The sequence below is a fragment of the Triticum aestivum genome, chromosome 2A, assembly GCF_018294505.1.
Source record: "Triticum aestivum cultivar Chinese Spring chromosome 2A, IWGSC CS RefSeq v2.1, whole genome shotgun sequence".
NCBI classification, from domain to species: Eukaryota; Viridiplantae; Streptophyta; class Magnoliopsida; order Poales; family Poaceae; genus Triticum; species Triticum aestivum.
In genome coordinates this window covers 770,077,954-770,148,861 of record NC_057797.1, presented here as the reverse complement: position 1 = coordinate 770,148,861, position 70,908 = coordinate 770,077,954, and the positions used below count along the sequence as shown (strand labels likewise).

The following is a 70,908-nucleotide window of genomic DNA, read 5'->3' as shown; positions in this document are numbered from 1 at the left end:
ATACTAAACGATCGGGTGCTAAGCTAATGGAATGGGTCATGTCAATCAGATCGTTCATCTAATGATGTGATCCCGTTAATCAAATAACAACTCTTTGTCCATGGTTGGGAAACATAACCATCTTTGATTAACGAGATAGTCAAGTAGAGGCATACTAGTGACACTCTGTTTGTCTATGTATTCACACATGTATTATGTTTCCGGTTAATACAATTCTAGCATGAATAATAAACATTTATCATGATATAAGGAAATAAATAATAACTTTATTATTTCCTCTAGGGCATATTTCCTTCAGTCTCCCACTTGCACTAGAGTCAATAATCTAGATTACATCACCATGTGATTAACATCGATAGTTCACATCATCATGTGATTATCACCCATAGTTCACATCGCCATGTGACCAATACCCAAAGGGTTTACTAGATTCAGTAATCTAGTTCACATCGCTATGTGATTATCACCCAAAGAGTACTAAGGTGTGATCATGTTTTGCTTGTGAGAGAATCTTAGTCAACGGGTCTGCCATATTAAGATCCACATGTATTTTGCAAATTTCTATGTCAACAATGCTCTGCATGGAGCTACTCTAGCTAATTGCTCCCACTTTCAATATGTATCTAGACCGAGACTTAGAGTCATCTAGATTAGTGTCAAAACTTGCATCGGCGTAACCCTTTACGACGAACCATTTTTTCACTTCCATAATCGAGAAACACATCCTTATTCCACTAAGGATAATTTTGACCGTTGTCCAGTGATCTACTCCTAGATCACTATTGTACTCCCTTGCCAAACTCAGTGGTTGGGTATACAATAAATCTGGTACACAGCATGGCATATTTTATAGAACCTATGACCAAGGCATAGGGAATGACATTCATTCTCTTTCTATCTTCTGCCGTGGTCGGGCTTTGAGTCTTACTCAATTTCACACCTTGTAACATAGGCAAGAAACTCTTTCTTTGACTGTTCCATTTTGAACAACTTCAAAATCTTGTCAAGGTATGTATTTATTGAAAAAACTTATCAAGCGTCTTGATCTATCTCTATAGATCTTGATGCTCAATATGTAAGCAGCTTCACCGAAGTCTTTCTTTGAAAAACTCCTTTCAAACACTCCTTTATGCTTTACAGAATAATTCTACATTATTTCCGATCAACAATATGTCATTCACATATACTTATCAGAAATGTTGTAGTGCTCCCACTCACTTTCTTGTAAATACAGGCTTCACTGCAAGTCTGTATAAAACTATATGCTTTGATCAACTTATCAAAGCGTGTATTCCAACTCTGAGATGCTTGCACCAGTCCATAGATGAATCGCTAGAGCTTGCATATTTTGTTAGCACCTTTAGGATTGACAAAACCTACTGGTTGCATCATATACAACTCTTCTTTAAGAAATCCATTAAGGAATGCAGTTTTGTTTATCCATTTGCCAGATTTCATAAAATGCGGCAATTGCTAACATGATTCGGATAGACTTAAGCATAGATACGAGTGAGAAACTCTCATTGTAGTCAACACTTTGAACTTGTCGAAAACCTTTTGCGACAATTCTAGCTTTGTAGATAGTAATACTACTATCAACGTCCGTCTTCCTCTTGAAGATCCATTTATTTTCTATGGCTTGCCGATCATCGGGCAAATCCATCAAAGTCCATACTTTGTTTTCATACATGGATCATATCTCAGATTTCATGGCCTCAAACCATTTCGCGGAATCTGGGCTCACCATTGCTTCCTCATAGTTCGTAGGTTCGTCATGGTCAAGTAACATGACCTCCAGAACAGGATTATCGTACCACTCTGGTGCGGATCTCACTCTGGTTTACCTACGAGACTCGGTAGTAACTTGATCTGAAGTTACATGATCATCATCATTAGCTTCCTCACTAATTGGTGTAGTAGTCACAGGAACAGATTTCTGTGATGAACTATTTTCCAATAAGGGAGAAGGTACAATTACCTTATCAAGTTTTCTACTTTCCTCCCACTCACTTCTTTCGAGAGAAACTCCTTCTCTAGAAAGGATCCATTCTTAGCAACGAATGTCTTGCCTTCGGATCTGTGATAGAAGGTGTACCCAATAGTATCCTTTTGGGTATCCTATGAAGACATATTTCTCCGATTTGGTTTTGAGCTTACCAGGATGAAACTTTTTCACATAAGCATCACGACCCCAAACTTTAAGAAACGACAACTTTGGTTTCGTGCTAAACCACTGTTCAGATTGTGTCATCTCAACGGACTTAGATGGTGCCTCTTTTTTTAACGTGAATGCAGCTGTCTTTAATGCATAACCTCAAAAACGATAGTGGTAAATCGGTAAGAAACATCATAGATTTGCACTATATCTAATAAAGTACGGCTATGACGTTCGGACACACCATTATGCTGTGGTGTTCCGGGTGGCATGAATTTGTGAAACTATTCCACATTGTTCTAATTGAAGACCAAACTCGTAACTCAAATATTTGTCTCCGCGATCAGATCGTAGAAGCCTTATTTTCTTGTTACAATGATTCTCCACTTCACTCTGAAATTCTTTGAACTTTTCAAATGTTTCAGACTTATGTTTCATCAAGTAGATATACTCATATCTGCTCAAATCATCTGTGAAGATCAGAAAATAATGATACCTATCGCGAGCCTCAATATTCATCGGACCACATACATCAGTATGTATGATTTCCAACAAATCTGTTGCTCGCTCCATTGTTCCGAAGAACAGAGTCTTAGTCATCTTTCCCATGAGGCATGGTTTGCAAGCATCAACTGATTCATAATCAAGTGATTCCAAAAGCCCATCAGCATGGAGTTTCTTCATGCGCTTTACACCAATATGACATAAACGTCAGTGCTACAAATAAGTTGCACTATCATTATTAACTTTGCATCTTTTGGTTTCAATATTATGATTATGTGTATCACTATGATCGAGATCCAACGAACTATTTTCATTGGGTGTGTAACCATATAAGGTTTTATTCATGTAAACAGAACAGCAATTTATTCTCTTACTTAAATGAATAACCGTATTATAATAAACATGATCTAATCATATTCATGCTCAACGTAAACACCAAATAACACTTATTTAGGTTCAACACTAATCCCGAATTTATAGGGAGTGTGCGATGATGATCATATCAATCTTGGAACCACTTCCAACACACATCGTCACTTCACCCTTAACTAGTCTCTGTTTATTCTGCAACTCCCGTTTCTAGTTACTAATCTTAGCAACTGAACTAGTATCAAATACTGAGGGGTTGCTATAAACACTAGTAAAGTACACATCAATAACATGTATATCAAATATACTTATGTTCACCTTGCCATCCTTCTTATCTGCCAATCACTTGGGGTAGTTCCGCTTCCAGTGACCAGTCCCTTTGTAGTAGAAGCACTCAGTCTCCAGCTTAGGTCCAGACTTGGGCTTCTTCACTTGAGCAGCAACTTGCTTGCTGTTCTTTTTGAAGTTCCCCTTCTTCCCTCTGGCCTTTGTTTGAAACTAGTGGTCTTGTCTACCATCAACACTTGATGTTTTTCTTGATTTCTACCTTCATCGATTTCATCATCATGAAAAGCTCGGGAGTCGTTTTCGTCATCCCTTGCATACTATAGTTCATCACGAAGTTCTACTAACTTGGTCATGGTGACTAGAGAATTCTGTCAATCACTATCTTATCTGGAAGATTAACTCCCACTTGATTCAAGCGATTATAGTACCCAGACAATCTGAGCACATGCTCACTAGTTGAGCAATTCTCCTCCATCTTTTAGCTATAGAACTTGTTGGAGACTTCATATCTCTCAACTCGGGTATTTGCTTGAAATATTAACTTCAACTCCTGGAACATCTCATATGGTCCATGACGTTCAAAACGTCCTTGAAGACCCGATTCTAAGCTGTTAAGCACGGTGCACTAAACTATCAAGTAGTCATCATATTGAGCTAGCCAAACGTTCATAACGTCTGCATCTGCTCCTGCAATAGGTCTGTCACCTAGCGGTGCATCAAGGACATAATTTTTCTGTGCAGGAATGAGGATAAACCTCATATTACGGATCCAATCCGCAATCCGCATCATTGCTACTAACATCTTTCAACATAGTTTTTCTCTAGGAACATATCAAAATAAACACAGGGAAGCAGCAACGCGAGCTATTGATCTACAACATGATTTGCAAAATACTACCAAAAATAAGTTCATGATAAATTAAAGTTCAATTAATCATATTACTTAAGAACTCCCACTTAGATAGACATCCCTCTAATCCTCTAAGTGATCACGTGATCCAAATCAACTAAACCATAACCGATCATCACGTGAAATGGATTAGTTTTCAATGGTGAACATCATTATGTTGATCATATCTACTATATGATTCACGCTCGACCTTTCGGTCTCCGTGTTCCGAGGCCATATCTGCATATGCTAGGCTCATCAAGTTTAACCTGAGTATTCTGCGTGTGCAAAACTGGCTTGCACCCATTGTAGATGGACGTAGAGGTTATCACACCCGATCATCACGTGGTGTCTGGGCACGACGAACTTTGGCAACGGTGCATACTCAGGGAGAACACTTCCTGATAATTTAGTGAGAGATCATCTTATAATGCTACCGTTAATCAAAGCAAGATAAGATGCATAAAAGATAAACATCACATGCAATCAATATAAGTGATATGATATGGCCATCATCATCTTGTGCTTGTGATTTCTATCTCCGAAGCACCGTCATGATCACCATCGTCACCGGCGCGACACCTTGATCTCGATCGTAGCATCGTTGTCGTCTCGCCAATCTTATGCTTCTACGACTATCGCTACCGCTTAGTGATAATGTAAAGCATTACAGGGCGATTGCATTGCATACAATAAAGCGACAACCATATGGCTCCTGCCAGTTGCCGATAACTCGGTTACAAAACATGATTATCTCATACAATAAAATTTAGCATCATGTCTTGACCATATCACATCACAACATGCCCTGCAAAAACAAGTTAGACGTCCTCTACTTTGTTGTTGCAAGTTTTACGTGGCTGCTATGGGCTTAAGCAAGAACCAATCTTACCTACGCATCAAAACCACAACGATAGTTTGTCAAATAGACTCCGTTTTAACCTTCGCAAGGACCGGGCATAGCCACACTCGGTTCAACTAAAGTTGGAGAAACAGTCACCCGCAAGCCACCTTTGTGCAAAGCACGTCGGGAGAACTGGTCTCGCGTAAGCGTACGCGTAATGTTGGTCCGGGCCGCTTCATCCAACAATACCGCCGAACCAAAGTATGACATGCTGGTAGGCAGTATGACTTATATCGCCCACAACTCACTTGTGTTCTACTCGTGCATATAACATCAAACCATAAAACCAGGCTCGGATGCCACTGTTGGGGAATGTAGTAATTTCAAAAAAATTCCTACGCACACGCAAGATCATGGTGATGCACAGCAACGAGAGGGGAGAGTGTTGTCTGCGTACCCACGCAGACCGACTACGGAAGCGTTGACACAACGTAGAGGAAGTAGTCGTACGTCTTCCTGATCCGACCGATCCAAGCACCGTTACTCCGGCACCTCCGAGTTCTTAGCACACGTACAGCTCGATGAAGATCCCCGGGCTCCGATCCAGCAAAGCGTCGGGGAGGAGTTCCGTCAGCACGACGGCGTGGTGACGATCTTGATGTACTACCGTCGCAGGGCTTTGCCTAAGCACTGCTACAATATAATCGAGGTGGAATATGGTGGCAAGGGGCACCGCACACGGCTAAGGAACGATCTCAATGATCAACTTGTGTGTCTATGGGGTGCCCCCTGCCCCTGTATATAAAGGATGGAGGAGGAGGAGGCCGGCCAAGGCTAGGTGCGGCCAGGATGTGGAGTCCTACTAGGACTCCAAGTCCAAGTAGGAGTCCACCAAGAGGGGAGGAAGGGAGAAGGAAGTGGAGGAGAAGGAAAGGTGGCCGGCCCCCTTTTCCCTAGTCCAATTCGGACTACAGGGGAGGGGGGGCGCAGCAGGCCCTTTCTCCTCTTCCCACTAAAGCCCATCAAGGCCCAATACTTCTCCCGGCGAATTCCCTTAACTCTCCGGTACTCCGAAAAATACCCAAATCACTCGGAACCTTTCCGATGTCCGAATATAGTCGTCCTATATATCGATCTTTACGTCTCGACCATTTCGAGACTCCTCATCATGTCCCCGATCTCATCCGGGACTCCGAACTCCTTCGGTACATCAAAACTCATAAACTCATAATATAACTGTCATTGAAACCTTAAGCGTGCGGACCCTACGGGTTCGAGAACAATGTAGACATGACCGAGACACGTCTCCGGTCAATAACCAATAGCGGGACCTGGATGCCCATATTGGCTCCTACATATTCTACGAAGATCTTTATCGGTCAGACCGCATAACAACATACGTTGTTCCCTTTGTCATCGGTATGTTACTTGCCCGAGATTCGATCGTCGGTATCCAATACCTAGTTCAATCTCGTTACCGGCAAGTCTCTTTACTCGTTCTGTAATACATCATTCTGCAACTAACTCATTAGTTGCAATGCTTGCAAGGCTTATGTGATGTGCATTACCGAGAGGGCCCAGAGATACCTCTCCGACAATCGGAGTCACAAATCCTAATCTCGAAATACGCCAACCCAACATCCACCTTTGGAGACACCTGTAGACCTCCTTTATAATCACCCAGTTACGTTGTGACATTTGGTAGCACACAAAGTGTTCCTCCGGTAAACGGGAGTTGCATAATCTCATAGTCATAGGAACATGTATAAGTCATGAAGAAAGCAATAGCAACATACTAAACGATCGGGTGCTAAGCTAATGGAATGGGTCATGTCAATCAGATCATTCATCTAATGATGTGATCCCGTTAATCAAATAACAACTCTTTGTCCATGGTTGGGAAACATAACCATCTTTGATTAACGAGCTAGTCAAGTAGAGGCATACTAGTGACACTCTGTTTGTCTATGTATTCACACATGTATTATGTTTCCGGTTAATACAATTCTAGCATGAATAATAAACATTTATCATGAAATAAGGAAATAAATAATAACTTTATTATTGCCTCTAGGGCATATTTCCTTCAGGTACTTCATCGGCAGGAAGGGGGTTGCCCCTGAGTCGCCCATGCTGGGCGGCGCTGGGGAGGGGAGGAGAGCTTCCTTTGCCTATATGATTAACATACATAAAATCACAGGTCTGTAGTTTATATGTTCTTTCGGTCAGGCTTTAGTTGTCTTGGAGTTGGAAGTATTTTCATTGGCTGTTATCCATCTGCTTCATTCATGTAGGTGACAGTCTGGGCCATCATCAGAAATGACCATCGGTAAAAAAATTGGTTCCTTACCTAAAATGCGATCTTGCATGTTGAAAGAAATGGTACCGTCAAAATTTTACTTTTTTTATGATGACGCTTCGGTGACGATGGGGGTGACTACTGGAAAACGTCACTTGGGAATTTCCATGACAAAAAAGGTTATACATAACACAAGTGAATCATCGCAAAATAGAGAAAATTTTGTAGTGTAACTTTGAGACCCCGTTCCATTTTCTTCATGGATTTTGCATTAAGCCCTATTAGGGAAGAAAATTATCAATTGTAATGGTGTTTCTTCATAGGTCCTGGATAGAAATATTGAACTAGACAAACTACTGCACTCGAATTCAAAGGAGAGGGGGTATCTATAGTTGGTAGTTTATGATGAGGATGTGGTGTTCATGTCGACAACTGCCTCCATCTTCATGATCCATCTTGAGTCATTCCAGTCCAAGAAACTACACAATGTCAACTACAATGATTGTAAAATGTGTAACTTACACTTTTCTAGAATGTGTAGTAGGTGAAAGAGGTGAGAGTGCAATTCGCACTTTTCATTGAATGAAAATTGCATTTATCATAACAAGGAGAAAGGAAAGCGTGGATATCTCAGTTTGAGTGAAATATATCAGTTTAAACTTAGGTTAGAGGACTATGAAAATACCACTCATTAGTGAATAACACCCGTATTTGGAAATTAGAGTTATGCTCTAGATGGAATTTTATTGTCTACATGGAGGCGTGAGCATATTTTGAGATCCATTATCTCACCTTAATTAAATCCATTCATTGAGCAATTCTGAGAGGTATAACTTAGATGTTAGATTTATTGGTGGGTTGTGTTGGCTACGTGCTAAACTTTGCTGCAATTTGATTGGTGATTATGCTGACCCACTCGTTTAATGGTAATAATGTGCTGAGTATTTTGAAAATTTGCTCTTTAAATGTGCTACTGTTGCTCTCTATTTGAGACTGGACGTGTGTAGGTATGAAGAATGTCGTAGCTTGTCCTGCTGGCACCGTAAGTCTGCTCCTCCACTCCCCCACCTGTGTTATCGAAACCCCTAATTTAATACCCTAAACCCATAGCAATTCGAGCTCCCTCCCACCTCTCATACCATATCTAGCCTCCGCAATCCTAAGGAATCAATGACCCCTATTGTAGCTCGGTAAATCTTGTAGAGCTATCTAGTTTCGAAATTAGCTGTGTAAATGTGCTGAGTATATTTTGGTAATTTTCTTTTTAAATGTGTTGCTACCACTGTTGCTGCTTGCTATTTGAGAATGGACGCGTGTAGGTTTGACATTTTTTCATAGTTTGTCCCCCTGGTGCCTGTAAATCTACCCCCCACACAACGAATCCCTCTCCCTCTTATCAAAAGGGCCCAATTATCCACCTAAACCCATGACAATTCTAGGTCCCTCGCCCCTCTACTTCTCCCATATTTTTCCACCGCAATCTTGCGGAACCTCTGACCCTTATTGCCGCCCAACGAATCTTGTAGAGTTGTCTAGTTTCTTCTCTTTCTTCTTTGGGGCTAGGGAACATGTCGGCCTTGGTGACTAAGGAGGGGTCATGGTTTAACGGGTGGATGTGGGAGTAGAACATGGTGCTTGATAATGGTCTGGTGTTGATGGATCTACAAGACGGTGAGGCCATCTAGAACAACATAGCTGATGGCGTTGAGGGGAAGAAGGGGTTGAGAACCGGGTCTGGGCCTAGAGGGTGAACATGGTAGCATGAGAAGACATTCAAGAATGCGCTGGCTATGGTGGATCTAGAGAAGGCTGAGCCCATGTGGAACAAATCCAACCTGCATTACTGAGGTGAAAAAGGCGGCTGGATCCCTGTCCGAGCCTCATGGGTGGATGCGAAAAAAGGACAAGGCATTCAAGAATGTGCTTGTGTTGGTGGATCTAATGGAGGGAGAGGCCGTGTGGAACAAGATAGACGATATTGTTGGGGGCAGCCGAGGAGGTCAAGTGGCACTCTGAACTGTTGGTGGATGATGTGGGTGCGATTGAGGCCGGCTGGGTGCCGATGCCCGTGTACAGTGACAACAGGAGTACCGAGAAAGGAGGTTCCGGTGGGAAGAAGGGTAGTTGCAGGACGACGGGGAAGGCATGGGCATAAAGTGTCAACCAAATATATCGAGCTTGACTAATGGAATGGATCCTATGGACTGAGGATGAGCACAGGTTTGTGCCTCCAGCCTTCATTTACATGCACTAGAATGATATATTGCGGCCCTGCATGCTTGATTGCTTGCTTACGATGATTAATCTATGCAATCATCATGTGGTATAGGGTGGATATTGAAAATATGATACTCAGTAGTTTACATACTATCATAGCACTGGGGTGTGAATATGTTAGTAGTGCTTCCATTTGTGTGTATTGGCAGATTAATGCTACTGCATTTTTTCGTCGACTAGAATGTTTTGCTCATGCTCTAGATGCTTGATTGGTTGCTTCGGATGCTTAATCCATGTAAACATCGTATAGTATCGGGTTGGATATTGCAAGTCTAATGCTTAAGTAGTTTACCTACTCTCATGGAATTAGGTGTGAATATGTTAATAGAGCTTCCATTTGTGTCTATTGGGAGACTAATACTCTTACCTTTGTTTTTGTTGACCAGGAAAATTGTGTTCATGCTCTAGATGCTAGATTGGTAGCTTCGGATGATTAATATTTGAAACCTGCATATGGAATTAGGGAGGATATTACAACTCTTTTGCTCACGTAGTTTACCTACTCTCATGACACTCGGGTGTGAATACATCAATAGAGCATCTTTTTGTGTGTATTGTGAAATTAATGTTATTGCCTTTGTTTCCGTTGACGAGAAAGTTGCACCGATGCTCTAGATGCTTGATTGGTTGCTTCGGATGATTGATCCGTGTAATCGTCGTATGGTGTTAGGGAGGATATTGCAAATCGCATGCTCATGTTGTTTACCTACTCTCGCGAAACCATGGTGTGAATACATTAGTTAAAATATTTAACTAGACAAACTACTGGCCTCGAATTCAAAACAGAGGGGGTACCTATACTTGGTAGTTTATGATGAGGATGTGGTGTTCATGTTGGTAGTTGCCTACATCTGCATGATCCATCTTGAGTCATTCCAGTCCAAGAAACTACCCAATGTCAACTACAATGATTGTAAAATGTGTAACTTACACTTTTCTAGAATGTGTAGCAGGTGAAAGAAGTGAGAGTGCAATTTGCACTTTTCATTGAATGGAAATTGCATTTATCTTAAAAATGAGATAGGAAAGCCTGGATATCTCGGTTTGAATGAAATATGTCGGTTTAAACTTAGGTTAGAGGAGTATGAAAATAACACTCGTTAGTGAATAGCACCCGTATTTGGAAATTAGGGTTATGATCTACATGGAATTTCATTTTCTACATGGAGGCGTGAGCATATTTTGAGCCCCATTGTCTCACCTTAAATCCATTCATTGAGCAATTCTGAGCGGTATTACTTAGTTGTTAGATTGATTGGTGGGTTGTGTTGGCTAGGTGCTAAAACATCACTGCTATTTGATTACTGATTATGAAGACCCACTCATTTCATGGTCGAAATGTGTTGAGTATTTTGAAAATTTGCTCTTTAAATGTGCTACTACTTCTTTCCATTTGAGATTGGACATGTGTAGGTTTGAAGACTGTCGTAACTTGTCATGCTAGTGCCTGTAATGCTGCTGCTCCACTCCCCCACCTGTCTTATTAAAACCCCCCAATTTAATACCCTAAACCCACAACAATTCGAGCCCCCTCCCACCTCACATCCCATATCTAGCCTCCGCAATCCTAAGGAACCTATGACCCCTATTGTCGCTCAGTAAATCCTGTAGAGCTATCTAGTTTGGAAATTTGCACTGTAAATGTGATGAGTATATTTTGATAATTTGCTCTATGAATGTGTTGCTACCACTGCTGCTTCTTTCCATTTGAGAATGACGCCTACAGGTTTGACGTTTTGTCATAGTTTGTCTAGATTGCGCCTGTAAATCTACCCCTCCACTATCATTCCCTCTTTCCCTTATCAAAAGAGCCCAATTATTAGCCTAAACTAACGACAATTCCAGGTCTCTCGCTCCTCTACTTCTCCCATATCTGGCCACCGCAATCTCGCGGAACCTCTGAGCCCTATTGCCGCCAGACGAATATTGTAGAATTATCTAGTCTTTTCTCTTTCTTCTTTGGGGCTAGGGAACATGTCAGCCATGGTGACTGAGGAGGGGTCCTAGTCCAAAGGGTGGATGTGGGAGTAGGACATGGTGTTCGAGAATGCTCTGGTGTTGGTGGATCTACAAGACGGTGAGGCAGTCTAGAACAACATAGACGATGGCGTTGCGTGGAAGAAGAGGTTGAGAACCGGGTATGGGCCGAGAGGGTGAACACGGGAGCACTAGAAGATGTTCAAGAATATGCTGGCTATGGTGGATCTAGAGAAGTGTGAGTCCATGTGGAACAAATCTAACCTCGTTATTGAGGTGAAAAAGGCGTCTGGATCCATGTCTGGGCCTCATGGTTGTATGCCGGAGAAGGACAAGGCATTCGAGAGTGCGCTTGTGTTGGTGGATCTAATGGAGGGTGAGGCTGTGTGGAACAAGATAGACGATATTGTTGGGGCGAGGGGCAGCCGAAAAGGTCAAGTGGCACTCTGAACTGTTGGTGGATGATGTGGGCGCGATTGGGGCGGGCTAGGTGCCGATGCCCATGTATAGTGAGAACTGGGGTACCGAGAAGGGAGGTTCCAGTGGGATGAAGGGTAGTAGCAGGATGACGGGGAAGGCATGTGCAGAAGGGGTCATCCAAATCTATCGAGTAGGGCCAATGGAAGGGATCCTCTGGACTGAGGATGAGCATCCAGAAAGATATATTGCTGCTCTCGATGCTTGATTGCTTGCTTCCGATGATTAACATATGCAATCATCATGTGGTACATGGTGGATATTGCAAATCTGATGCTCAAGTAGTTTGCCAACTATCATGGCACTAGGGTGTGAATATGTTAATAGTACTTCCATTTGTGTGTATTGGCAGAGTAATGCTACTCCCTTTGTTTTCATTGACCAGAAAGTTGGGCTCGTGCTATAGATGATTGATTGCTTGATTCCGATGATTAATATATGCAATCATCATGTGGTATAGGGTGGATATTGAAAATCTAATGCTCAAGTAGTTTACCTACTATCATGGCACTAGGGTGTGAATATGTTAGTAGTGCTTCCATTTGTGTGTATTGGTAGATTAATGCTATTGCCTTTGTTTTCGCCGACCAGAAAGTTGGGCTCGTGCTCTAATTTCTTGATTAATTACTTCGGATGCTTAATCCTTGTAAACGTCATATAGTATCGGGTTGGATATTGCAAATTTGATGCTTAGTTTACCTTTCTCATGGCAATGTTGTGAATATGTTAGTAGATCCTCCATTTGTGTCTATTGGGAGATTAATGCTCTTACCTTTGTTTTCATTGACCAGAAAGTTGTGCTCTTGCTCTAGATGATAGATTAGTAGCTTCGGATGATTAATATTTGTAAACATCATATAGTATTAGGGAGGATATTGAAATTCTTGTGCTCACGTAGTTTACCTACTCCCATGGCAGTTGGGTTTGAATACGTCAATAGAGCATCTTTTTGTGTGTATTGGGAAATTAATACTATGGTCCGGGAGTCGGACGGTAATTGACCTATAACCCTTGCTTGTGGACTAGCTGCAGAGCTAACCTTTGTTCTATTGGTTTGGTGGTTGCTACCAAGACGATTTCTTTATGCCTATCAGGCAACTGTGTGACAACACTCCTGAGAAAGTGGCGCTTTTGTGTAACATGCTATGGTCTCAACGCCCTTACAAGGTAGTGATGAGTTTCACGCGCTCTAAGCCCGGCCCGCGCGCAGTTAGGAGGATTGGCCGCTATCTGAGCGGTACCACCCATTATTGCCTTTGTTTCCGTTGACGAGAAAGTTGCACTGGTGCTCTAGATGCTTGATTGGTTGCTTCGAATGATTGATCCGTGTAATTGTCATATGGTGTTAGGGAGGATATTGCAAATCTACTGCTCGTGTTGTTTACCTACTCTCAAGACACCATGGTGTGAATACATTAGTTGAGCCACCTTTTGTTTACTCGCTGCTAACTTCGAGACCACCCACTATTTTCTTCCGAGATTGGCCATTGTGCCCTATCATGGAAGAAAAATATCCTGTTTAATGGTGTTGCCTCATTGGTCCAGGTAAGAAATATTGAACTAGACAATCTACTACCCTCGAATTCATGGGAGAGAGGTTGCCTATACTTGGTAGTTTATGATGAGGATGTGGTTTTCATGTCGACAACTGCATGCATCTTCTTGATCCATCTTGATTCATTCCACTCCAATGAAACAACACAATGCCAACTACAATAATTGTAAAAAGTGTAACTTACACTTCTCTAGAATGTGGAAAAAGTGCAAGTTGCACTTTTCATTGAATGGAAATTGCATTTATCTTACCAACAAGATAGGAAAGCGTGGATATATGATTTTAATGAAATATATCGGTGTTAAATCCGGAGAGATGAGTGTGAAATTAATACTCATCAGTGCATAGCACACAACTTTGGAAATTAGGACAATACATGGAATATTATTGTCTACACGGATTCGTGAGAACATTTTGAGCTCCATTGTCTCGCCATAAATCCGTTCATTGACCAATTTTAAGCAGTACTACTTAGTTGTTAGATTGATTGGTGGGTTGGGTTAGATAGGTGCTAAAACATCGCTACTATTTGATTGGCGATTATGCTAACCCACTCATTTAATGGTCGTAATGTGCTGAGTATTTTGAAAATTAGCTCTATAAATGTTCTACTGATTTTTTTTATTTTAGAGGACATGTGTTGGTTTGACGATTGTTGTAGTTTGTCCTATATTGGCGCTCGTAAATCTGCTCTTCCGCTCTCCGACCTATCTTATCAAACACCCCAAATTTATTATCCGAAACCCACCACAATTCGAGTCCCCCTCCCCCCTCTCATCCCATATCTAACCTCCAAAGTCCTAAGGAACCTATGACCCCTACTGTTGCTCGGGGAATCCTGTAGAGCTATCTAATTTAGACATTGGCTCTTTATATGTGTTGATTACATTTTGGAAATTTCTTTTTTAAATGTGATTCTGCCACAAAAGTTGCTTTCCATTTGAGAATGGATATGTGTAGGTTTGCGTTTTGTCATAGTTTTCCCAGTTGAGTCCGTAGAATCTACTTCTCGACTACCGTGCCTTCTTTCTCCTATCAAAACAGCCCAAATTTTCAACCTAAGCCCGCAGGAATTCTAGGCCCCTCAACTCTCTCCTTTTCCCATATCTCGCCACTTCAATCATGTGGAACCTCTGACCCCTATTTCTGCCCAGGGAATCCTATAGAGTTTTCTAGTTTTTTTCTCTTTCTTCTTCGGGACCGGGGAACATGTCGACCATTGTGACTGAGGAGGGGTCTGGGTCCTAGTCCGAATGGTGGATGTGGGAGTAGGACATGTTGTTCGAGAATGCTTTGCTCTTGGTGGATCTAGAGGACGGTGAGGCTGTGTGGAACAACATAGCCAATGCTGTTGAGGGAAAGAAGGGTCGAGATCCGGGTCTCGGCCCTGGAGGGTGGACGCGCGAGAATGATAAGGCATTCGAGAATGCGCTGGATATGGTGCATTTGGAGGAGGGTGAGCCCATGTGGAACAAATATAACCAGCGTTGTTGAGTTGAAAAGGGGGTCTGTATCCAGGTCCATGCCTCGAGAATGGTCGCGGGAGAAGGACAAGGCATTCGAGAATGTAGTTGTGTTGGTAGGTCTAGTGGAGGGTGAGGCCGTGTGGAACAAGATAGAGAGTCTTGTTCGGGAGAAGACGGACGAGGAGTTCAAGCGGCACTATGAACATTTGGTGGAGGAAGTGGGTGCGATCGAGGGTGGCTAGTTGTCGCTGCCCATGTACAGTGATGGTGGGAGTACCGAGGAGGGAGGTTCTGGCGAGAAGAAGGGTAGTAGCAGGGTAGGACGAGGATGGTGATGGCATGCGTAGAAGGGGTCATCCAATTATGTCGAGTACTGGAAGAGATCCTCTAGAGTTAGGATGGGCATAGGTTTGTTCCACCAGCCTTCGTTTCCATGTACCAGAAAGATATATTGCTGCTATAGATGCTTGACTCTGATGATTAATCTACGCAATCATCATATGGTATTAGGGTGGGTATTGCAAATGTGATACTTATGTAGTTTACCTATTCTCATGGTACTATGGTGAAAATATGTTAGGAGAGCTTCCATTTTGTGTATTGGGAGATTAATGATATTGCCTTTGTTTTCTTCACTAGAAAGTTGCGCTCGTGCACTAGATGCTAGATTGGTTGCTTTGGATGATTAACCCATGTAAATGTCATTCGGTATTGGGATAGATATTGCAAATCTTGTGCTCGCATAGTTTACACACTCTCATGGCACTAGGGTGTGAATACGTCAGTAGAGCTACCTTTTGTGTGTATTGGGGAAGTACTGCTATTGCCTTTATTTTCGTCGACGAGAAAGTTGCACTGGTGCTCTAGATGCTTGATTGGTTGCTTCGGATGATTGACATGTGCAATCATCATATGGTGTTATTAGGGAGGATATTGCAAATCTGATGCTCACATTGTTTACCTCTTCTCACGGCCTTGTGGTGTGAATACATCAGTTGAGCATCATTTTGTTTACTTGGCGTTAACTTTGAGTCTCCACTCCATTTTCATCCTAGATTTGGCCATTGTGCACAATCAGGGAAGGATAAGATCAATTGTAATGGTATTGCTTCATTGGTCATGGAATGATATATTGAACCGGACAAACTACTGCCCTCGAATTCAAATGAGAAAGGGTGCATATACTTGGTAGTTTATGATGAGGATGTTTTGTTCATATCGACAACTTCCTACCTTTTCCTGATCCATCTTGAGACATTCCAATCCAAGGAACTACCCAATGCCAACTACAATTATTGTAAAAAGTGTAACCTACATTGCTTAAGTGTAGCCGACGAAAGATTGCAAGTTGCACTTTTCATTGAATGGAAATAGCTTTAATCTTAGCAACAATATGGGATAGCATGGCAATATATTTCGTGAGTGACTTATAGAACCAGAATTCTAAGTTTGCACAACTATCTTTTATGTCTCAGCGGATTTAAGTGATGCCCGATATCAACATGGTAAAGCCGAGATGATACTTGTTCGGGCCCAAAGGCTGGATGCAGGAGCAGGCAGGGCATTCTAGAGTGCACTAGCACGATGGATCTGGAGGAGGGTGAAGCCATGTGGAACAAGAGAGCCTAGCGTTGTTGAGGGGGAAGAAGGGTTTGTATCCGGCTCTGGGCCCACAGGGTGAACGCGGGAGCAGGACAAGGCATTTGAGAATGCACTAGCGATGGTGTGGATCTCGATGATGGTGAAGTCGTGTGGAACGAGATAACTAACGTCATTGAGGGGAAGGGCAACTAAGGGGTTCAAGAGACACTATGTGTTGTTGGTGGAGGATGCCAACATGGTAGGCCAGGTGCCACTACTCATGTACGCCAATGGTCGGAGTCCCTAGGTGAACGCATGACGCCGCTGGTAGTTAGGTGAACGCAGCTAGTATAAAAATCTTACTCCCTTCTTCCATCTATATAGGGCCTAATGCTTTTTTCAAGGCCACCTTTGACTATTGATAAGATTAATAGTACATGACATGCATAATGTGAAAATTATATCATTGAAATCTCCTTTCACATATGAATTTGATGATATGCTTTGTGTAAGTTTCATGTCATATATTATTGCCCTAACATTTGGTCAAAGTTAACCTCAAAAAACGCATTAGGTCCTATATAGATGAAAGGAAGGAGTATAAGGTGTTCCCCTACCAGTGTTGATTGTGTTTGGTGAGAACTGCTCGTCCCCTTGTCCATGAGCCCTACATAGTGCTCCACAAGAGAGATGGCGAGAACATAGGCGACGACATGCTTGGAGCAGCCCTAGTTGGTCAGGGGCGCCATCAACGGTTACTTGTGCAGGCTGGTTAGGTCACTCGATATGCATTGGCTCTTAACGTGTCATCCGAGGTGGTGAACAAAATTAGAGATAGACATCCCAATGCATTGCCTCTTAGGTCATACTAGTATGTAAATAATGTTGCATTTAATTAGTTTAGGGATGTGGTTTAGATGTGAAGAGAAGAGAAGGGTGGTTCACCCGAGGAGATAGGAAGGATCAAGGGTGGTTTGCATTTATGGGAAGCATAGCTTTTTAATTAAGGTGGGTTGTGTAAACATTAAAGCAACGTAAATCAAGGGCATTTTGGTGGTTTGGATCTTTGAAGTTGCTGCCTCTTAGATTATTGATTTATTCCATCTCTCTACACGACTCACAAAATTTTAGCCCCTTGCATCGGCTGCAAGGTAGCCGCCGAGGCAGTGGTTATTCTCCACGAAAAAAGAGAGAGAAAATCCCTATAGGAAAAAAAATCCCTAGAGAAAGAAGAGAAGAAAAGAAAGAGAATGAATGACTCTATAAGCCTAAGTAATTCCTACACTTTCAAACTGATGGTGTGCTCGGATGACGCTGCATCCACCGTGATGGTGTGGGACGCGGCTAGCGAAGAAGGGTGGTTCACCGTCAACTTGTAGTCGCCGTGGGCGAGGTCGAGCTCGACGAGCCCATTGGCGTCGGTGGTGGCAGACGTCGCGTGCGTCTTCCACTCGGCGATGAGCTTGTCTACGAGGGCACCGACGGGGAGGTTCTTGAAGCTGTTGTCGGTGAGGCACATAACGTAGCATCCGTTGGCGTGCCATGCGGCCCACATGACGATGCCCTGCACCCCTGGGTGGGCGTAGCCTTCCCTGAGCACCTGCTCGAGGTACTTGACCTGGTTGGGGCCCTTGACGACGTCGACCTCGGTCATCCACATGGGCAGCTTGAGCTGCGCGAGCGTGTCGAGGGCGCCCCTGACGTAGGGGATGTTGGGCGTGGAGAAGTGGCTCTCGAGGCCGACGCCGAGCTTGAGGCCGCCGTTGCCGGGGTAGCCCTGGATGAGCTTCATCTTGGCGATGTACTTGGTGGGCGTCCCATTGGGGTCCATGGGCTGCTCCAGCGTGTTGAACTCGTTCATGAAGAGGATGGCGTTGTGGTCGATCTGACCCACCTGCTGGTAGATCATGGGCGACGCGTTGGGGCCCAGCTTGGTCTCGAAGAAGTTGAAGTGGAGGTTCTCGTTGAGGACGTCCCAGTGGATGACCTTCCCGGCGTACCGCGACACCACCGACTTGAGCCGCTTCTGCATCGCCGCCTTGAGCTGGTCGACGCCCATCGGCCGCACCCACTTGATCTGCGAGTTCTGGTCGTCCCAGAACACGTTGTGCCCGCGCACCTTGACGCCGTACTTCTGAGCCATCTTGAGCATGTCGTCCGGGATTTTGTAGTCCTCTTGGTTCTGGTTCCACTCCGTGCTGTACCACTTCATCTCGTTCTCCATGGTGGCCACCGTGAAGCGCGAGAAGAACCACTTCTCGTAGGCCGGGTTGCTGATGATCTCCTTGGTCATCGTGTTGCCGAACGGGAACCCTGTGCGGAGGAGCTGGATGCTCACGTTTGTGTTCGCCATTGGCTGCCCGTCGGGGCCCCTCGCGACGACCTTAACCATGCTCCGGCGAGCCTTATCGGCGGACCGGCGGGCGTGGGCGTCCCATTCATCAAAGGAGAAGGGCTGCAGGGAAACACTATCCACCCAGATGTCCACGGGCGTGTCGCTCTGCACATCCATACACAATACGTAACCTGGTTAGTTGGCGTGCACGCACAATTTTTAAATTTGACCAAATATATAGAAGAAACCAGCAACAACTACATACTATATTGAATAAGTACATCATGATAATATAATCAATGGTGGGTATATTGATACTAAGTTGGTATTGTGTATCTTTAAAATTTTGTATATATACCTGAGCAAACTTAGAAAGCATTGAATTTTTTACTGACCACTTTATACGTCATCTATTTAGTAACAGAGGGAGCACATACGTACCTGGAAGAAGACCTCTCCTTGTCCAGAGTGATAGGTGTGCGCGGTCATACCGCCCTTGAGCATGGTCCAGCAGCCGGACTGGGCGTCGATGCCGCCGGCGGTGATGTTCTCGCCGTTGGGGGCCTTGACCACCGCCCTCACATGGGCCGTCCCGGCCGACACTTGCAACCATGCTGCATGCACAACAGCAAGATGAACTTTGTCGCATGCACTGGATCCAACACTTACATTCAGTTTCGGTATATACTCTATGTACGTAGTATCTTCGATCTGTGCCTGTGCATACCTTCCTTTTCTAATCGAGCTACCACCTTTCCCAAAATAACATACTACTCCCTCCACACCAGAATATAAGATGTTTTTAGTTCAAATTAAATTGCAAAAACTTCTTATATTTTGGTACAAAGGTAGTACTACCGCAAACAAAGATAAAAGTGAGACGGAGGGAATGCTCTCATATTATGGGACGGAGAAAGTAGTTCGTTACATGACCCAAACAAAGATAAAAGTGAGAGGGGAGAGAGGGAGAGCGAGTTGGGGCATATATACAGTAGAAGAGAAGGAAACCCCGATTTGTGCATACCTGACAGCGAGTAGTGGGTGTCGCCCTGCATCTGGACTTTCTGGTAGACGCTGTGGGACTGCGAGGCGGCTGCGTCGCCGGCGCCGAACAGGGAGCTGATCGCGCCTTGCACCACGGCGAACCTGTTGCCGGAAGCCGACTTGCCGACGCCAGCCTTGATGTTCCGGTAGGTCGACCACCCCATGAGGCCGTTGTTGAACTCGCTGTTCTGGATGATGCCGCCCTTGTAGAGGGGCTTCATTGGATCACGCAGGCACTGAAAATATATACCAAATCATAGATTTCATTTTTAGAGGTTGCGCATGCAAGCAGATTGAGATCCATGCGGTTATAAGTACTTACCTCAATACTAGCTGTATGATCATATTCCACAGACTGGACCGTGCACCCTACATCAAACAGGCACATAGATGTAAGCAAGGTGATCGTGTTTCATGCACATATGCACACCATTCGCCTTAATTATCAGGGTATATAAACAACTATTCCACAAGATCATGGCCAACGCAGACCAAAAGACTAGAAAATTTAATCGCCATAAACTGACCTTGGAACAGGGAGATCCATAGTAAAGAGAGCGCCAATTTCTCAACGAAATCCCTCATCGCCACTCTCTCTTTGCAGTTGCTCGTACCAACGAGATGTGTTGGTGAAAGGCCAGATCGATGGAGGAGGCTCATATATAAGAACGCAGGGCCAACTGACGGTGCTAGTTTGTTACTCTCACTTGACTCGGTACTGCTCAGCGATAGATAAGGTGGTGTAAGAGGCAGTTCAGAATGCGTGGACGCAGTTGATGCATGTTATTTATAGGCTTTCTAGCTAGTAGCCCAGTGCATATGAGCACACAAAGTACTGCAGACTGCGTCCTCGCTCGTTGCATGCACGCACGTATGCCTGCATGCAAAAATAGATTTTGAAGATCCAGTGACATTTTTGTGTATCTTCTTCTAGCGTGTTCTGAAAGGACATTCCTTCATTCTTCAAAGAAACACCTCCACATTAAGTAGCAACAGGATTACGGTTGACGTAGGCATATGTATGGCCACCAACACAAAATTGCTTGAGATTGTTCAGTATTTTTGCCAAATATTGTGCTGGAGACATATACTGATTTCATTAAGGTAAAAGAATGCAACATTCCTGGTGGAGCTTCAAAAAGATATGATATAGGGCTAATGAGCTTTGAACGGAGTTGATGAGGTTAATATGAAGCAAGTCCACGAGCCCCATGGCGAAGACTGCGCATGAGCTGAGGCCTGCGAAGAATAGTGGCGCCACGGCTTCACGCCTTCACCGGCCATCGCTAGGGCTTCAACAACTTTGATGTCCTCCACACCGGCCATCGTGTTTGTGGTGACTGCAAGATGCGCAACACTTTAACGCAGACTTGATCTTCTGTTCTAAAATTTGTTGTAAAAATAGGGAGCACCTATGCACCAGGTGCCTGATTTTTGTTTATGCATCAGTCACTTGTTTTCTACCTGTGACATTTTGATCTAACGGCTGGTTTCCTCTCCCTGTCCTAATTGACTGAAAACATATTACGTTTCAGTCACATTTTTGTCTGGTACAATTTGAATGCCCTAGTGCTTGTAAGCTAGTTGACTAGCCAGCAGCTTCCGACCGTAGCCATCCTTCGACAAAAAAGGCTTTCCCTCGCTTTATATATAAAGAAATCATCACTGAGTACAACCGAGAGATCGATACAAACACACACCACCACCGCACACAACACACATTCAAGGCGAGATACAAAGGTGTTGGGCATCAACACACCACTCCAACGACTACCAAGCACACTAAGGATGAGCAAAGAAGCACCGCCTTGAGCCGACGGAGATCCCCATGAGCGAACCACCGAGGAGAGGTGAGATGGCCGGCCACGGTGCGAGGACTTCAAAACTGTGCCTCCGAGAAGGGCATAACAGTAGCTGCCACTGTCTGATCCCGCAGATCAAGTTTTCACCCGGAGTAACCTGAAGGAAGTGGGAGCACCGCGACGGTGCCTGCAAGGAGGAAACAACGTCCACATATGCTGCCACTGTCGGCAAGTATAGGGACTAGGCAAGTGATGTACCCCGTGCACCGACCCCTTCGACATATGGCCCCAGTGGCGGCGGCTCCGTGGGCATAAACCTCCACGAACGGGTGTGCATAGGTTGTTCCGGGCCGCCTCTTTGTCTCGAGCGCAGCGGCGAGTTCTCTCCGTGTAGCAGGCGAAGTAGAGGTTCTCAATGCCGATGACGACGGAGGTGACACCAAGCACAATGATGGCGATCAGAAGCCAGTCGCTCTTTGTAGGCCCTCCTTTCGCCTCCACCTGGCTAGTGGGGAGCACGAAGACGAGGAAATGCAGAAAGAGAGCCATGTATGTCATCCTGCGCATGCAGACAAACAAGAGATTTTGAACCTTACCTGCTTCGTCTCGTTGCCCTGCTCTGTTTCTCCCCTGTGTTAGGATTAAACCCGACGTCCGGTTACACGTGTGTGTACATGTCCGTGTAGTACTGGAGTCCAGAACCGACTAGGTTTATCTATAGGGTAGCTAAATCAGTATATATATGTGCATACCCCCTTATAATTGAACCAGGTCAGATAGAAAATCAGACCGAAGCAATAAAGAAAAACAACAGGCACCTGTGGCCATCAAGTCGATTCATCTTTTTGCGTCGTCAGTTTCTAGCGAGAGAGAGCCAAGTCGCTGTGTTTCGAAATCGATGTGGAGCAAACTGATTGGCTTAGCAGCAGGGCCCGCGAGAGGGGGTCCGTAACATACGCGTAAAACACATGTATACATCCATTTCTTCGACAAGTAATTTCAAAACTGATGGAGTAGACAAAGGGGGGGGGGGGGGGAGGCATTGGCCCCCTTAGGCACACGAAAGAGTAAAATGCATCATTGCCTCCCGAACTTGTTGGCTAGGTCCAAAGCAGCCCCCGTACTCAGGAAGTGTACCAATACGGTCCTCATACTTGAGGATACGAACTCAATACGGTCCTCAAACTTGTGGAGTACTAGACACGCACCGTGAGTCGAAGTGTCGAACCATTGACCTTGACGGTTGGCTTGTGTCATGCACACGTGAGCTAGCCAACTGAAGCACTGTTTGTTGCTGCTTAATAACGAGATGAGAGTTTTAATATATTTTGCTCAATGAAAAGGAAAATTTAAATGATATATGAAGCCGACGACAACTGCGGCAGGCGGCTCGGGTACTCATCCAGGAGGTCATTTGTCCACGCCAGGCGCATGCCCGAGAGGGCATCAGACATGGAAAATGGTATATGCGGCGTTGGTGCATAACTATTTGAGCTCGGCAAGGACCTCTCAGTGTCAATGATGAACCACGACGCCAACTTCCACCACCTCGCCGCACCGGCATGATGCGCCAAGCGATTCTAGTCGCATGTCTGGACAATGGGAATGGGTGTCGGCAGCAGAGACGGAGATCAAGTCAAGGTCGGCGGCGAAGCATGCCAACGACCGGCTATGTCATTGTTGCTATTAGTTTGATCGCCACGCCTCTAATGAGAGTTCAGGTTGCAATGATTTCTCGTAATAACTATTTGAGATGATGCGTGTAGCGTCAAGTACTCAGGTTGATGTGGTACCTCTAATCCCTTTGACATCATCAACATGACAACATCCATGCATGCATGCATGCGTGAGCAACTAGCATGTGCCTACGAAGACAACACAAATAAGAAGAAAAAACTTAGCGGACCTTGTTTTCAGCGGAATACATCCAGCAGCTAGCGAGCCTTGTTACCTACGTACTCCATGCGTTGGCCACGGCAAAAAGCGTACGTACAGTATCAAGCAAGCGAGGGCTAGGCGGGCAACGGTACAGTACGTATCAAGCAAGCGAGGGCTAGGCGGCTTAGCGGACCTTCTTTTTTTTCCCGCAAAAAAAAAAAATTTATACGGCCACACCAAATTTGATCATCAAAATGTAAAAGCAAGAAATATCAAACGGAATCAACAGTTCAGATGGCTGGCTTCTGCGCGGACGTTGCCATGTCCAGTTGTGTTCGCAGGTTCGAATACCACTTTCCACGCTTTTATTTTATTATTCTTTCTCGCACTCACTGGCATTTTGGGGCCAGTTCTTTTAGGCGATTCTATCAGAATCGCCCCCCTCCCCAGCATTAACCCCACACCAAAGCTCCTTCGAAATTTTAAAGGTCCTAGCCCATTATAAGAGCATCTCAAATAGGTGCATAAAAAATTTGTGCCCTAAAATAGTTTTAGTGCGCTGGACCCAACATTGCTTTAACAGATGCCAAAAACATGCGTTCAAAAAAACACGTAGTGTAGATTGTGAAGCGCGCACAATTCAGTGTCGCCCTTTTTTCGGCCTCTCTTGGGACTGTATATGTCATGGGAAGGGCCACTGTACAGAGCTTTGGACGGGCGCGATGTGTATGATCCTCACGTCAAAGGGCCTCCACAACTGTCGCCACGCTCCGCCCTTCCCACGGCAGCAGAGGCAATGGCTAGCACGATGACTAGCAAGTGGAACAACGCCTTATACGTGCAAAGGCCATGGTATCTAAACTCATTTTAGGCTTCGACGAAGAACAATGACTTGGATGAGGGAACTAGGAAACGTCGTTGGCAAAATGTTAAAGCTCCATGTGGAAATTCCAATAGTCCCACATCTACGACAATAGTAACATAACGGTAGATTTATTTTGTTTTGACATGTGTGATGTTACGGTTATGTTACTAGTACAAACTTCTCTTTCCTCATTAATTACTTGTCACATCATCTATTTTTTGCTTAGATATATGTGATGTTTTTATTTATGTTACTCCCACTACCTGAGAGGGCAAAACACATACAAGTACAATAGAGTGACGTAGGCGGGCTATAAGAGATGTCACATCAGATTTGTGTCTAGTTGAAGGGGGGAGAATATGAGAGAGAAGAGTAGCGGGCTATAAACTTACAACCGGTTGTAGCACGAGTTCCAACACCCTTTGTGAGAGAAGGAGGTGAGCCGTATGTTAATAATATGAAGGAAGAGTAGCGGGCTATAAACTTATAACTGGTTGTAGCACGGGTTCTCAATATCAGTACAACTTTGTACTAAAATTAGTACAAAGTGAAGACATTTATTTTGAGATGAAGGAAGTACTACGATGACTAACTATTATATGAGTGAACTATTAAATTAGCTATAAATGACATGACAACTTCATATAGCCGGTTGTTGACTATACTATTAACCATGCTCAGTATGATGGCTTGCTAGGAGTGGCAACTCGACCAAGGTAGAATTCTACTGGCGCTGAGCGATTACTTCTGGTTCGTTCCCTCCAATCAGGTATCAGTTGTCAGTTAGGATCCTTTCAATTAATTTCCTTATTAATGAGGGCAAGTGAACCGATGTTCAGGCCCACGACAAAATTTTCGTTTCTGCACATAGTAGAGCACTGTCTGGCCTGATAATGTAGCAGAGTAATAATCCTAGAACATTTTTATTTCCCAATTTTTTTTCAAAATATAGAATAGTTTTTGAATGTGCAAACATTTTTTAAACAATTACAAACATTTTTTGAATCCACAAATATTTTATGGTTTATTGAACATTTTATTTAAAAAGTTTAAGTTTTTATTTTTTGGAACTTTTTATGTACCAAATTATTTAAAGTAAAAAAATAAAAAGGGAAAATAAAAAAGAAAAAGGAAAAATGAAATTCAAAAACAGACTACCCGCACATGAGCCGGCCCAAACGGGTGTGTTAGCGCGCAGAGCGTGGTATAGGAGGTCCCTGCTCCGTGGGCCGGCCCAGATGGGGATTCCCCTGTGTGAAACTTTTTTTGTCACTTATAGGTGGCATCGGTGGGTAATATTTTGCAACTTTGGAAGCAATTTATGTGACGTACCGCCAGAAGCACTAATGACTTTATTATTACTAGCAAATGTGGTCGTACGTTGCAAAGGGAGAAAAAACCACTTCATACATACTCGATGACATCGACAAATACCTTCAAATATTTCGTGTTTTCGCACGAGAAATAGCATGATAAATGGTGTTGCACTAAGACATAAAGGTGGGATGATTTTATAAATTGGACACACCTTAAGCAGATACATCCCCTATGGTACCAATAATAAATTTTATGAGAGCATGAAACTATTCTACATGGTCAATTTAAATGGGAGAAAACATATATATTAGGCATTTTCAAAATACACCATATAAAGAAAAGTATTAATTAAGGGTGCATCCTAAATATAATTTTAGAAATAATTAACATGTGGGATAATAGCATATTTGAAATTTACATATTTTTCTGATGGATTTTCATATATAAAATGCTTAATTTGGAGTTAGGATTTGAAAGATATTATTTGTTTTAGAAGGATTTGAATATGTAAAAGAAAAAAAAGGTTAAAATAGAGTAGCTGGGCCGAAACTGCAACATTGTGGAGCCCATCTAGTAAGTGACGCTTGGGCGAGGGAACTTTATCTTACGCCAATAGAAATTGGACATAATGCAGCAAAAAGGTAAGAAGTGGGATTCAAACTCGAGTCTCTGGTATGTAGAGGCAAGGTTCATGTGACATGCTAGGGGCTTGTTTATAAATAAACTAAAAAGGTGGTGACTCAAGAAAGGAAAAACGAATCATTTTTTCTCACTTATCGGTGGCAATGGGGGTAATTATTGGTAATTTCGGGGGCAATAATATGACGGCCGACCAGAAACAATAATCACTTTATTATTAAGTATAGATATAGAGGTATAGATAGGTATATGTATAGATTAACTCCCTTTTTACCCCTACTTTCGCCTTTGTGACAGATTTTACCATATTTTTAAAAAATATCCTCAATTTTTATACAACCAATGATCAGAGTTGTGAAGATTTTTCCCCAATTATGTGCTGAGTTGGCATGCCACGTCAACGATGTTTCTTTTGCTGGTTTTGATTCTGGGTTTTTCAAGACTGAACCGCCGTGCGCACCGAACCTGGTCGGTTTTTTCCGATTTGCTCTCGAGGTGGGTCCCACCGGTCAGCACTGGATAAAGAAATATGTGAAAAACAAATGGCAGAAGGACAGGTAAATATAGACCATCAAACAAGCGATTCTAGTGGTCCGGATTAATCAATACTCCTGAGCGAACTAGCAGTATTATTTTCACCTTAGGGCATTTTCGACGGAGAGCAGATTAGAAAACACATCGAAGGGCTTTCTCAAGAGAATGAAAAATTGTTGATCGATACACACAGTCGCACACACATCTGTGGGGTCGACCCTTTCCACCCCCACGACCTAGGCAACGAGTCCACTGCAGCGGACGGCCGACGCGTCGACGCTGCAGCCTGCACTCAAGCCAGCCACCACCGGCCAAGCATCCGTGAAACGCCAACCTAGTCACTAGTCAGGTATCGCTCACCATCCTTGCCCAAGGTATCATGAAGAAAATTCCCTAATTATAACATTATTAGTTCAAAAATATACTCCCAAGTTGCTTATATTGCGAAACTTTCTGATTCTCCATTTAAGCTTTTTGCGAGAACCCGATTTATTCAGTTAGTATTTTTCCAAATATGGGTACACCATTTCGTGATTTTAATTTAGAAAATTGATGAGTTTGGCTAAACCGCACCCTTGAATTTTTTTTTATTAGGCAGCCTAGGGATCTTGATAAGGATTTATGCCTGTGTATCATCGATGTCCACCTATATATGATAGCTTTTCCAACTTAGCAATAATATCCAAGCGTTTAAAAAAATAGTGCAAGACAAATTTTACCGTTTTCAATCCATTTTTAGTATCGGACGGAAAAAGAAAGAAACGATGGATTGAGTTGAACCTCGGAGTCATGAAAAAATTGCTAAACCCCATTTTTTGAAAACATGAACTCAATTTAAAGGGGTACCCAAGCTAAATACAGGCATTAGAAATTGGAGCATAGAAAAAGGCAGGACCGGCTAATCTATATCTATACCAATATAAAAAGACCCAAAGGGGCAGATCCAAACCATCTCAACCGTCAAATCATGTTATCTAACGGATCAAATCCCTCCAATGGTGAGCACCAAACACGTTTAACGCTCTAATTACCCACCACTGCCATTGGTTATAACCATGTTTGACTCAACGCTATCCCATGAAATCTGCCATGTAATTAATATCCTACCATTCCCATAAAAAAGTAATTGATATACTACTAAATACCAACGTGCAACAGATATATCTTTCTAATATAACGTGCAACTAATATTCTACCTAATATAAACGTGCATTGCACGTACATTATTACTAGTCAATATAAAAAAAAACCCAAAAAGGCAGATCCAACCGATCTCGGCCGTCGAACTAAGTCAATCCAACGACCTAAACTTCTCCAATGGCGAGCGTTAAACGTGTTTAACATGCAATTAATATCATACCAAATATTGCACTAATCACAAGATTAACACACAAATAATAGGAGATCTAATATCCGCATGCAATTAATATATTGCTTAAATATTAACGTGCGTTGCACGTGCGCATTTACTAGTTAAATGAAAGGATTTCAAAGCAAAATAATTGCTAATTCGACAAGTATTGTGTTCTTTCATTATTATTTTCTATTACTTAATTTAAGAATGTTAAAAAATATTCTCATGAATTTTATTCTTCTTATTTGGACTCAAAATAGAAGAAAAACAATAAGTAGAAGAATTAAGTTAAGTCAATCCAAAGAGGAAAGAAGGTTCATGCCCAAGGAAAAATAAGTTAGAATCAAAGTTATTTTGAAATATGCATCACTTGTGTTCGAAAAGGTGCCAATGAAGAATCAACGGAGATTTCCAGATATAGCACTCAAAAGAATCGCCACAATACACCCGGACAATTAGAATTGAAAAATAAATTGTCGTCATTGTCACAAACACTAGTAGAAAAAGGGTCATTAGTCTCGGTTCATAAGGGCCTTTAGTCCCGGTTTTCGAACCGGGACTAAAGGGTCGTTACTAAAGCCCCCCCCCTTTTTGTCCAGGTTCTTACACGAACCGGGACTAAAGACCCTCCACGTGGCCGCTGGCTAGAGCTCCACCAGCTCCACCTTTAGTCCCGGTTGGTAACATCAACCGGGACTAAAGGTAAAAAAAATTTGAATTTTTTTCTTGATTTTTAAATTTCTGAATTATTTTATAATTTAATCTCTAATCACCCACCCCTCATCACTACTCAATTTAACCTCTAATCTCTAATCACCCCTCATCATTCCAAATCATCTAACTTCCCGACCGGTCACCTATCCCTCTCACTACTCCAGCCCGAGCACGCTTAACTTTCAGGTTCTATTCTCCTTCATTTCCAAGTCTGCACTTGTTGTTTTCCTGATAATAGTAAGATATCAATCCTATTAACCCTCGGGAGTTTAGCTTGAGCATGAAGTCACACATTTCACTGTTTGAGTTAAAACTATTATTGTACAAAACAATAATTATTTAGTAACACTAATATTTCTTGAATAAATAGTTTGACCAGATTTGACCAAAATTAAAAAAACCGAAATAATTATTTAGTAATACTAATATTTCTTGAATAAGTAGTTTGACCATAGTTTGACCACAATTTGGCCAGATTTGACAAAAATTCAAAAAAAAAACTGAAATAATTATTTAGTAACACTAATACTTCTTGAATAAGTAGTTTGACCATAGTTTGACCATATTTAACGAAAATACAAAAAAAATGAAATTTGAGCATAACTTTTTTTTCCTTTTAGAATTGGAGGATTCTAAAAATTTGCAAACAAGCCGTAGGCTGTCAAAATCGGAAGCGGATTTTCGTTCTGACCATTTTGATATATTATACTTTTTTCCGACATCATATGCAAAAGTTATAGCCGTTTTACATTTTTCCTACATTTTTTGCAAAACATGTTCAAATTTAAGTTTTTAAATTTTCCTAACTAGTAGATGTAGTAATATAACTACCTCTCGAAGGATTTTATTTTTTGAAGTATTTATCATTTTCTTTTGATTTTTTCAAAACAAAAAAGGCGAGCCGGGGGGTGGGGGGTAGAGTTTGTAAATAGGACCTTTAGTCCCGGTTTGAGACACGAACCGGGACTAAAGGGTGATCGCACCCTTTAGTCCCGGTTCGTGTCTCAAACCGGGACTAAAGGTCTAATCTTTAGTCCCGGTTTGAGACACAAACCAGGACTAAAGGGCATCGCACCCTTTAGTCTCGGTTCGTGTCTCAAACCGGGACTAAAAGGCTCAGGTGAACTGGGACTAATGCCTTAGTCGCATGAACCGGAACCAATGCTCACATTAGTAGTATTTTTTTAGAAAAGGAGGATGACCCTCGGCCTCTACATCTGAGCGATGCATGCGGGCATTTTATTAGGAATAGATGTCATGTGATTTGCCAAGGGAGAATTTGGAGACGAATGGCAGTGGGTATTACTTTTGTAGTACTCTGAATGCACCGGTGGAAAACATGGAGATGCTGAACTTTCAAGGCCTATATACATCTGGTAAACTAGATCATGATGACGCGCGTTGCTGTGCCCGTCCATATTATGATAGAATGATAAAATATCATGTAACCTTTTGAAAATGTAAAAGATATGAATTAAATTTGCATGACCTAACACACATATTTTATATGACAAAGTAATGACGTCACCGGGAATAGAATTAGCCAGATGACTGCTTAGGTTTTTTTGAAATAAATAGTGCATATGAAAGATGTGACAAAACAAATACAAGAATAGCTTTTTTTTTAGCACCAGATACAAGAATAACTGGGTGGCGCTGCTATGCGGACACACGCATCTACGTTTTTTAGGCTACACACGCAGCTATGTTTTACGCTTCGCTCGCTGAAACCAGTTTGCAGGCCCAATAAACAATCGAGGCCCAATTAACCACAGGTGGCGTAGATTGTTCTGCGGAGCAGCAGCCCAAACAAACGTCATGTGATCGTGATCCTACAGTCACATGACCTTAGTTTTACTGTTTTGTAATTTTCATAAGACCTTACAAAGTTATACAACAGTAAGATTAAAGCCACCGTTTAAACAATAACTGTCGCTACACCTATCCAATTGATAAAAGGGCGTTGATAGCCTGGACCTAATATCAAACAGACATCACTGCCAAATCTAAACATCTAAGACCTGTGGTCCCAACCAGTACGCCTGCCTGGTATGGGGCTCCTATCAGTCCGGCGCACTCCTCAATCAGGACGCCTGCCGGGTATGAGGCCATCGCAGCCACCTGCCATGAGTCCATCTTCAGAGCTGTACTGTTGCATCTACTGTGCCAGGTCTCTCTGCCATCGACGCCATCATGACGCCAGGCATCGTCGTCCTCCTGCGCGAGTCCATCCTCTCACATCGAACTCTGAATCTGCACTGCGCCAAGCCGTCAAGATCCGTCGCCATCAATGTATGGATGAAGCACCGCTCTACCAAAGAAGCCGTCCGCTGGTCCCGCGAAACCGACTGCGCCTCCAAGAATGCCGCCCCCAAGGGGGTTACGACACAATTGCCGCCAACATCCGATCAGCTGATCTAGGGGTTCCCCCGGAGGTATTGAGTGGAGTTGGGAGCTTCACCTCGGTGATGCCTTCATGAAGGAAACGATGATAAATGCATCGTCATCACCGGCTCCGGCCATCGATCGAAGACCAGGTTTTCACCCGGATCCGTCCCAAGAAATCCACTCAATAACCTATGCACAGTCTCGACCGCCTTCAAAGCCCCAGATCCGGATCCAGCCGCGTGTGTAGTAGTATGTGTGATAACATGTGTTAGAAGCTATGAAACACGTTTTTTGAACTACCCTCAAACTTTATTAACCAACTGATAAGAGTTACATCTCTAAGACAAAAGGAAAGAGAAACGAGGATGGATCACCATCCCAATTAAAATCTCATTGAGAATATTAAGAGCGCTTCGCTAGTTGGTGAGCAACACAATTTGCCTCCCGGGGACAGTAAGAAAAAGAAGCTCCTTTGATCATCGTGACCTTTGCAAAACATTTCGGCAGTGTATGAGGGCTGAAAATCTGAGAAGCACCATTGCATATTGATTAGTTCCAATGAATCAAATGAAATGTAAACTGGCTGCATCCCAAACTCTCTACCAGCTCCATTCCTATTAGTAAAGCAATGGCCTCAGCCGAGGCAGCATTAAGGACATAACTTAGAAAGGTTGCCGCACGAGCCACTGCCTCCCCCATGTTATTACGAAGAAAAACACCAACAGCACATGTAACATTGTCATGGAAAGAAGCATCTGTATTCAGTTTACATCAGCCAGCTCTTGGATTTGTCCATGATATTTCAGGAGGTCTAGGGCCAGTTCTTTTGATGGCTTCCAGAATAAGCTGCAATAAGCTGCCCCCTACCTAGCTTATTCTAGAAGCTAAACCAAACTTATTTTTTTAGAAGCCTAGTAGTTAAGACTTGACTAGTAGGCTTTTAAAAAGAAAATTTTGGTTAGGCTTCTAAAATAAGCTGGACAGGGAGCAGCTTATTCTGGAAGCCCAAAAAAGCTAGCAAAAGAACTGGCCCTTAAACTGTTAAGGCTTGAATTGCAAAGACAGGGCCGTCCTGCGACCGATTCTCCTTTCTCCAACTTTTTTCGTTGCCACCATATATACCAACAAACAACAACAACAACTGAGTCTTGTAGTCCCAAAGTTCCCAAGACAAGAGAAGAGAATGCCGGTTTTGATTGCAAAAGATATATTTGAGCAGAACCGAGCCCGACTCTAAACACGCTATATTTAGTACACCGTTGCTCGAAAAAATTACGCCATGTTTTTATCCGGATCAAATTACGCCATGTTTTCTTTTAACACAGTATAGACGCAACCACGCATATACACGTGTATACACTCTCCCCTATGTGAGCCGGGATACCCACAGTCGTTCTAACCATCTAATCACAGGTTGGTTACGCCTATGTTAAAGTGATACATCAACATGACATTAGCTCCGGCTCATCCCCTCGGCGACCGGATGGATATACAGTACTTGAGAGACTGAAATTCAAAACCATGGTGTCACAACACCACACCTCCCCATTGATCGTCTCCTCCTCTCGTCGCTGTTGAGGAAACCGGACGGAACGGGGAGGAATCCGTGCCGTGCAGTGCAGCTGCAGATTCTCCCCCACAATTTATTTTATAAAAAAATAGAGGGAGGAAAACCTTACGGGAAAGCATCCGTCCGCACGCACGGCACCGCCCGGACCCAAGCGCCAGCACGTTTTGGATTCGGGTCCGCGCCCCCTGCCGCTGACCGCTGGGCCCGCCCAGGCCCGCCTACCTACCCCCTCCCTCCCCTCTCCTCCCGCAGTAGCTGGGCAGCTAGCCAAGGAAGGACTCGCCGTCCCCATCTTCCTTCCCCACCCCGCCTCCTCCTCCGCCACGCCACGCCACCTCGTCCCCCCTCCGCCTCGCGCCCTCCGCCGCCCGGATCCCTCGCCGCCGGCCGCTCCCCCCCGCGCCTCGGATCGCAGGCGGGTAAGCTGACCCTTCTCCCCTTCTCCCCTCTCCCCAGTCCCTGCTCTCCTGCTGCTGCCGGCCGCGCCATGCTATGCCCCAGCTGGGCTCCCCTTCCGCGCGGGGCCCGTAGGACTGGCTCGATTCCGTTTCGTGCTGTCTGCTGCTAGTGGACGATGATCTAGTCAATTGCGGGTGCCCGTAACCTGTTCGTCCTACTGCCTGCGTTGCCCTGCCTGCCCCCAATTGCAATTACAGGCTAAGCTAGGTTGTTGATGGCGTATATGTACTAGGTAGGTCATGTCTCCGAGCATCAGCTTCCCGGTGTGGTGCGTGTTGCTGTTAACCTCTGGCCCTGTGTTCATTTCATACTTACTAGTTCTGACTTCTCGCCATGTTCTGGAGTTAGAATGGGGCTGCGGTTCTCATTTCTGATGCCTGGATTGCATGATTGAATTGGTAGGAAACTGCGGGTAGCAGATCGATGCACGCACACATGTCTATTGTGTTTGCTTGTAACCTGTTCGTCCTACTCCCTTGCGTTGCCCTGTTTGTCCCCATTTACATTTGCAGGCTGAGCTAAGTCTTCTGTGGATGGCGTATAGGTACTAGGTAGGTCATGTACCGAGCTTCTCTGTGTGCTGGTGTTAGTTAACCTCTGTCCTGTGTTTATTTTATACTAGTTCTGACTTCTGACCATGTTCTTCTAAGTTCGAATGAGGGAGGCTGCAATTCTGACTTCTGATGCCCGCTTGTCTGATTGTACTAGTAGGACATTTTGTGGGTGCCTGATGCCCTGATTGACGCACACATGCCGCGCTAGGTAATGACGAGCTTGCCTGAGAGGGGTGCAGCACCACCATCCAATCCTACGCCATCTTCACGTGAGGGAGACGCTGCCGTAGCTTCTTCGTCTTCATCTACTTCTTCCGCCCCAGAGGAGCAGAGGAAGGACGGCGGCCCGAAGCAGTGCAAGGCCTCGATCCTCTCCAGCGTTCTCACCATCTTCGAGCCGGACCAGGATCAGTCAAGCAGGTCAGGGGGGCACGCCTCCGGGTCCTATGCTTGGTCAAGGGTTCTGAGGCGGTTTGTGGGTGGCGGCTCCATGTGGCGTTTCCTGGGATGCGGCAAGGCTCTGACCGCCGCCGACGTCCAGTTCCTTGGAAAATGCTACAAGCTGTCGTCCGAGGAGTCGTCGAGTGACTCGGATTCTGAGGGCGGGCATGCTGCGTTCTTGGAAGACTTCTCGTCAAGGATATGGATCACCTACAGGAAAGGTTAGTTTGGCCTGTTCTTGTTTGCAGAACAATGTGTATACTAAAACTATCAATGTGGCAGAGTTGGCCGCGAGCTGTTGACATGATCATTTTTTTGGTCACAGGTTTTGATGCCATATCTGATTCCAAGCTCACAAGTGATGTCAACTGGGGTTGCATGGTTAGAAGCAGTCAGATGCTGGTTGCACAGGTGAGTCTGCACTTGATTTGATTGTTTTGAAACCCTTCCTTATCTGACCACTGCTGCTGTAGCGCTGTTACTAAATTGGGCTTTGGACACATTTCTTTTTTTGCAGGCACTGATTTTTCATCATCTTGGAAGGTCTTGGAGAAAGCCCGCACAGAATGTAAGATACACGACTTCCCTACTCTGATCTCATAGAGCTGCTCACTATGCGAAAGGCAAAATTCAAGTGTTTCTATTCAGTTACAGTAGGTGATGGCGGTCTTTTAATTCTTAATGTAGGGTTTCTTATAGTGGTCAATGTTCATATGCAGCCATCTAACCCAGAATATATAAGGATCTTACACCTGTTCGGTGATTCTGAAGCCTGCGCTTTCTCCATTCACAATTTACTTCAAGCTGGAAAGAGTTACGGTCTGGCTGCTGGATCATGGGTGGGTCCATATGCTATGTGTCGGGCATGGCAAACCCTTATCCGCACAAACAGAGAGCAACCTGAAGTTATAAATAGGAATGAAAGTTTTCCTATGGCACTCTATGTTGTCTCGGGTGATGAAGATGGTGAAAGAGGTGGAGCTCCAGTCGTTTGCATTGATGTTGCTGCTCAGCTTTGCTATGATTTCAACAAGGATCAATCAGCATGGTCGCCTATTCTTTTGTTGGTTCCTCTGGTTCTTGGTCTTGACAAAATTAATCCAAGGTAATCAGCGAGTCACTACTTTTTTTGTGCTTTGGCGGTTCCTGTATCTATTTTTGGTGATCTGATGATAGTCATCCTGAGTAAAACTAGGAATATAAATGGAGAAGTACCTTGCTGACCTACCAGTTACGTGATTATATTTCTGTTATTTAAAATACATACACCACACACTGCTCTTAACTTCTTATAATCTGATTTGGTGGCTAGTTTTCCTGATCTTAATCATATAGAGGCAAATTAACCTTTCAACCCTTCACAGCTATCAACTGGACTAGGACACTAGGTTATGCATAGGGCCGCCCCTGAATATTAAATGTTTTCATTGATGGCTTGGTAGGAAATCATTCTAATTTTCAACCTTTTCCTGCCATGGTGTCACATACTATCTGATAGCGATCCTCCGTAAAACTAGGAATACAAATGGTGAAGTGCCTTGATGACCTACGAATTACTTGATTACATTTCTGTTATTTTTAAAGTACTCCTTATACTCTGTTTTGGTGGCTAGTTCATCCTCAGTAAAATTACGAATACAAATGGTGAAGTGCCTTGCTGACCTACCAATTACTTGACTACATTTCTGTTACTTTTAAAATACCCCTTATACTCTGTTTTGGTGGCTAGTTTTCCTGATCTTCATCAGATAGAGGCAAATTAATCTTTTGACCTGTGAAAGCTATCAATTAGACTAGGTTATGAGTAGGGGTGCCCCTGTGAATACTAAATGTTTTAATTGATGGCTTTGGTACGAAATTATTCTAATTTATACAAATGGTGAAGTGTGCTGACCTACCAATTACTTGATTACATTTTTGTTACTTCTAAAATACTCCTTATACTCTGTTTTGGTGGCTACTTATCCTGATCTTCATCAGATAGAGGCAAATTAATGTTTTGACCTGTGGGAGCTATCAATTAGACTAGGTTATGAGTAGGGGTGCCCCTGTGAATATTAAATGTTTTTATTGATGGCTTTGGTACGAAATTATTCTAATTTTAACCTTTTTCCTGCCATGGGACATACTATCAGGTACATCCCACTACTAAAGGAGACATTCACATTTCCTCAAAGCTTGGGCATTTTAGGTGGAAAACCTGGAGCATCAACTTACATTGCTGGGGTGCAGGATGACAGGGCACTCTACCTAGATCCCCATGAGGTTCAGCTGGTAAAAACTTCAGACTTTTCAGTTATTTAGCACATACAGACATCAATTTCACAAATGTTGCAGGCTTGTAGTTTTTGTACCTTCGGTGAAAGCAATCTGATCTATAAGCTGTATGGAATGCAAACATGATATGCTATTTTTTTATATCTATAATTAGAGTTTAATTTAGCACCACTGAACTAATCGGTTCCTTTGAACGGAGCTCTCAGCTCCATCCTCCCATTCAATGAGTTAGTAGTAGTGTCTATTATGCATGCTGTCATCACTACTAGCAACCAACTATCACATTTTGGGAGCCTGTTATGTGCATGCCCTGCTGAGAAAGGCATTTATTGCTTTTATTGGCTTGGCGTCCACTCTGTAGTTCAGAATCATGTGTGTTAGATTTCAACATTTGTCCCAAGAATTCTGGAGTCGCAAACAATTATTATTATCAGTGCACGAAAAGCTGACTTCCTCTCAAGGAAAACGATAGAACAGGTATCCAGGGAAAGAAAATAGCAGAATAGGCTGTCCGAGGGTTCATTTCACTATGCTGCACACATGTAGAATGCTTTTCTTTTTTTAATCTTCAGCATATATTTAGTTTGTTCCAGTCTGTTGATTTTAGCCCGATCCATAGTTCCTGTAGATATCTATTTCTGCCTTCACTTGTTCAGTTGGAATGCCATTTTCTATCAACAATCATATCAAGTTGTTACGCATATCATCTGTGCTTTGGGGCATTTGACTTTTGAGCTATGGTGTTAATACTGGGCTGCTCTTTAATGTCAGGCAGTTAACATAGCATCTGATAACTTGGAGGCGGACACTTCCTCGTACCACTGCAGGTATGTGCATCATTCTAGTTACTGACGGTTAAGATGGTTCCACTGTTCAGTTTCCTTTCCATTCTCAAATGGCCAAACCCTAATCCGTGTATCAACTCTTGAACAGCACCGTCCGTGATATGCCTCTAGACCTGATAGATCCATCCCTGGCTATCGGTTTTTACTGCCGTGACAAAGGTGAACTTCCGTCCCTCAGATTCATGAGTCGGGTCATTCAAATTTTAGTCTAACCTTCTTTTTATTTCTTTCCAACTTCTTGTATGCAGATGACTTTGATGATTTCTGTTCTCGGGCCTCGGAGTTGGCAGAGCAGGCGAACGGAGCACCGCTCTTCACTGTCGTGCAGTCAGTTCAGCCATCGAAACAGATGTACAACCAGGATGACGGGTCCGGCTGTTCAGGCTACGGCGTCTCCGACAACATTGACACGGAGGACCTCGATGGCTCCGGCGAAACAGGAGAAGACGAGTGGCAGATTCTCTGAATGAAAGGGAAGTTTAACTTCAGTGTTCGGTTAAACCTTCACATGACCACACCTTGGGTAAATGTCCCCCCTGTGTGAAGTAAAGACTTCAAAAACCTCGTGTGAAATCTAGGGTTTCCAGTTCCGCTTGTTCCGGGTAGCTGGGAGGCTGGAAAAGTTAGGAGCCGTTACGCTGATCATCGGCACAAGTTGGTTTGATGGAAAATTCCTCTGTACCATACCATACGCGCTGTTGTGGGTGACTGCAAAATGTATCTATTGATTGGTTCACGCTAGGCAAATTGGCAGATTGGTTATAAATGTTTCCTTTGTTGCCATGTTTGTGATTCGATTTCGGGGTCGGGATCTTTGTTTTGGAGCTGCTTTTGTGAAGGGGCACGTTAGGTATCGCAAGGTGGTTCAGGCGGCAAGAAAGGCACACGCTATGTATGCACAAAGCCAAAGATTTTTCTTCTTTTTCTTCAGTCCCATGCAGAATGTGCCATAGACTATTCTAGAACAAATCATTTTACATTTTCCCTAGAAACAGGCCTTATTTTGCAACAAATTATTTTACATTTTCCCTGAAAACAGTCCTTAATTTACAACAAATTATCTTACATTTTCCCTAAGAAGAGCCCTTATTTACATTTTCCCTAGAAACTGCCTTTATGTATAATCATATCCAGAAAGAATAAGGCATATCCCTTGCAAAGAAGAAAGAAAGGAAGAATAATCATATCCACAACAAAGTATAAATCGCAAATCACTGGCACTTTCTTTTAGGAGATGCTGGCACTTTTTTTCTGAGACAAACACTGGCACTTTTTTGTGAGAGAGAGAAGGACCACGCCAAATCTGGATTAATTTTGTCACGAGGCCCGCTTGACCCAGAGGCCCAGTTCCCATGGAAGCAATCAGGACCAAGCCCAGTTAGGCCGGAGGTCCATCCCGTCGAAGAAAGAAAGTTAGGCCGGAGGCGTCCTCTCCGGTAGCCCACCACACATTTCAGATAGCTCGGTCGACCCCGAAATGAAAACCTAGCCGCCGGGGCGTCGCGGGAAGGCGGAGGAGGTCCCTCTCCGGCGACGTTTCCTTCATCAATGGAGTATATATATACTCATATCTTGAGCCGGCGGATCTCCTCTGTGCCGCGCTCTCCAGGGCGCCTCTGCTCTTCCCACCTTTCCTGCTTCTCTGCTGCTGGCACCTCTCGAAGCAGCGCAATGCGGAGGTGTTCGAGAGCCTGCCACCGTCACGAGGAAGATGTGCTTCTACGAAAGCGTCCCTCTGGCAGCGCCGCCTCCCCCTTCTTCGCCGGCCGCGCTGATGCTGACGCATGGCTGCACTGTCTTGCTTCCTCTGTAACTCTGAACTCTCTCTATGTGTCCCCCGTTTGTTTTGGTGGACAATCTTGGGCCAACTTTCAGTGAAAATTCAGACGGGGAACCGCTCATTCTGCATTTATTTGGTCTAGTAGATATTGATGCTTTTTCTATAAATTTGATCATCAAACTTAACTAAGCTTACAAGTTAAGGGACTTGTTTTCTGAAAATGAGGGTACAAGATAAGTAGTGCACCAACAAGTTGATACACACAAACATTATAGCATCTGCAATGCTAGCTTACCTTTCTACATCGATCCAAGGGTACGTACGTAATCACTATCTTACATCATTTGGTCTGTTCTAATTTTGGAATCACGGATGTCGTGATCTCTGGCCACTAACCCTATAAAATTAGTTTGATTAGCTTTATCACTGTTGCAGATCCTGGGTGAGGCTCGGGTGAGAGGAAGGTCACGAGAAAGAGAGGAGGAGAAGATTTCTCTGAAGAACTCTATCTGATTCATTCCCAGATGCAAGATGTATATACAGGTGCTTTTACAGTTTTCACCCTCTACAGTCCCACAATTACAAGTAAGTCCTACCAACACTCCCCCTCAAGATGGGGCAAAGATATCAATAAGCCCCATCTTGCTACAATTCTTAACAAAAGATACAACATTCAACCCCTTTGTCAATACATCTGCTAACTGATTTACAGACTTAACATAAGTAACTTGCAGAATCCCCACATCTAGTTTTTCTTTGATGAAATGTCTATCTATTTCTACATGCTTAGTTCTATCATGGTGAATTGGATTGTGGACAATGTTAACTGCAGCTTGATTGTCACAATATAGTTGGAGGGGTACACCACCAAGCAGATGAAGTTCTGTTAGTAGCATTTTTAACCACATTAACTCGCATAACCCAGATGCCATTGCTCTAAACTCAGCCTCAGCCATAGACCTTGCAACTACACTCTGCTTCTTGCTCCTCCAACTAACTAGATTGCCACCAACAAACATACAATAACCTGATGTAGACCTTCTGTCATCTAAACACCCAGCCAATCAGCATCGGTATATCCCTCAATATTCAGATGTCCATGAGCAGAAAACAGTACTCCTTTCCCAGGACAACCCTTAAGATATCTAAGGATTCTGTTTACTGCATCCATATGAATAGACCGTGGGTCATGCATATATCTACTCACCACACTTACGGCATATGCAATATCTGGTCTAGTGTGTGATAAGTATATAAGTCGCCCAACCAATCATTGGTACTGTTGTTTATCCACAGAATCCCCAGAGTCAGCAATTATGCGATGATTAAGTTCAATTGGTGTGACTGCTGGTTTACAATTTAACATTCCAGTTTCATTGAGTAAATCTATCACATATTTCCTTTGTGAGAGATAAATACCTTGTACACCATATGCTACTTCGATCCCAAGGAAATAGTGAAGATAGCCCATGTCTTTAACTTCAAATGACCTTGCCAGTGCCTTCTTCAACCAAGAGATCTCACCATCATCATTTCCTGTAATGACTATGTCATCAACATATACAATAAGCACAGTAACTCTATCATGATTATGCTTGTAAAATAAGGTATGATCAGCATTGCTTTGTTTAAATCCCATAGAACAAATCTCATTTCTAAATCATCCAAACCATGCTCTAGGTGACTGTTTCAAACCATATAGAGATTTTTTCAGCCTACACACTTTTCCCTCTGTCTCTTGTGTACCAAACCCTGGGGGAATCTCCATATAAACCTCTTCATGCAGATCCCCATGAAGAAAAGCATTTTTAACATCCATTTGAAATAATTTCCACTTATTATTTGCAGCTATAGATATGAGAGCTCTAATGGTGTTCATTTTCGCCACTGGTGCAAAGGTCTCATCATAATCGACTCCATAAGTTTGACTATACCCCTTTGCCACTAATCTGGCTTTATACCTTTCTACCTGTCCCTCTGAATTTTGTTTCAAGGTAAATACCCACTTACAACCAACAACCCTTTTATTAGGAGGAAGAGTAGTGAGTACCCAAGTATTGTTCTTGTCAAGTGCTGTCATCTCCTCTATCATAGCTGCCCTCCATTTTGGGTTCGACTTTGCCTCCTGCCAGTCCCGTGGTAAGGGTCCTGCAGAATCTAGTGCTGCGATAAAGGATTTATAAGAAGGACCAACAGTGTCATAAGAGACATAGCTAGAGACATTATATGGATCCAATTTAGAGGGCAACTTCCCAGCCTTAGACCGTGGCTGCTTTCTATGAGCCATTGGAACATCAAGGTCATCATATTGAGAAGAGATGTTACCACTATCTGAGGAAGGTCTGGAGTCATCAGGTTGACTTTGAGTATCATCTTGTTGGTCAGCTTCCTGCTCTTGCTCATGTTGCTGTCCATAAGCCTCAGCTTCAGGTTCCAACACTTGCATTTGTTCCTGGGTATGTCGTTTTCGTGTATACACCTGCATCTCCCTTTCCTCGTTTGGTTTTGGCCATCGGGGTGCTGCATTTGATGTATCATACTGCTCCCCCTTTCTTTGTTCTTCTTCAGTTTCTGCACGGATTACCCCAATTATCATCCCTTTTGATGTTGTGTCATCATCTCCCTCTTCTTTGTCTCCCCCTGTCCCACAATATGCATCTAACATGTTATCAGTAAACAAATCAGGAAACACATCAGTTAAGTCTGTTGGTTCCCCATAAAATGGTTCATGTTCTCTAAATACCACATCCATACTCACGAACATTCTTCTTTCCGAAGGACACCAACACTTGTAACCTTTTTGCTTACTAGAATACCCCACAAATATACACTTTAATGCCCTTGGATCTAGCTTACCAACTGAAGGCCTATAATCCTTAACAAAGCATGTACACCCAAATACTTTTGGTGGAACCACATATGTAGTGTCCTCGGTTAGACATTCGATTGGTGTCTTGTACCCAAGCACCCTGGATGGCATCCTGTTCATCAAGTAGGCCGCAGTCATGACTGCTTCACTCCACAAAAACTTTGGGACATTCATGGGAAACATCATACACCGAGCAATCTCTAGGAGACGCCTATTTTTCCTTTCTGCTAGTCCATTCTGTTCAGATGTACCCGGACAGGTAGTCTGATGGATAATTCCGTAACTTGATAGATATTCATCAAGTTCTTTGTTCACATACTCGGTACCATTATCCGAACGTAGTACCTTCACCCATGCACAATATTGGGTCCTAATCATATTATGAAAATCTCTAAAGCATTCAAATACATCACTCTTATGACGCAAAATATAGACCCAAGTAGTTCTAGCGCAACAGTCGATGAATGTAACAAAATAGTGATAACCATTTATCGATGTCACCCCACTGGGACCCCATACATCTGAGTGTATAGTTTGTAGAGGTACATCACTTCTATTATCAGATGACAAATAAGAGCTCCTAGTTTGCTTTCCGAACTGACAAGCATCACACATTAGTTGTTCCTTGCTAATTTTACAATAAAGATTAGGGTAGAGCTGACCCAGAGTAGCAAAAGATAGATGTCCCAAGCGACGATGTTGAAGTAGAAATTCTTCTAGGGGTGAGGAGGACACCGCAGCAGCCACAGTAGGGAATATCTTATTATCCAGGTAATATAACCCATCATGCATGCTCCCCGTCCCAAGCTTTCTTCCAGTCCCAAGTTCCTGAAATATGCACCAGGTAGGAAAGAATATAGCAGCACAATTCAGCTCTTCAGTAATACAGCTGATCGACAAAAGGTTAATTGGAAATGCGGGGACATGCAAGACAGAAGAAAGTGACATATTTGGACTGCACTTGACCATTCCAGACCCCACAATCGCTTGAGTAGAACCATCAGCTAATTTTACACTTTCCCTTCTTAGATTAGAAATATAATTGCAAAATCCTTATTAGATCCAGCCATATGTCTAGATGCACCAGAGTCAATTAACCATTGTGCCCCTGTTGTAAAATTATCACTACACCCCATAATAGAAGAGTTGTTACCAGCGAAGTTGGCTGACGAAGATGATGCATGTGTCTCCGAGGGCCGCAGATCACCAAGGCTCAAATTCTTTAGTTGACGCCAGTTCTCTAACTCATCGGCGGTCATCTCGATGCTCACAGTCCTAGATGGTTCTTCAGCAACAGCAGAAGTGTGTGCCCTTCCTATTGACCACATACCTCTTCCACGACCACCACCACGTCCATCAAGCCCGCGACCACGTTCTCTGCCATGCCAGTCCAGGCCTCTACCACGACCTCCTCCTATTAGTTGTGGGCAGGCTGCCTTGAAGTGTCCTGGCTGGCCACATTCAAAGCACTTCTTCTCATGAGTATTTGCTCCTGGTCTTGGATAATCACCACTCTCGACAGCAAGGAGAGCTGAACGCCTTTGTGAGACACCTTGGGCCATGGGTCCTGTTGTCTCCAATTTCAACCGAGTTTCCTCGCTTATAATTGCAGCAATTGCTTGCTCTAGACTGGGCAACTTCCCACTACCATAAAGTGCTGCTCTCCTATTCTCGAATTAGGATGAAGACCATTTAAGAAGTCCCTAACACGCCTTCTTTCAGTCCATTTACTATGTTTCTCAACACATTTCCCACATTCCATCTCAACTGGATCATAGTAATCAAGATCACTCCACAACCTTTTCAATTCTGACACATATTCCACAACAGTCTTCTCACCCTGGCCTAGCTCCTGTAGTTCCTTTTGAATCCTACATGCCAACATCTCATTCCCTACACCTGAATATGTCCCCTTTAGGAGCCTCCAAATTTCTGAGGCCTCCTTGATCCTTTCAACTTGCTTTGCAATCTGAGATGATATTGAGCTTAAAAGCCAAGCTCTCACCAATGCATTTGTTGCTTTCCACTTCTGGGCCTCTTTCGAATTTTCCTCGATAGGCTTCTCCACTGTTCCCAGTATATACCCCTCAAGGTTCCTCGAGATCAGGATGGTGTCGGCATGCTCTGCCCAACTGGAATAATTTTCCGCACCCACTAGCTTCACATGTGGCATTTGCAACGGGTGAATCTCTTCCTTGGCTTCAGTCTCTGGTCTTGAATTTCCAGCCTGCTTGCTGATTGCATCAAAGAGTGCTCTGTATTTCTCATCCATAGACTGAAGCACAACTGCAAGTTCCCCGGCTGTAACTGCCACAGGGGCATTTACATTTTCTCCCATCTTGCAAGTTCTTCAGGGTCACACTGCAGTACTGTACAACCCTCAATCACCACCTCAAAGCGAGTAATCTCCCCTGTGAATCCCTGCAGCCTACCTTCTAACTGCACCTCAACCTTGCACCCAAGAACCAACTCACCACTCTCACCTTCACCTGAATAAATCCTACTCAACCCCTCAACAACGGCTGTACTACACCTCCTGGGTACCACTCACCTCTGTCTCCAGTCCCTTGGCTATTTGCCTTGCTCGCAGCTGGCTCCCCTGGTCCACTGCAGCCGCCGCCGGCCCCCTGCTCCACTGCAGCAGCAGCCGGTCCCCTTCTCCACCGCAGCCAAGCACACAATCAGGCAGCCCCAATTTGACTCTCTGCCGCACCAAATCGGGCCCCAGAACCTCTGCCTTTACCTCCCAACACTCAGTGCCGTCAATCTGAGCGATTCTGGAGCGAATCCCTGACCTGCTCTGATGCCATGTTGCAGATCCTGGGTGAGGCTCGGGTGAGAGGAAGGTCACGAGAGAGAGAGAGAGGAGGAGAAGATTTCTCTGGAGAACTCTGTCTGATTCATTCCCAGATGAAAGATATATATACAGGTGCTTTTACAGTTTTCACCCTCTACAGTCCCACAATTACAAGTAAGTCCTACCAACAATCACATCATGCATGTTTCGGTTGAGACTTCATTAGGACGGCAACGAAGATATATATATATATATATATATATATATATATATATATATATATATATATATATATATATATATATATATATATATATATATACATATAGCTGCCCGGACGGCTTGAATTTGGCTTGACATGTGAAGTCCATTTGTTTGATTCTGTTTCTGCGGCAGAAGGGAGGTCGTGTGTGACAACACAAGATGATGGATCATGGATGCTCAAGTGAAATACACATATAATAAGCAAGTGGCAACAACTGGGAGGAAGAAAGAAGACATATATGCCTCCTTTGAACCACCAGTAGGCAATAACCACACCCAAGGCCAGGCTTACACGAGTTCTGAAACGAGCAAAGATTCACGAGAAAAAGAGTGAGCTAGGGAGTCATCGCCATGGAGGGTCACCAAGATGCGATCAACATGACGCAGGCACTGGAGGCCTTGTCCCCCTATCTGGAGAATCCCCGGCGGATAGTCATCCGAAACGAAGCTTTTGTGGTTGTGGCAGCCGCAATGCTGTTCCTGCAACTCATGCTTGGTCCTTGGCGTCGGTGGTCGGGCCATTGGTTCGTCCAAGGTACTCTCTGGCTAGCTTACACGCTCAGCTTCCCTGTGATCACCTATACCCTTGGTCAGATGGTGACCTCGCCCGTGAAGAATGTGCTGTATCCTGTTTGGGCCCTGATTCTCTTCTGGGCAACCGGGTCGGCCAACACCTCCGTGGCTTATAATATCGAAGACAACAGGCGGTGGAAGCAGTACCTCTTTCAGCTCCTTCAGTATGTCGTGTATGTCGCTGTTATATGGGCGCTGATTGTTGGTGCCCCAACAGCTTTAGTCATTCCCCCTTTTTTGCTAATATGCCCGGTTCTTTTGGCCAACATGCATAGAGCACTTGCTGGTTGGATGGCCACGGATTCTACTCCCAGCAAATTAGTAGCAGACTACATTAGGGCGCAGGTTCAGGTTAATGCAAGATCTAGAGCTGCTCAGGAGGAGAATTTCACAATGAATAGCTGCAAATATCGTAAGGATGGTGCCATCACCATTGAGGCAATCTGGGGGATGACATTTGATGATGACAGCCTGCTCAATAGGTAGCTGAGAAATGTATGCCTCTTGTTTGCTCTATCTCACTTGCTGTGCCGCCGCTACTTTGAGATGGATTGTGCCGAGGCTGGACTACCCAAGACGCTCAAGTTTGCACTTGAGAGTTTGTTGCCGAAAGATGATCAAGTTTACTCAGGAGCATTTCATCTCATCGAGGTAGAATTGAGCTTCCTCTATGACTTCTTCTTCACAAATCATGCAAATATAAATTCCTTAGAGATTCAGTTTCTTATGCTGGTTGTTGTCAAATTGATTTGCACACTTATTAGTGGAGTGTTTCTGCTTGTATATCCCCCCATTGTCAGATCAATTGACCCCATAATCGAGGTTGGCACAAGAAGGGTTGATGTTACTATAACAGTCGTGATTATGGGAGGTCTCTGTCTGTTTGAAGTTATGCAGGTCATACTCTATCTAACATCGGACTGGGCCACCATTTCACTTGTTTGCAGCTATACCAGAGGAGATGCATGCAAACTCGGTCCATCCATCATTCGGTTTGTTAGAAGGTTTAAGTTTGAAAATTTTCTTGGCAAGAGGATTAATATTTTTGGATATTGGCAAAATAAGATGGACCAGCCATCTGTAATTGGAGGCAACTTGCTTGTCCATTGGCTCTATGTGAGCCCCAGTGGTGGAATCGCGTTGGAGCATGCTCTAGTATTTTCAGCATACAACCTCATTTATTCAATGATATTCTCAATGAAGAAATTTGTGGTCATTCCTGATTTGGTCAAGAGCGATATAGTTTCTTGCTTGTGGACATATGGCAACGGTGGTGGTCCTCTAACTAATGGAAGGGCAGCATTGCAGCGTAATGGTGTCCTTAGAGATTTCTCCTCTACATTGGAAAATGATGGCCAGATAAAAGTGATGCTTATTTGGCACATCGCATCTGAGTACTGCAATATTGCATCCTCCGATGGTGCAGAGGAGGGGCTTCATCACAGCGGTGCACGTCAAGTTGCCACAACTTTGTCCAAGTATTGTGCCTACTTAATATACTTCATTCCAGAATTGCTCGCCGAGAACTCTACAGACACACTATTCATAGTCCATGACTTGCTGAAGGAAGTAGATAGTGCACTGGGTGGTGACAAACCGACTAAGGATAGATTGCTCAGGGTCATCCAGGATTCTGAAAGTATCATGAGTAACCAGGATCAAACTGTCGTCCATGATTCTGACGGCCCTGACAACCATGCTACCATAATCCAAATCCCTCCAGTCAGCAACAACCAATGTTTTAAATAGCGGGCTATAGCATTTAGCGGCGACCCTTAAAAACAGCTATAGTTGGGCTATAGCGGGGCTATAGCGGCAAATTGTACATGAAATCATTTAGCGGCAACACCCTCAACAGCTATAGCGGGGCTATAGCCGGCTATTTAAAACTATGGCAACAACACAGACAACATCATCCATGACTCCGACGGCGGCAGCAGCACGGATAACATCATCAGCGACTCCAGCGGCAGCAGCAACACGGATAACATCATCCACGACTCCAGCGGCGGTAGCAACAACGGCCATACTACCATCGCCTAGGATTCCGCCGCCAACAACAATGAAGATAGCATCCTCATCAAAGGATTGAAGCTAGGGAGGGATCTGGAGGCGAAAGATGTTGACCTCCGCTGGAAGGTGATGGCAGAATTCTGGGCTGAGACCATCATCTACATCGCGCCATCTGACAAAGCCGCGGAGCACATGGAATGGCTTGCGCAAGGAGGGGAATTTCTTACTCACATCTGGGCTCTCCTCACACACGCAGGCATCCTAAAGCGTGACCACATGATCCCAATCCCAGACCAGATACCAACTCTAGACCAGACACCAACCCCAGAAGATCAGATGCCAGCCCTAGACCATATGCCAACCCCAGAAGATCGCGTGTAGTATTGATACTGTGCACGCTTCCTGTATTTCTCCTTTTCGTTCAGTTTTCTTCCTCTTCAGCTCAGTTCTCATTGTTGCTTTATGACTCTGTTTCTTGGCAGAAATCGTTATGTAAGGGTATCCAATGTATCAAATGCAATCAGAGAGTGTTTTTATTGCACTCCTTTCGGGCTCCATTGTTGTTTCTTCATGCTGTTTTTTGTGTTACAATGGCTGGTCCTGTTTGTCTTTGTTGTTCATTCTTCCACTCTTCAGCTAATAGACTGGATCGTCGCCATTTTATGAGGAAATGAAACAGAGTTCTGTTACTATGGCTGTTCTTGTTAGTCTTTTGTCTTTACACTTTTTTGTCTAAAGAATATAGTTCTTGCCTTGATATTTGCATGTTTAATTTTTCACCATCTTGGAAGGCCTTGGAGGAAGGTGAAATACATGACTTTCCTACTCTGTTCTGTTAGAGTTGGAGGATCTGTTTGGTGATAGCAAATTGCTGATTTTCCATGCTTTGGAGATTTCTGTATTTATGTTTGGTACCTCATCTAGTCTTAGGTACTTTGTCAAAACTTATGTGCTACAAAACTAGGAACAAGGATGGCGAAGTGCCTTCTTTGCCAACTGAATAATTTTTTGATTCACTTTATGTCTTTTGTGAAACACTATGCAGATGGTGTGACGGTTAATTATTTGTTCACTTCTGATTTGAACTACAGTTATAAAGACTTGATGATGTTCCTCTCTTTGGTCATATTATGCTGAATGATCTGTATTTGGAGCGTGCTACTTGTAGTTTGAACAAGGCTTGCTATTTCCAATCCGTGTGCAGGTGAGCCGTGTTTGAATTCTTTGGAACATGGAAGAAGGGGTGGACATTGAGAATGGAACCTGCTCCTGAAGGAGACTATGTTGATATATCTGATGGTGTCTTTGAGTTTCTTAACCCATCTACGGTTATCTGTTGCTAGTTTGCCCTTGCCTTTGGATCCCTCTCCTTGGTGAAGGGTAATTCGTGCAATACATGCCGGAGGTTCAAACCGATCCACCGACGAGCCCAGCGTGTTGGCTGAGCCCGGCACTGCGGGACACCACCACCATCAGCTCGAGATCACCATCCGACGTATCGGTGTCTGTGCGTGAGCTTCTTCTCCCCACGTACCCTCATCGTCTTTCTTCAGAGATTTTTTTAGGGGCTCTTCAGAGATCATCGTTTAATTTCGGCTCTGTAGTTGGGCCCTCATATTACGAGAACCAATGGCCCACCTATATCGGGCTTTATTGTGTGTACAGCACTTCCCTTATTAGCCTAAAAAAAGCACTTCCCTTATGTTTAGTCCCACCTCAGGTAGCCACAACGCAGAGGAGTACAGTGTTGGGCGCTGCATAGTACAGTGCATCGCCTGGGTGTTGTGCGCTGCAGTGCTGTTAACCGCCAAACTACAGAAATAGATGCCATTTTGGCCTCATGCAGCACTCACATAACTTGCTTGAAGATCGCTAAAATTACTGTAAACTGCACATACTGAACAAAGACAACTAATAACTTGAACATCACATCATTTAGGACAATTCAACATTACTACTAGTTCGCAAACACAAATACCACACTAGTAAGAGTTCACCAACATATAACATAACGTCACAAGTTCATCAACCTAATGAAACGGCTACAAGAGCACTAACAAACACAAGCACTAATGCCTTCCGCGCGTGTTCCTGGTGCCACGCCTGCAGGCAATCTTCTTCTTCCTGGGTGGACGAGCCTCCTCTTCCTGCACTTCCTCCTTCGCCTCCGCCTCCGCCTTATGATCCAAGCTAGCCATCCGCGAGGTCCCTACGACCACCTTTGGGTTGCCCCTGTTGTCAAAGTCGTTGGGCGTGTACCGGCGTCTGGGCTGCCTAGGCTTGAACACATATGGGGACCGAAGTTGAGCGTCCGTCAAAGTCATGTCATCATCAAGCTCATCGCCCTATCACACAATCAAACAATATGGTGAAGACCGACGTCGTAATCAAGTGAGAATCACATCTAAAGGATTAGTCATACCTCTTGGGTGACCGCACCCTCATCATCCAGATAAGCATATGAGGAACTCAATCATCCCTCTGATGGTGAGATGAGGGGTCTGATGGTGTACCAGACCTAGAGGCAGATGGTTCATCAAATTCGGGATCGCGGCAACCGAGAAGATTCGATAATCGCCTTAACTTCTTGGCCTGACGCTGTAACATGAACAAGTGTATAAGATATCAGACTCCGCAACATAGACTGGCTCTCATAGTGAATGCGATATGTACCTTGAGAAATGCTCGTAGTGAACCATCATCATTGCCTTTTCCAACCGGTGTTCCCTCCAGAATAGACTGGCTCTCATCAGCTGCTTTCTTGATCTCGGTGCGCTGCGGATGAGAAAGAATGAACACGTTAGCCATTCAAACATGTGTAATACGACCAACGGGAAAGTAAAGAAGGAACACTTTACCACATAGTTAATCACCGGAACAGCAGGGACTCCGTGCCCTACCCTGATATCTCTGCTGTACTTCCCCTTTGATAGATCCTCAAAGTTTACGGGTTCTTCAAGAATATCCTCATTATATGCCGGCGGGCATATCTCAACTCGAGTATTTTCAAGAAGCCATTGTATGTAGTTATCAAAAGCAAGTGGACTATGCTCACGAAGCTTGGCGCGTGCACTGCTACGAGCTTCCTCCACACAAAGCTGGAAGCGGGTAACATACGAAGCATGATGCTTGTCCCAGTCCTTTATCTTCCATTGCCTTCTCCTGTCCAACCTGCATGGTACAAAACCAAACATTAGCAAAATCAAGGAGTGATGATGCTTAGTCAATACGGTTCATGCTCTCTTACCTATGAAGTGCTTTGTCCGTATCCACCCATTCCGGCGGGTGAGGCTGGAACAGACCAAACTGACGAAACACGCGATGTGGCAAATGAAACTCAACAGCCCAGTTGCATATCAGTGGGCACCGCATAAGCCAGAGATCCCTACCCCGCAAGCACATCGGGTTGATGGTAAACATTGGGGTGTACCCAAGTCTGTCATCGGCGCCATATGGCTGCCATTCAACCTATGAAATAGGGCAACAATGCAAAATTGGTGACTTTTTTTCAGGCAAACATGAGAAATGACTGAAGTAATGACCTCGTTACTTGCTCAGGCGTAATCGTGTCCAACTCGGCAACGTACTTCTGGTGCATGAGATTGACATTGTTCGTCATCTCGGAAACCACATCCCACTTGTAAGCCCAAGTGGGGCGCCGTAATTCGTCATCTTCATCTTCATACCAAGGATTAAACCTGACACTCTTCAGGCGTCCAACAGGCAGACGCTCCCAGCTCCATACAGAAAGTAGAAGCATATTACCACCAATGCCTGCACTATCTGTGATCCTGCAACACACACCGTCCAGCTGCATATGAAAGAAAAACAATGTTAACTTGATAGCAAGCTTGCATTGCTAATGAAGAAATGAGTTGATCACAAAACAGACGGTACAAGTAGGCAAGAGTCGCTGAACCCCAGCTCCATTTGCTATCGAAGACGGTCAACGCCTTCAGCCACATCCATGGAGCGTTCTTGCCAGTGGAGTCAGGAAACAAAGTCCTCGACACAACATACCACATGTAGACACGAGCATGTGTCTGGATCACATCATCAGTGGCATCTGGAGGGCACGTCGCAAAGTGAGTTTGAATCCATGTGAAAGCAGCTCCGGCTGCTTTCCTTTCCCTCTTCTTCTTCTTCTTCTTCTCTTCTTCCTCCTCTACAGCAGCCTCAGCCTCGGTAGGAGCCATACCGATAAGAGCAATCATCTGCTCGCTCCACCCATCAGAATCGATGCTCATACAGAGAGGCATCCCGTCGATAGCAAGACCGGTGATCAACGAGACATCCTCGAGCGTCACGGTCATCTCCCCAGTCCGAAGATGGAAACTATGTGTCTCCGGCCTCCATCGATCAGCAAGAGCGGACACCAGTGGAGCGTTCAGATTCGGCGTGGACCGGCTGACCAACTGAATCCACGGGAGTAGTCCTGCCTCCTTGATGTACGGTGTGCACCGCTCATCGTAAGGCATGGCAGGACCAGAGACCCCGTGATACCGAATCTTCAAAGGTTCAAGCTTCTGCAAAAAACAAGTAATGACAAATCTTAGGGCATGTAAATTTCAACTTAAGGCAAATTTGCAAAATATTTAGATTACTCGTTATTACCATCCCCTTCTCCCGCATCATGTAGGCCCGGTATTTCGTGTCGTAGACATCATCGAGAAGCCAAACCATCCTTACAAAGTTCAAACAATAAACATATATGAGTTCATATTCATCTCAAATATCGGTATACACTAAACATCTAATATGTGTTCAATTACAAGAATCTCAACATCTCCTTCTCACACAATGAATATGTCATATGTGTTCAAATAAACTCAACATCTAATATTTCAAATAAACTCAACATCTAATATATATCTAAACAAACATCTCATATATGTCTACAAAACTCAACATCTCATAGTTATCTATAAAAATAGGCATCTCATATATATCTAAAAAACTAAACAATCTAGGGTTTCACTAACAAGAACCATATATTGTGAACTAAGCAACAACACTACGGTACTACCACCATGACTACACATCCTAAATCAAGCAAATCAAGGGTTCCATCAAATCTTGGACAAATCTCTAAAATGGCAACAAATTTACGTAGGAAAAGAAAAGGAACGGAGGAGTTTACCTAATAGGATGGATTGGAGATCGAATCCACGGATCAAATCTTCAGATATGAGAGGGATGTGGGGGGGGGGATTCGATGGGGGCGCCGCCGCTGCTCTCTGTCCAGAGAGCGGAGAGGGGGAAGAACTGCCTGGTCGGGCTGGGCCGATGCGCTTTAAGTCACTGTGCCGCGCCTAAGCGCTAGGCGCTGCACATTACAAGTGTGGCGCATAAGCCTTAGGCGCTGCAGTGCTGCAGGTTAGTTTTTTTTGAAAAGAAAGGGGTTTCCCCCCGCCCCAACTTTATTAAGCCAAGGCAAACGGTAACCAACATAATATTGTTAACAGCGCTCGGCGGCAACCAGAGAGTAGCTGCCATAGACAGAGAAAAGCAAAGGTCTGAAACTGCCCTATTACAAGCTTTTAAGAGGGTCCAACTAGGAGGGTACATAACCAGGTGACAGAACATTAAGATAGGCTGGAGTACATCATCCAGTGGTGCCCCTGGTAGCAGCATCACCGCCACGCGATTCTAAGCAATTCCTTCCTTCGATGATCCAAAAGTCTTAAACACCGGAGAAGAAGCGCGCCCTGAGCCTCTGAGCATAAGATTTTCCACCGCCTGATCGTTGCCCCCAACAGGTCTAGGACACAGCGTATACTTCGCCATCTTCTCCCCTGGAAAACAAAATCATTCCGAAATCGCCATAAGATCCACAAGGTAGCAGCAGTAACAATATTTAAAGCTTCACAATATTTTCTCCTCTTCCAGAAAGAAGACAGCAGTTCAAAAGATTCAGGTGCAGAAATATTAAAGCTATCAGCAACCACCTCCCAAACATGCCTAGCAACAATGCAATCAAAAAATAAGTGTTGGATGGTTTCAGGTTCACTACAGAAGACACACGACATGTCATTCACATGCCTACGCTTGGCCAGATTATCCCTAGTTAAGCTCTTATTATAGTAGATCAACCAGAGAAAAACATGAATATTGGGTGGAACTCTAATTTTCCAGATATCATCCTTGATACTAGAAACTATCCCACCAAAGTTAATCATTTTATAGAGTGATTTGACAGAATATTTGTTAGATGGTTCTAGCAACCAAACTGGCTGGTCTGGGGAATTAGACAGACATATTGGCTCAATCACTTTGATGAGCTCCTCCCATCTTTTTAAAGTGTTTTCCATCACACACCTTCTAAAAGTTAAGTGCAGTTCCCCATTCACCCAAACCTGTGCAAGAGTAGAGTTTTGTTGTTGACAGATAGTAAACAAGTCCCAAAATGAAGTTTTAAGAGAACAGTTCCCAACCCAGGTGTCATGCCAGAAGGCAATACTCTTACCATCTCCAGGAATCCATCTATAGAAATATTTTGACGCTGCAAGAGCCCAGGATAAACTTTTCATAAAAGGGGACCCCAGGGTCACCCAAGTATTAAAGAGATTAGGGCTAGAAGTGTTATATTTGTAGTTTACCATCTTCTTCCAGTCACTATCCCTGTAATCATAGAATCTTTTTCCCCAAGAGACCAGAAGGGCCATGTTGAATTCTCGAAGATTTGGAACCCCCATACCCCCAAACTCTTTCCTTCTGGAAATCAACCCCCAATTAGCAAGGTGGTATTTATGATTATCACCCATATTCCTCCAAAAGAAGTGTGACATTTGAGATGTAATCATGTCAATAGCCCATTTGGGAAACTTCATAATAGACATTATGTAACGCCCTCGATGCGGCTATATCTCCCACGTGTCGAAGCACAACTTAGAGGCATAACCGCATTGAAAGCAATGTCGCAAGTGAGGTAATCTTCACACAACCCATGTAATACATAAGGGAAAGAGATACATAGTTGGCTTACACTCGCTACTTCACACAATTACATGAATAAAGCATTACATCAATTAGATAAAATCAAGGTCCGACTACGGAACAAAAATAAAAGAAGACTACCCGAAATGCTACACAGATCCCCGATCGACCCCAACTGGGCTCCACTACTGATCAACTAGAACGAAACAACATAAAGGATAAGATCTTCAACGAGCTCCTCATTGAGCTTGGTTGCGTCACTTGCACGGTTCAACGGCACCTGCAAATTGGTTTTTGGAAGTATTTGCGAGTCACGGGGACTCAGCAATCTCACACCCTCGCGATCAAGACTATGTAAGCTTATAGGAAGGGTAAGAGGTATGAGGTGGAGCTACAGCAAGCGACTAGCATGTATGGTGGCTAACATACGCAAATGAGAGCGAGAAGAGAAGGCAAAGCACATTCGAGAAACTATGATCAAGAAGTGATCCTAGAACAACCTACATCAAGCATTACTCCAACACCGTGTTCACTTCCCGGACTCCGCCGGAAAGAGACCATCACGGTTACACACACGGTTGATGTAATTTAATTAAGGTCAACTTCAGGTTTTCTACAACCGGACATTAATAAATTCCCATCTGCCCATAACTGCGGGCACGGCTTTCGAAAGTTCAAATCCCTGCAGGGTGTCCCAACTTAGCCCATCACAAGCTCTCACGGTCAACGAAGGATATTCCTTCTAGCGGGAAGACCCGATCAGACTCGGAATCCCGGTTACAAGACATCCTCGACAATGGTAAAACAAGTCCAGCAACACCGCCTGAATGTGCCGACAAATCCCGATAGGAGCTGCACATATCTCGTTCTTAGGGCACACTCAGATGAGACTAGCTATGAGTAAAACCAACCCTCAAGTTTCCCTGAGGTGGCCCCGTAGGCAGCTCAGTTCGGACCAACACTCAGAGGAGCACTGGCCCGGGGGGGGGGGGTTAAAATAAAGATGACCCTTGGGCAGGCCTACCCAAGGGAAAGAAAAGGCTAGGTGTCGAATGGTAAAACCAATGTTGGGCATTGCTGGTGGAGTTTTATTCAAGGCGAACTATCAAGGGGTTCCCATTATAACCCAACCGCGTAAGGAACGCAAAATCCGGGAACATAACATCGATATGATGGAAACTAGGGCGGCAAGAGTGGAACAAAACACCAGGCATAAGGCCGAGCCTTCCACCCTTTACCAAGTATATAGATGCATTAATTAAATAAGAGATATTGTGATATCCCAACAAGTAAACATGTTCCAACAAGGAACAACATCTCCATGTTCCAACAAGGAGCAAACTTCAATCTTCACCTGCAACTAACAACGCTATAAAAGGGGTTGAGCAAAGCGGTAACATAGCCAAACAACGGTTTGCTAGAATAAGGTGGGTTAGAATGCTTGGCTTAACAATATGGGAGGCATGATAAGCAAGTGGTAGGTATCGTAGCATAGGCATAGCAAAAGAGCGAGCATCTAGCAAGCAAAGATAGAAGTGATTTCAAGGGTATGGTCATCTTGCCTGAAATCCCGCAAGGAAGAAGAATGAGTCCATGAAGAAGACAAACGGACATAGTCGAACGGGTCCTCACAGACGCGACATTATCGGAACCAACCCGAAGAAGAAAACACCGGAAAGAAGCACACAACATAGTAAACAGTAAACACATGAACATGGTTTGATATGCGGGATGCGGTATGCGATGCATATGCATGATTTGCAAAGGAATGAATGAAACTGGCCTCATCTTGGAAAACCAAGAGTGCCACTGGAAAGGTGAGGTGATTTCGGTTGAAATCGATATAAAGATCACCGGAATCGGATGCACGGTTTGGAAATGGCAAGCAAAACAAATATGGCACCGGTCCGCGATAAACAGCAAGTGACCAACAAAATGCAAGAAGGTAAATATGCTACGTCACTCAAACATGACAACAAAATACTTGGCAGGGATCCACTCAAGATGCTTGACAAAAGATGAACACTGAGCTACGGCTAATTCATCCACTAACAGGTTCAAACAAGCATGGCAAAAGTGCAAAAGATAACAGGTTTCAGACTTAGTGAAATTAACACAAGTCTAGAATTTAACATCAGGAAGCACACTTTAGAGCATGAAAACTACATTCTACAGGAACATATCATGGCAAAGCAAGGCATGGCATGAAGCTACTGAAAGCACTTAACAAAAGTCCCTTAGTGACCTTGAGCCAAAAGGGACCAGAAAATACAATTGCAAGCATGTGAACATAGCAAAAACATCAACAGATTCAGACTTAGTGAAAAACTGGAGCATGCAAAACAGATTAACAAGTAGGCATGTTTACGAGCTCGATGCACTCACTACAGAGCATGGCATGACAAACTAAGCATACAGACATCAATAAGACATGGCATAGAAGCTAGACATGGCAAGAACAACAACATAGCATGCACGGATCAATAGAAACATCCTCAGCAAAATCGCTAAACATGTCAACGATCTGCCAGGATTCACGATATAGCAAAAGTAGAGCTCGATTGACTCAAGCTAGGATGCTCCATAAATGCAAACAAAGACATGGATGGATAGAGCACCACAATGTTAACAAAACATCCTTACTGATCATTCTCAAAAGAGGCACGGATCACTAGGAAACAACATGAACATATGGCATACCGACAAAATCAGGACAAGGACTTTGTGAAATTCTAAGTCCCTGAAATCAGCATTACCGATTACGCTACTTTGCAAGCTTGTGCTAGTCACCACAAATACACAAAAATACATGGCAAGCACCTCTATAATGATGGCATGGCATATAACAAAACACATGTAGAGCTCAGGGTCATATCATGCACACATTAATCATGGCAAAAATGATAAAATGCCATTTGCTGAAACAGATCTGACAAATTCACCACATAGCCCTCTTCCAACAGCATTTCGGGCATCAAGATGAGCTCAAACGAAAATGATCCAATGAGATGAAATGATGTACTCGTCGAGATGAATCGGAGCTACGAGTGCAGAGTTACGATGCGATGAAAAATGCAAAAAGATTAGGGTAAAAGTCAACCCTAGGGTTTCGTCCGGATCTGGATATGAGGCGGCGCGTGCTTCGAGGTTCGTCGGAACCTGTTCACCGGAGGAGGGAGTCGCCGGACTTGTCGGGGATCGCCGGATCCGGGCCTGGGAAGGACGTGGTGGCGGCGGCGGTGGTCGGACGCGGCGAGGTGGCTGCGGACGCGGTGGCCGACGACGAGGCATGGCTACTCTGGCCGGATGCGCGAGGTGGCGTAGCGACGGAGGTCACCGGAGCAACGAGCCGGCGATGAGGCACGGCGGCGCTGGGCGGTGCGACAGGCCGGCGCGGGTGAGGGCGCGGCTCCTCACGCGCGGGCGCGGGCGGAGGTAGGCGGCGGCCGCCTCGGGCCCGGGAGGGCCTCCCGTGGGCTTGCCGGGCCGGAGGAGATAGGAGATGGCGGCGGTGACGTGGTGGCGTAGGAGTGGACGGGGGAGGCGGGCGGACTTGTCCGGCCAGTGGAAGAAGTGTCCGGCGGCGCGAGGGGAAAAGTTAGGGTTTGATCTGCGCGAGAATTTCGGAGGGAGACACATATTTATAGGTAGAGGGAGCTAGGAGAGTCCAAATGAGGTGCGGTTTTCGGCCACGCGATCATGATCGAACGACCGAGATGATGGAGGAGGTTTAGGTGGGTTTTGGGCCACTTTGGAGGGGTGTTGGGCTGCAACACACACAAGTCCTTTTCAGTCCCTCGGTTAACCGTTGGAGTATCAAACGAAGTCCAAATGGCACGAAACTTGACAGGCGGTCTACCGGTAGTAAAACAAGGCCGCATGACAAATCTTGGCCCAATCCGAAAACGTTTAACACGCGCACACGAAAAGAGGTAGAAAGGGACACCGGGTGACATAGGAGCGCCGGATTGCAAAACGGACAACGGGGAAAATGCTCGGATGCATGATACAAACACGTATGCAAATGAAATGCACATGATGACATGATATGCAATGCATGACATGCAAGCAATGGCAAGGCAACAACAACGAATAACTGGAGGACACCTGACACATCGGTCTCGGGGCATTACAACACTCCACCACTACGAGAGGATCTCGTCCCGAGATCTAGAATGGCACCGAAGAGAAAACGGAAGAGAAAGAGAAGAGGTAAAACTAAGTCGCTTCTTTGACAAATGTGTGAAACCAATGAACCTTGAGAGGTTAAGCCATCTCGAGAAAAGAATACAACGGAGATGAACGAAGTTGAAAACACTCCGTTAGAAAAGAGGGACAAGGAAGAACAACTTCGGGCCGCACTCCAATTGAAAAGAAAAGGAATTGAATAAGAACTTGGTAAGATGAGAAGATACTTAATGAAATCACAACACACTGCCTCCGAAACTATTGAATGAATGGAACAAGGGGTAAGAAAGATCTCAGACAGCACTCCGGTTGAAAAGAGATGCAAGGCTTGATAAGGCGAAAAGAACTTGAGCAGAGGACACAACGCTCCGGTTAAATGGATAGGCATGAAAAGAACATGAGCTTTGACAAAACGAGATGATGGGTTGAAAAGAGCAACATGACAATGCCTCTGGAACAAAAGAATATAAGATAGATAATTGAAATAGGAGAATGGAGAAGAAAATGCCAACATCTACCACAAAAGAGCTTGAAAAGGCATCTTTAGGATAAGGGTCGAGCGGAGTTGTTTGAAAACCAACAATGAAAGGAAAAGCTTGATATGGACTTATAGAAGGCATCTCCAAATTATGAGGTGACAACTTGCCACTAACGGGAACAAGATTGGATAAGAACAAAGAGAGGAGAAACTATTTCACCGGGAGGATAAAAGAAGAACTTAGATCGTTTATAAGCACCATAATAGCAAAATCCTTAGGGAAGGCTTTAGGGGAAATATAACCCAAGATAATTCCAAAGAAGGGATTGATGGATTTAAAATATCTCATTCCTAACAACATGTGAATCATGAAACATGAACCCGAATTATCAAGAATGACATAATACCACCTCCAATGATATGGAAGAAAGAATTGCACTCCGGATTGCAAGATGAAGAAAACTTGAGTTTCTTAGCAAAGAATGTCGATGAACACTTCGAGAAGGAATTAAATCCTTGATGAATCCATCATGTAGAACCTTCATGAAGAATTCCGGTAACAAAAGGATAACGAGACGAAATGGTAGTTGAAAACACAAGGTGAAACCTTGTAATGCTTTAGATGGATCTCCGTGATGATATAATTAGGATAACTTGGAACTCCGGGAAAGAAAAGATAAAGCCTCTCGAACCGAGAATGTGAAATGATGAACCACTCCAGAAAGCAGGAAATTAGATCACTTGGATGAAAACAAGAATAAGAATTACATTATGCTTATCCTTCACCAATTAAATTGATGACAATCAACGGATTTGGCATACTACTTATTCTCATGGAAAGGATTAAAGAGAGGCATAACTTAAGCTTGAGAAGGTCTTCAATGATCCACTGGTAGAATTTGGAAAACACAAATGCATTTATATGATAAATGAAGGAAGAAGAAACTTGGAAGAACCACCGTAAGAATTGAACATGAAAATAGCAAGAGCACAAATTCAACGGGAAGATTTGGAAAACGAAAGAAGATACTTGAAGGAATTTAGATACAAGAGAACGAATAGATCCCGAACTGATAGGAGAATATTTGAATGATGCACCGGTAAGATTTGGAGAACGAGAGCTGAAAACTGGGAATGAATAAACCTGGATTGATGGCCTCCGGATAATCAAACTGAACAGAATCTTGAATTGCTCCGGATAGGTGAAAAGAATTCCCACAATTGAAAATAATTATGAGAGGTGGAACAAGCTAGAATCACTAATCTTGAAGATAATGGAGCAAGATATGGAGGGAAAACTCTTCTTCGGCCTTCCAAATCTGAGAATTACGACGATAAACACCACCATGTATTGTTGAGATACTCCGGAAGAATCAAAAGCGAAGAGGTTGAGCCAACTATGAAAAGAATTTGAAAATCTTGGAGAAAGACATTTGACTGATGATAAATCATTCTTACATCAAACTTCGAAAAGAAAATTTGGGGATAGCTCCGGGAAAATAAGAAGAGTCAGGTAAGATCCTGGAAAAAGACCTGTGGGTTAGGGCCCAGTCAAAAGAAACACCTATGATGATTTAAAATATAGATTGCGCTGGTTGATTTAAATGGCTTGAATGAGATAACATCCTCGAAAGATCTTGAACGAAAGCAGAGTAGAGACATGAATCTTCGAAATATCTTGAGCACTCCGAAACCAAAGGATAGCAAGAAGTGGATGATTAAGAGGTGCACCAACATAAGAAGGTATTTGAAACGAGGAAAAAGGGGTATGATCAACAAAGCTTGACTTGGATCCACCGGAGAAGAAAAGAATGAATAATGGTGAACTAGGAGAACATCTTCAAGGGAACCACCGGGTAAGAATAATGATAGAAAAGAATGGAGAGACTTCGCATCAATAAGATGGATGCTTGATTAAGAAATCTGAGTCCTTGAGGAAAAAGGGTGGGTGGGCGGGAAAAACAAAGGCAACTTGGAGACGGATGAAACAAACACCGTTGAGAAGAACTGATACTTGATCTTGCGGATGTTGAAATGATCGGATCCACTTGAAGAGAAACACACCGGTTGACAAGGATTGACCTGACAATCTCGATTATCATGAAGGATTTGTATTCACATAGGAGTATGAGAACACCACTTAGGAAAGGTATGGAATCAACATTTGACTTCGAAGCAACTCGAATACCACAACTGAAAACAAAACAAAGGATTGGCTTGCGGAATAAGCCGAAACAAACATATGATAGAGATTTCGTCTGAAGTTTTCGTGGTGGGGCCTACACAGGCTCGATCGTACAGCACCATCATGTACAAGGCAGTGCACATGACATGCGTCCCCGAGTCGGCATAGCCAAGGACTCTTTAAGACACAACGAGGCCACTGTAAAACCAACCGTGGATAGGCGGACCACTAGACGTCGAACCCCATTTTCATATCATACATCTGTCGGAAAGATATCCTAAGAGCTACTTGAATTCCCACTTATAAACTCCCGAAATTTTCCGGTTATGCAATCAGGTGTTGGGGATATAGGGGAAGCATAATATCTCACCCAAAACTAGCAAATCCTACATCCAGCTGTATCCATCCTTCAACACATAACCAAGAAACCTTCGGAAATCATCTACCTCAACCTTCGAAAAGCATCCGTTATACGAGTTATGGCAACACTCCCGAACTCCCGCCCCAGTACTGGGTGGCGTCGAGGTTATCTCACCAACAACTGCATAAAAGAGATTTTCAATGTCGGCGAAACTAAACTCAGGTGTTCCAGAACTGCAACGATAAAATTGTGACGACAACACCTCGGAGCTCAACTCACCGGGACACTGCCACAACCCCTAAATGACAGGAGGCACCAAGAACAATGTTCTCGTCACAAAACCATCGGAACGATTCCAAGATACCCGCGTGATCCTAAATTTTTTTTAGTGAAATTTGAGAAGAGAAGAGTCAAAACTCTATGTCAGGATGCCTAACCAGAGCGATGAAGGGACTAAGGAGTAAAAAGAATTCCTAACTCTCCGATATATATAATTCCTAAATGACTCAAAACATTTTTTCTAGACTCAATAACACCAGCGATTCGATCAAGCAGGGGGCTCCTAAGGTCGGGGAAGGCTCTGATACCAACTTGTAACGCCCTCGATGCGGCTATATCTCCCACGTGTCGAAGCACGACTTAGAGGCATAACCGCATTGAAAGCAATGTCGCAAGTGAGGTAATCTTCACACAACCCATGTAATACATAAGGGAAAGAGATACATAGTTGGCTTACACTCGCCACTTCACAAAATTACATGAACAAAGCATTACATCAATCAGATACAATCAAGGTCCGACTACGGAACCAAAATAAAAGAAGACTACCCCAAATGCTACACAGATCCCCGATCGACCCCAACTGGGCTCCACTATTGATCAACTAGAATGAAACAACATAAAGGATAAGATCTTCAACGAGCTCCTCATTGAGCTTGGTTGCGTCACCTGCACGGTTCAACGGCACCTGCAAATTGGTTTTTGGAAGTATTTGCGAGTCACAGGGACTCAGCAATCTCACACCCTCGCGATCAAGACTATTTAAGCTTATAGGAAGGGTAAAAGGTATGAGGTGGAGCTGCAGCAAGGGACTAGCATGTATGGTGGCTAACATACGCAAATGAGAGCGAGAAGAGAAGGCAAAGCACGTTCGAGAAACTATGATCAAGAAGTGATCCTAGAACAACCTACGTCAAGCATTACTCCAACACCGTGTTCACTTCCCGGACTCCGCCGGAAAGAGACCATCACGGTTACACACGCGGTTGATGTAATTTAATTAAGGTCAACTTCAGGTTTTCTACAACCGGACATTAACAAATTCCCATCTGCCCATAACCGCGGGCACGGCTTTCGAAAGTTCAAATCCCTGCAGGGTGTCCCAACTTAGCCCATCACAAGCTCTCACGGTCAATGAAGGATATTCCTTCTAGCAGGAAGACCCGATCAGACTCGGAATCCCGGTTACAAGACATCCTCGACAATGGTAAAACAAGTCCAGCAACACCGCCCGAATGTGCCGACAAATCCCGATAGGAGCTGCACATATCTCGTTCTCAGGGCACACTCAGATGAGACTAGCTACGAGTAAAACCAACCCTCAAGTTTCCCCGAGGTGGCCCCGCAGGCAGCTCAGTTCGGACCAACACTCAGAGGAGCACTGGCCCCGGGGGGGGGGGGGGGGTAAAAAAAAGATGACACTTGGGCAGGCCTACCCAAGGGAAAGAAAAGGCTAGGTGGCGAATGGTAAAACCAATGTTGGGCATTGCTGGAGGAGTTTTATTCAAGGCGAACTGTCAAGGGGTTCCCATTATAACCCAGCCGCGTAAGGAACGCAAAATTCGGGAACATAACACCGATATGACAGAAACTAGGGCGGCAAGAGTGGAACAAAACACCAGGCATAAGGCCGAGCCTTCCACCCTTTACCAAGTATATAGATGCATTAATTAAATAAGAGATATTGTGATATCCCAACAAGTAAACATGTTCCAACAAGGAACAACATCTCCATGTTCCAACAAGGAACAAACTTCAATCTTCACCCGCAACTAACAACGCTATAAAAGGGGCTGAGCAAAGCGGTAACATAGCCAAACAACGGTTTGCTAGGATAAGGTGGGTAAGAGGCTTGGCTTAACAATATGGGAGGCATGATAAGCAAGTGGTAGGTATCATAGCATAGGCATAGCAAAAGAGCGAGCATCTAGCAAGCAAAGATAGAAGTGATTTCGAGGGTATGGTCATCTTGCCTGAAATCCCGCAAGGAAGAAGAACGAGTCCATGAAGAAGACAAACGGACATAGTCGAACGGGTCCTCACAGACACGACGTTATCGGAACCAACCCGGAGAAGCAAACACCGGAAAGAAGCACACAACATAGTAAACAACCAACACATGAACATGGTTTGCTATGCGGGATGCGGTATGCGATGCATATGCATGATTTACAAAGGAATGAATGAAACTGGCCTCATCTTAGAAAACCAAGAGTGCCACTGGAAATGTGAGGTGATTTCGGCTGAAATCGATATAAAGATCACCGGAATCGGATGCATGGTTTGGAAATGGCAAGCAAAACAAATGTGGCACCGGTCTGCGATAAACAACAAGTGACCAACTAAATGCAACAAGATAAATATGCTACAGCACTCAAACATGACAACAAAATACATGGCATGGATCCACTCAAGATGCTTGACAAAAGATGAACACTGAGCTACGGCTAATTCATCCATTAACAGGTTCAAACAAGCATGGCAAAAGTGCAAAAGATAACAGGTTTCAGACTTAGTGAAATTAACACAAGTCTGAAATTTAACATCAGGAAGCACACTTTAGAGCATGAAAACTACATGCTACAGGAACATATCATGGCAAAGCAAGGCATGGCATGAAGCTACTCAAAGCACTTAACAAAATTCCCTTAGTGACCTTGAGCCAAAAGGGAACAGAAAATACAATTGCAAGCATGTGAACATAGCAAAAACATCAACAGATTCAGACTTAGTGAAAAACTGGAGCATGCAAAACAGATTCACAAGTTGGCATGTTTACGAGCTCGATGCACTCACTACAGAGCATGGCATGACAAACTAAGCATACAGACATCAATAAGACATGGCATAGAAGCTAGACATGGCAAGAACAACAACATAGCATGCACGGATCAATAGAAACATCCTCGGCAAAATCGCTAAACATGTCAACGATCTGCCAGGATTCACGATATAGCAAAAGTAGAGCTCGATTGACTCAAGGTAGGATGCTCCATAAATGTAAACAAAGACATGGATGGGTAGAGCACCACAATGTTAACAAAACATCCTTACTGATCATCCTCAAAAGAGGCACATATCACTAGGAAACAACATGAACATATGGCATACCGACAAAATCAGGACAAGGACTTAGTGAAATTCTAAGTCCCTGAAATCAGCATTACCGATTACGCTACTTTGCAAGCTTGTGCTAGTCACCACAAATACACAAAAATACATGGCAAGCACCTCTATAATGATGGCATGGCATATAACAAAACACATGTAGAGCTCAGGGTCATATCATGCACACATTAATCATGGCAAAAATGACAAAATGCCATTTGCCGAAACAGATCTGACAAATTCACCACATAGCCCTCTTCCAACAGCATTTCGGGCATCAAGATGAGATCAAATGAAAATGATGCAATGAGATGAAATGATGTACTCGTCGAGACGAACATTATGATATGCTACACGCACGAATCGGAGCTACGAGTGCAGAGTTACGATGCGATGAAAAATGCAAAAAGATTAGGGTAAAAGTCAACCCTAGGGTTTCGTCCGGATCTGGATCTGAGGCGGCGCGTGCTTTGAGTTCATTGGAAGACCTGTTTGCCGGAGGAGGGAGTCGCCGGACTTGTCGGGGATCACCGGATCCGGGCCTGGGGAGGACGGGGCGGCGGCGGCGGTGGTCGGACGCGGCGAGGTGGCCGCGGATGCGGTGGCCGACGACGAGGCGCGACTACTACGGCCGGATGCACGAGGTGGCGCAGTGACGGAGGTCGCCGGAGCAACGAGCTGGCGATGAGGCACGGCGGCGCTGGGCGGTGCGATAGGCCGGTGCGGGTGAGGGCGCGGCTCCTCACGCGCGGGCGCGGGCTGAGGTAGGCGGCGGCCGCCTCGGGCCCGGGAGGGCCTCCCGTGGGCTTGCCGGGCCGGAGGAGAGAGGAGATGGTGGCCGTGACGTGGTGGTGCAGGAGTGGAGGGGGGAGGCGGGCGGACATGTCCGGCCGGTGGAAGAAGTGTCCGGCGGCGCGAGGGGAAAAGTTAGGGTTTGATGTGCGCGAGAATTTTGGAGGGAGACACATATTTATAGGTAGAGGGAGCTAGGAGAGTCCAAATGAGGTGCGGTTTTCGGCCATGCGATCGTGATCGAACGACCGAGATGATGGAGGGGGTTTAGGTGGGTTTTGGGCCACTTTGGAGGGGTGTTGGGCTGCAACACACACGAGGCCTTTTCGGTCCCTCGGTTAACCAATGGAGTATCAAACGAAGTCCAAATGACACGAAACTTGACAGGCGGTCTACTGGTAGTAAAACAAGGCCGCATGTAAAATCTTGGTCCAATCCAAAAACGTTTAACACCCGCACACGAAAAGAGGTAGAAAGGGACACCGGGTGACATAGGAGCGCCAGATTGCAAAACGGACAACGGGAAAAATGCTCGGATGCATGAGACGAACACGTATGCAAATGAAATGCACATGATGACATGATATGCAATGCATGACACGCAAGCAATGGCAAGGCAACAACAGCGAATAACTGGAGGACACCTGGCACATCGGTCTCGGGGCGTTACACATTAGGTAAGCAGGAATGCTAGCAATACAAGTGGTAAGTAAAATCAGTTTCCCTCTATAAGAGAGCAATCTCCCCAACCATCCAGAGATATTTTTGATAATTCTATCAATAATGGGTTGGAGGTCCTCCATTCTAAGTTTTTTAAAGTGAAGGGGAACCCCAAGATACTTAAAGGGGAAATCCCCAAGCTGGCAACAGAAAACTTGGGCAAAATCCTTAGACAATTGATCAGAGATATTACTAGCATGAAGATCACTTTTATGGAAATTAATTTTCAAACCAGATAAATTTTCAAAACAAGATAAAATCCACTTCAAGTTCTTGGCATACTCTAAAGAGTTATCCAGGAACAAGATGGTATCATCAGCATATTGCAGGCTGACTACCCCACCTGGAAAGACATGGGGTAGCAACCCACCAATTAAACCACTACTAGTAGCTTTATGAAGCATTTTATAAAAAAACATCAGCTACTAGGTTAAATAGGAGGGGTGAGTGAGGATCACCCTGTTTCAATCCTCTTCCCCCAGAGAACTGGGGCCCATTAGAGTCATTGATTCGAACCTGAAAAGTCCCTTGGTGGATAGTATACATCACCCAATTCACCCACTTATTACCAAAGCCTCTAGAAAGAAGCATTTCTTTCAGGAAGTCCCAATTGACTCTATCATATGCTTTCTCATAGTCAAGTTTAACAATCAGGCCAGAAGACCCAGATCTATGAATTTCATAAATGACCTCATGGGCCATAACCACACTCTCCAGAATGAATCTGCCTTTGATAAATGTATTTTGGTTAGAGGATATAAGTTTGTCACATAAGGGAGAAACCCTAGTAGTCATAGCTTTAGAGAAAATATTAATAGCATGGTTACTAAGGCTGATAGGCCTAAAGTTCTTCATATCTCTGGCCATAGGTATTTTTGGAATAAGAGTAATGATGGCATGATTTAATTTATAGATATCAAGTCTACCACTCTCAAAGTCTCTAACCATCCACATAAAGTCATTTTTAATCAGCTCCCAAAAGGTTTGATAAAATAAAAAGGAAAGGCCATCCGGGCCAGGGGCACCACAAGCATAGGAACTCATTACAGCTTGCTTGATTTCCTCTTCAGTAAAAGGTCTCTCTAAATGTTCTCTCTCATCATCATGGACTAACTTATCCTCTGCCCAAAAGTCAGCATCCAAATGGATGTCATGTTTTGGTTCGAAGGCAAACAAGTCTTTGTAAAAAGATGTGGCAACCTCAAGCATCTCCTGGGTCAAATTGACCACACCATCTGGACTATTTAATTCAGAAAGATGGTTCTTCCTATGTCTGTGGTTAGCAAGGGCTTGGAAATAAGCATTATTCCTATTTCCCTCTAAGATTTTTCTGTCCCTAGATCTCTGCCAAAGAGCAGTTTCCTCTTTTTTCCACACTTCATCCAGTTCTTTTTTAATCTCCTTCATCCTGTCATAGTCAGAGACAGACAGTTGTTGGGTTTCTGATATCACATCAAGTTTGTCAAACTCCAAAAGGAGTGCCCTCTTTTTTTCTTCAATGCAGCCTCTCTATTAATACTCCATCCTTTAGTTTTCTTCCTGAGAACTCTAGTCTTAAGCATCCAGTTATCAGCTGAGGATATGGATGAAGACACCGAATTCCAGGCATCTTCGACCATTTGATGAAAGCCTGGCTGGGAGAGCCACCATTTTTCAAACCTAAAAGGTTTGGGGTTGGATGGGGTTCTAGCAGCAGTATCAATAACTAAGGGAGTATGATCACTCCCCACCCAGGGAAGGGCTGTCAGGGTGGAAAAGGGAAATTGGGCGTCCCAGTTCACAGAAATGAGCTCAAGGCCTTGGTTTCTACCATGTAGATGTTCCTGTTGCAAATGAGTCAAAATGGCTAAACTTCCAGAATTGTGCGGTGGTTAACATTCTGAAAGGAGAAGTGGACTGTGCTAAGCCGATGGAACTGTTATCTGCTACTTTTTGCAAAACTAAACACTGGCCTTGGCAAATCAGAGGGCTCTCCAGTAAGACGTTTTTAGTTAGATTTCCCCCTTCAAATAAAGTGGAGGACCTCATCGAATTACCTGGGTTCTCCCTGCCGCAAGATGTGAATGTGACACTGACTGAATGGAAAGGGGGGTGTGAGCCTTTTGGAGAGTTGATTGAAGCATGGGTGCTGATTGAGGGGATTCCTCCCAAGTGGTCTACCTAGAAGGTGTTTGCCCAAATTGCTTCACTGTTTGGAGTGCTTATAGATGTGGACTGGAATGGTATGTTTAGAACTTTCTTTGAGAATGTCAGAATCAAAATAGCCTGCAGAGACCCAACCAAGATTCCTATTGAGAGATTGATTGAGATGAAGAAAAAACTGTTTCTACTTGGTTTTACTGTGGAAGGTTTTGAGCAAGCGGGAGGTGTTGACTCTGTCATTGACTTGGATGAGGATGAGGATGGTAATGAGGAAGATGAGGGTGCTGAGGAAGAACAGACTGAAAAAGAGAATGGAGCTCAAGAGGAGCATGCTTCTGAAGGATCAGGCGAAGATGATCAGGCAATTGATGAACTACACAAAGCTAATTTTACAACTAAACAGGTAACTTCAAACAAATCTGGTAGTCAAAAAGGGGTGGTTACACCTATGGGATATGGAAATGATACTGATCAGGAGGAGTTCATCATGAAGTGTGCTTTGGCTGCTGTTGATTTTGAGGATTCATCATCTGCTGGGCACACTGGCTTTGCTGGTAACCTCAAAGAACAAAACCACATTTCTGATAGGAAGGAAAAGAAAGAGGGAAAATGATGATTCCAGAAACTCCACTTGGGGAAAATGCTGCTTACATGACCCCTGAGAAGAAAACTAGTAGTATGGAATACTGTGAGGATCTGTTAAGATCGGTTGATGTTTCTGACTATGAAAATGAGGATTCAAAGGAAGAAGAGTTGGGGGTTCTCCCTCTTGAGGCTGTCCAAATCTTACAAAGTGAGTCTTGGAAGAGATCACTGCTGGAATCGCTTAACCAAACCCAAAATGATGAGAATATCCATGAGAAGAAGCCTAAATGGGGTCCTGTGCTAGCTAAAAGGCCTAATACTAGAGGGCATGGCAATGTGAACATTATAGAGAAAGCGGCTGCAAATAAAAGGAAGAAGAACTTGGAGATCCCACAAACATTCAAAGGTAAATCCTTTTCTACTATGGATAAATCTGTTCTTGCTAGTCAAATGAGTCAAATGAATTTGATAATTGGGGGGATGCTAATCAAAAGTCTTTTGCCATTGATGATCTGATTGCTGTGGAGAAAGAGAGGCGTTTGGTTTTTGCCAATAATAATCCTGAAATTGTACTTCCTGATAATCTTGATTTTGACTCTAATGATTTAGCTAGTACACCTAAGGATGTCCTTCCCTTGGAGCCAGTTGGCACTTCTGATGCTACTAGGGGGACACCTGCTGTGCTAACTAAAGCTAGGCCTTGTGGCTTATCCCACCCTTTCAAAATTAATTAGTATGATAGGTCTCATTTGGAACATTAGAGGGCTAGGGCAATGTGACGCCCTCGATTCAATCGTACACTAATCATACACGCAAATGTGTACAATCAAGATCAAGGACTCACGGGAAGATATCACAACACAACTCTAGACACAAATTAAATTAATACAAGCTTTATATTACAAGCCAGGGGCCTTGAGGGCTCGAATACATAAGCTCGAATAGACAAGAGTCAGCGGAAGCAACATATCTGAGTACAGACATAAGTTAGACAAGTTTGCCTTAAGAAGGATAGCACAAAAGCAACATCGATCGAAAAGGCAAGGCCTCCTGCCTGGGAGCCTCCTAACTACTCCAAGTCGTCAGCGGTCGTCACGTAGTAGTAGGCACCCTCGGGGTAGCAGTAGTCATCAGTGGTGTC

General features: G+C 44.1%; 3 protein-coding genes across 4 annotated transcripts; 1 reads left to right on the top strand and 2 right to left on the bottom strand.

Moving 5' to 3' along the window:
• Positions 1 to 17,738: 17,738 nt before the first annotated feature.
• LOC123186618 (endo-1,4-beta-xylanase 4) lies at positions 17,739 to 20,700 on the bottom strand. Its single transcript, XM_044598351.1, has 5 exons — positions 20,588 to 20,700; positions 20,383 to 20,429; positions 20,041 to 20,296; positions 19,458 to 19,630; positions 17,739 to 19,181 (listed from the first exon to the last, which is right to left on the bottom strand). Exons 1-5 carry the CDS (start codon positions 20,643 to 20,645, stop codon positions 17,961 to 17,963), a joined length of 1,755 nt encoding a protein of 584 aa, XP_044454286.1. The 5' UTR covers positions 20,646 to 20,700; the 3' UTR covers positions 17,739 to 17,960.
• A 12,677-nt stretch (positions 20,701 to 33,377) lies between these two features.
• Positions 33,378 to 38,463, top strand: LOC100415828 (cysteine protease ATG4B). 2 transcript variants are annotated; one of them, XM_044603858.1, is made up of 9 exons: positions 33,378 to 33,540; positions 34,289 to 34,796; positions 34,901 to 34,986; positions 35,093 to 35,143; positions 35,295 to 35,680; positions 36,711 to 36,849; positions 37,624 to 37,679; positions 37,786 to 37,856; positions 37,946 to 38,463. In XM_044603858.1, the coding sequence occupies exons 2-9, from the start codon at positions 34,346 to 34,348 to the stop codon at positions 38,161 to 38,163; spliced, it is 1,458 nt and encodes a 485-aa protein (XP_044459793.1). In that variant the 5' UTR covers positions 33,378 to 33,540; positions 34,289 to 34,345; the 3' UTR covers positions 38,164 to 38,463. The 2 variants fall into 2 exon arrangements, with proteins under 2 accessions (XP_044459793.1, XP_044459794.1); XM_044603859.1 differs by having other exon boundaries at positions 33,379 to 33,540; positions 34,292 to 34,796.
• A 4,077-nt stretch (positions 38,464 to 42,540) lies between these two features.
• On the bottom strand, positions 42,541 to 44,931 carry LOC123186617 (ATP-dependent RNA helicase glh-1). The gene is made up of 2 exons (XM_044598349.1): positions 43,500 to 44,931; positions 42,541 to 43,174 (listed from the first exon to the last, which is right to left on the bottom strand). Exons 1-2 carry the CDS (start codon positions 43,906 to 43,908, stop codon positions 43,131 to 43,133), a joined length of 453 nt encoding a protein of 150 aa, XP_044454284.1. The 5' UTR covers positions 43,909 to 44,931; the 3' UTR covers positions 42,541 to 43,130.
• Positions 44,932 to 70,908: the final 25,977 nt, after the last annotated feature.

Bases quoted from the DNA above. Each gene is read 5' to 3' on its own strand.
- LOC123186618 (XM_044598351.1), bottom strand. From the start codon at position 20,645: ATGAGGGATTTCGTTGAGAAATTGGCGCTCTCTTTACTATGGATCTCC. The intron at 20,430-20,587 runs GTCAGTTTATGG...TGTTTGATGTAG, and splicing joins ATGGATCTCCCTGTTCCAAG to GGTGCACGGTCCAGTCTGTG. The intron at 19,182-19,457 runs GTACGTATGTGC...ATGGATGTGCAG, and splicing joins AAGGAGAGGTCTTCTTCCAG to AGCGACACGCCCGTGGACAT.
- LOC100415828 (XM_044603858.1), top strand. From the start codon at position 34,346: ATGACGAGCTTGCCTGAGAGGGGTGCAGCACCACCATCCAATCCTACG. The intron at 34,987-35,092 runs GTGAGTCTGCAC...CTTTTTTTGCAG, and splicing joins GTCAGATGCTGGTTGCACAG to GCACTGATTTTTCATCATCT. The intron at 35,681-36,710 runs GTAATCAGCGAG...ACATACTATCAG, and splicing joins CTTGACAAAATTAATCCAAG to GTACATCCCACTACTAAAGG.
- LOC123186617 (XM_044598349.1), bottom strand. From the start codon at position 43,908: ATGGCCCAAGGTGTCTCACAAAGGCGTTCAGCTCTCCTTGCTGTCGAG. The intron at 43,175-43,499 runs GTAACAACTCTT...TGCATATTTCAG, and splicing joins TTCGTCAGCCAACTTCGCTG to GAACTTGGGACTGGAAGAAA.